This window comes from Talpa europaea (genome assembly GCF_964194135.1).
Source record: "Talpa europaea genome assembly, chromosome: 15".
NCBI lineage: Eukaryota > Metazoa > Chordata > Mammalia > Eulipotyphla > Talpidae > Talpa > Talpa europaea.
The window spans coordinates 41115913-41188001 of NC_140083.1; the positions used below are offsets into that span (position 1 = coordinate 41115913).

The window sequence follows — 72089 nt, forward strand, 5'->3', positions numbered from 1 at the left end:
AGAGTGAAGATTCAAACCCAGATCTTTTCATATTCCCAAAGTCCTTGGTCCTTCTACATCACTCCAGATGATGTCAAAACTTGCTAGTTTAAAACAATAAACATAAGGTAACTATTTGCATTCAGGGCTACTTATCTACATTGCCTTTTATTTGAAACCTATTAAATATATCTATTAGGGGCCTCCCTGGTGGCACAGGGGTTAAAGACAGCGCTATCAAGCTACTGCCAGCCACTGCAGCATGAGTTCTATCCCCAGCCAGCCAGGGAGCTGACCCACATAGTATAGCAGACATCTCCTGTCTCGCCTGCTGCTCCCCTCAGCAGTGTATTTCGGTAAATCTGCCTGTTCTGTTCCCTAATCTCTCTGGTGAATCCTCTACTTCCCCCCACCCCCCACCCCTACCTCTAGCTTATATCCCATTCTTGTATGCATAAATAAAAAGTTTTTTAATAAATAAATAAATCTATTATATTCTAGGCACTAGATATTCTTAAAAGCACCTTAAAATTAACCTGAGTGTCAACATGTGCTGAAAAAATTTGGAAAAGTGAATATGTCAAATTTCCTGCTATACATAATAAACAATTCAAGGTCCTCTGATGACTCCAAAACCTGCAGATATGCTAACTGTTATAAATCTGGCCCAAGAGTATTTATTTTTATTGTCCTTTAGTCTGATTTGAAAACACTAATAATTTTAAATCATCCCCAAAAATTATCTAAATAAGTTAGGACACATTCACAGACCAGCAGCCAATGTAAATAGTCCCACCATATGAACCATACTACACAAAATTAAGCGAGCAAGAGATGTGTTTAAATTGTAGTGCTAGTTGTGCCTATGAAAATATGGAGACAATCTCTTGTTTTTAAGCCATCAGATATGAAAAGCCTGATTCCCTTTCTACATTCATCGGATAGCACAGTATGTGGTTTTCTGATTTCTATAAGTGGGGAAACATAATAGCCATCTCAAAATCCCATGTTAACTAAATGTGATAATACATTTGAAAAGTAACTTAAAGACTGCGATGTGTTGCATGCCTGTTATTACTAGATAGAAGTTCCATGATGGAAATAATTGATTTCGAGAGCTAGGCTTATACTATGCATGAGCAGAAAAGCTGAGTTCCCCCTCATTTAAAAGGAGAAATTCTCAGGACAGGAGATAGGAAGGGAAGCAAAAATTTTCTAGATGAAGGGGTAAAAATAGACAATAACATTTTAAATTTTCCTAAGAATAAGAGTAAGCAAAACTTTGAAGTGACTTTTTTATAGATGGCACTCTCTCTTTGTGGGGGATGGGAGAGATACTCCTGGGTTCACAACTCCACAGTTCAGGGCCACTGAAAGTAGAAAAGAAGAATCTAAGAGGTAAAGTCAAGGAATTTAGACTTTCTGCTATGCTTGGTTGAAATCCAAACCTGAATGTGATTTTAATCTAGTAAATGTCCAGTGAGGAACTTAACTGTGGATAACACGGAAAAGAAAACCTGGATGAGAAAAAAGAGAGGCCAAAACCCACAAACCTTGTATGGCCATTCCTGACATGATTTTGTGTCAATAGACCAGGCTTCAGCTAGGGCCTTATCCAAGCACTCATTCCTTCAATTATTGTTTGCAAACCATTGGAAATAAGTGCATCATCTTAAGTTGTAAGTGTATGTAGAGAAAAGGGGCCAATGCCATTGCAGAAATACGACTTTTGACAAAAAGGACCTCATTTTCTGGTGCCTTTTTGTTTTCAGCTGTATAAGTTTCAGCAGGACTTAACCCTAAATTGTATCTCTTTTTTTTTTTTTTGTATATAGGAACTGGGGTGTAGGCCAGAGGTGTGGGGCGGGGGGCAGAGGTGGGGGGGTGAGAGGATTCACCAGAGACAGAGTGGGGAGCAGACCAGACAGATTGACTGAAATCCACTGCTGAGGGGAGCAGCAGGCGAGACAGGAGAGGTCTGCTGCGCTGTGTGGGTCAGCTCCCTGGCAGGGGATGGAACTCAGGCCATAGAGGTGATAGCCCCCCTGAGTCATCAGGGAGGCCCTCCCTAAATTGGCCCTCCTTACTGAAACCACTGATAGAAAAGTCTTGAACTGGGGCATATCTTCTGAGCAAAGTGATTTTCAAAAACCTGTCTTCAAGATTCTCATGCCCCACATGCAGGTCATATGCTGCCTAGAACCTGGTGGAGGAGGTGGGGAAGCTGAAATCCACCTTGCCTTCCAAGCTCTGCACCCTGGGGTGAGAGTCATGGCAGGAGAGGAGTCTTTCCCAGCAGAGGACCCATGAGTCTGAAGGGCTGCAGAAGCATAAGACCAATTGTCAAAGAAGTGCTGAGAAACCCAGTGTCTTCTATTTGACAGACTCGGTAGTGAAGTGACACCCTGTGTGAGTTAGAGAAAAGCACAGCTTCTCCATTTCCTTCAGAGTAAGCCCTTCACAGTGGTAAGCTCCAAATGTTTGGAGATCTGCACACATACACAGTCCATCTTCTATGGATGGATAAGCCCAAGGGGCCTTACCTCCAACTGGAAACACTATATGCAAGTGGTCACCTAGCAAGACCCTACTCTGAGCTCTGACCAATGGCATTCATACCCCACTACACAATCTTCCCTTTCTTGTTCTCCAACTTTAGCCCCAGTTGGATAGAAGTTTCACAAATGAGGATAAATGCCAAGGATCATTTTTATTTTGCAGAACCTGTTTTGGGTCAGACTTTATCTTGTCTCTATGCTGGTTTGTTGAAACTCCAGGTAAAAATTAAATAACATGACTCAGTCATTGGGCGACTATGAAAAAAATGAGAGATCATCTGCTGATTGTGACAGCAGAGCTCCACCCCCCCACCCCTACTTTCATCCTACCCACCTCTCCCTCTCACCCCCAAGCCCTGCAGTGTTCTGTCTAAAGATTTTGCCCACCAATCAGAGACAGACAATAGAGCCATCCAACTGTATCACTGCAAATGTCCTAACTCCTGACCATCTCCCTTCTTGATCCCTGTAAACTCCCCTGACCCTAACGGCACATGCCTTTGGAATGCCCCTGGGACACGAATAAGAGCATGATTGGGGGGGGGGGAAATGCTCCCTTGACTAATTACAGCCTGATTATTTCTCTCAGGTCAATGCTTTTAACTTTACCTGTGATTATCTTGCTTAAATTGTCATTTAAATTAGCTTCTCTGACATAGCAAATTCCAAATTTGAGATTTTTTTGTTGCTTAAGCTCACACTTCAGAAGTGCTTAATATGTGCCAGGCACAGTTCTAAGCATTTATTCTTTATATGTACAGATTCATTAAATCCTCACTGGTTAATATTCACCTTTTATATTCATAAAAATGAAATCACAGTGCTGGTGAACAGAAGAACCAGGAATCAAGCTAGACAGTCTAGATCCAGAGCCCATGCTTTTATTTAAATTGTCTTGCTGTAGTTGACACCCTAGTTGCAACAAAGCACATAACACAGAATCTGTTTTACAGTATCCCCATCCAGTCATTAATGCCCTCCCTGGGGTAATGTTTAGCAAATAAATGTGATGATCCTAGAAGCCAGGTAAACCTACATTAGGTATGTACATATATACATAAGAAGTGTCCTTTGTATTCAACAGCAAACAATTTCTACAGACAAACCTAAAATATTTTAAGGTAAAATAAAATGCTCACCCTCAGCTCCCCTCCTTTCAAGGCCAAGGGATACTAAAATCCCCCTGCATTAATAATAATCTTACTTGTCAGAAAATGTACTCCACACCTTTTGCTTTCAATGCTTCCTTGTAAATCCAGGTTACAAAGTGTATAAAATGGAGATTTTCAAATCATGTTTAAAAAGACATGGGCGGGTGCCTCCCTGGTGGCGCAAGGGGTTAAGATGCAACCTACGAAGCTTGCCACAGCCACTACAGCATGAGTTCCATCCCCAGCCAGGGAGCTACCCACATGGTGCAGCAGACCTCTCCTGACTCACCCACTGCTCCCCTCAGCAGTGTATTTCAGTCGATCTGCCTGTTCTGTTCCCCACTCTGTCTCTGGTGAATCCTATTACCCCCCCCCAACTCTGGCCTGTACCCCAGTTCTTGTATGTATAAATAAAATAAATCTTTAAAAAAATAAAAAGATATGGGTATGAGGTCATGTTTAACCATGATTTCAGCATCATAAGAAGCTTGGTCAGTCAGAAGAAGGAAACCATCTACTGCTTCCTAGATTTGTGTTCCCTTAACTACTCTAAATGACATTTCCAAGACAAAGGAACGCCATGATCATTAAACCAGTCCTGGCATGAACTTCTTATCAAGTTAAAGATAAATGCATGTGTAAAAATGTAACGGCCATAATGAGCTAACTTGAAGCATACTGCAAATTACAGTTAACATAGAAGCTACTATAAACTAGGAATGACTAGGTAATTATCTCTGGCTTCTCCAAAATTCAAAAGTGGATTTTTGCCTGATGGGTTAAAAACCTAAGTCCTAGGTACTTGCTAAGGGTACATCTGGAATCACTTTATCCTGAACTGTTGTATAATGAGGTGCTAACACAGCCAACTATGGTTCACCCCCCCCCCCCACCGAAATGAGTGTGTGTGTCCTGGACTTAACCCCTTTTCAGTAGCAAGTTCGAATTCCAGAACAGCTTGTCCAAAGATGATGTTGGCAGGAATGTGCTTGTCTTGGAAACCTGTGGACCAAAACATGACCATCCTCAAGAAAAGCCGATCTGCAGATAACAGGGACTGGTCAATCTGTGTTCTCAGATGTCTCAGAACTGCTGCTTCTCATATTTAGACCTTCTTTCCAATATCAAGCCTATATTCCCTCTGGCATGACTCGTGAAGTGAAAGGCAATAAGAGTTTGTAACGAGTCCTAACAAAATATCCATTGAACCATGACATTGTAGGGGAATAGCTTTTGGGGGCAATTTTTCATAATGGCATTTCTGATACTTGAGAATTTACAATAGTTTTTTTTTTAAGATTTATTTTTATTTATTTATGTATACAAGAACTGGGGTGTAGGCCAGATGTGCAGGGGGTGAGAGGATTCACCAGAGACAGAGTGGGGAGCAGAACAGGCAGATCTACTGAAAAACACTGCTGAGGGGAGCAGCGGGTGAGACAGGAATGGTCTGCTGCTCCATGAGGGTGAGCTTCCTGACCGGGGATCAAACTCATGCCTCAATGGCTGGGGATAGCTTGATAGCGCTGAGACTCAAAGCCTCCACCACCAGAGAGGCCCCAATTTACAATAGATCTTCTAGCTGTGAATTCAGAAATTTTCAGGTGGAATCAATTTCTCGAATGGATGAATAATTTGATTTATTAATCCCCATGATTCTCTGATATGGATTGAAAGGGCAGGAAACCCTAGTTCTCAACACTAACCAATCCAGCAGCTCAACCAACAATCAGTGACTTCCCTGCCTGGTCTCAGTTGCTTCTCTCCAGAAAATAAGATGAGCCAGATAAGCTCTAACATCTGTTCCAGTTCAGCATATATCCTAGACAGAGGTTTTAACTGAACACGTGTGTGTGTGTGTGTGTGTGTGTGTGCACACGCATGCAGAGAATGAGGACTGGGGAGGAAAGAGAGGCAGAGGGACAGAATACCCAGAGCTGTGAGGTTTAATGTAGGTGTGAAAATCCAGAGAGATGTTCTATACTATTCAGATATAAATCTCTACTTATGATTATTATCATTTCTTCCTCCAACAGGCCACAGGGAGAGCTCACAAAACCGGTCCTGAGTTCTCACCATTTGTACCTTTCAGTTTGTCATTTTCTTGCCTCTTCTTAACCCGTCACACCAGAAGAGACAGAAGGCAGAAATTTGCAATACTGAAAATGATGTGTTTCTTCTCATTAAATTTTATTTGAGAAATACACCTATTGTCATCTTTAAATGTAATTCTGTTAGCACTTTTTTTTTTTTCGGTGGAACCCTTGCCAGTGGCAGAGGATCGAACTGGCGCTGCAGAGGCTGCGGGCAGCCTCACAACCCAGCACTCAACCGCTGCGCCACCAGGGGATGCCCTCTGTTAGCATTTTTGAGATAGTTATTTTCGCTTTAAAATGTTACTGACAGTAGCCTATTATAGGCTTACTACTTTTTTTCAAAGAATTAAATGTTCTGGGCCTCCCCTGGTGGCGCAGCAGTTGAGCTAAGCTGCCCATAACCTCTGCAGTGCCATTTCGATCCCTGGCCCCGGCGAGGGTCCCACATGGCGCGCAGACCTCTCCTGCTGTGTGCCTGCTGCTCCCCTCAGCAGTGTATTTCGTCGGTCTCCCTGTTCTGCTCCCTGCTCTGGCTCTGGTGGATTCTCTCACCCTCCTGCACTTCTGCTGTACCCAGTGCTTGTATAAATAAATAATGAATCTTAAAAAAAAAAAAAAAGAATTAAATGATCTATTTTTTTTTTCTCACGTAGAGGAACTGAGGTGTAGGCTAGAGGTGCGGGGGTGAGAGGATTCTCCAGAGACAGAGTGGGGAGCAGGACAGGTGGACTGACTGAAATATACTGCTGAGGGGAGCAGTGGGCAAGACAGGAGAGGTCTGCTGCACCATGTGGGTCACCTCACCGTTGGGGGATTGAAATCAGGCCTTGGGGATGATAGGAGTTAAACTTAACCTCTAGGGCACCAAGGAGGTGCTTAAACATTCTGATTCTTAATTTGGTAAATATCAATAGATATAACCTACCTGAGCAAAACTCTCTAAGAGAATTCTAATACCAGAAAGTTTGAGAACTAGTAACATCGCAGTTAAGGTCAACAACTCCAGAGCCAGATTGGCTAAGTTCAAATCCCATTTCCACCACTTGGGAGTTGTATTATCTTGGGAAGAGTTGCTCAAAGTCTTGAAGCCTCAGTTCCTCATCTATCATTGGCAGGGGAGGGTGCTAATAATAACAGTCCTAACCTCATGAGCATTTTCCCTCCCATGCTAGTGTTTGTTCTGTTTGGTTCATTTCATTTGGGCTGGGCTACCCTTTGCTGCCACTATCCTAGGCCAGCAAGAGGCTGAGTGGACTTGCTCTTCTGAGGACTGAGGTGGTAGCTGCCCAGTAACCCCCACCCCCATAACCATGACCATCACTTTTCAGCCCCTGTGCTGTGGCAGCCAGCTGTACTTTGAATTTGTCCTTCACAGAAGCTCCATCAGCAAAAGACGACTGAAAAATCAAAGTAAGCAATGCTAAGTCTTTAAAACACGCCATGTCAGATGAATTAGAACATAAAGAAACTTTAGCCTTAGGAATAATCAATGAAACAGAAGATGGAAGTACAGAGAAAATGCAAGTAGTTACATTCATTCCTTAAAGGAAAAGGTAGCATTTACCCAAGCCCACTGCAGATTTTTAATTATTTTTCTTCCATTGCCTTCAACCTCCTTTTCGATTTCTCTTCCACCTCCCAGAGGACACCCACCTCCCAACCAAGACAAGAATCTTCAAGCCTTTGTTGGCCTTAAATATTCTGATGAATAAATATTTTTAAAAATAATAATAAAAATAAAATTATAAGAAATTTCTAGAAACATATATATATATATATATATATATATTCTGATGAAGCCTACGTACATGTATAGTAACCAATGGCCTCCTGGCTTAGATGGTCTTTAAGTTTATTAACACTGATAATTATAACGCCTTGCACTTATATTCATTTTCTAATCTATAAAGTCCTTTCACATAAATTTTCCTTTAAGTATTGCCACTCTGCATATCATCCCTCTTCTACAATGGTCAGCATTGAAACTAGAGTGCAAAAGAAACTGAAGAATTTTAAGACCGGGAGAGTGGAAGAGGCGGGGCCAAGAGGGGAGAGGTACAGAACCAGATTATTTTTGTCAGGGGTTTACCACTTAAGCAAATCTGCTCCACTGTGGAAATAACCTTGACTATTTCCCCAGGGTTTTTCACAACTCAAGCTATACATTCTCTAAGAAATCCAAGATGTACTTTTACTTATTTTTCCATTTACTAATTTGTTTGTGCAATGGCTTCTTGGCAAAACCGCTCTGAGGAGTTTAAGGAAGGTACACCAGTAAGCTTTATATTTGGGCTGCTTCTGAATCAAGTGGTTGTAAATTGAGAACTGTCTGTATTGTATGTATGATGTCATTAAATATATATTTGTCTATCCAGAACTATCTGGCATTTGTCCTTTACCAACATACTGAGTCCTTCAGTTTATAATCGTGAGCTTAAAATGTACAACGAAATCTAATGAATGACAAACTTGTGCAGTGACTCCATTTGATTATTTTTAAACAGAAAAAAGTTAGGATTCACAGCAGATCATTTAGAGCGAATATTCCTACAAAGAGGAATCCTTTTGAATGGTCAGTTTGACAATGTTTAAATCTGCATTCATTTAAACACAATTAAGAAAATTGTATTCTATATGAAATAAGACATCTAAAATGTAATTGTGATGTTCTTCATAAAAATACTACCATTAAGCAATCTGAAATATATTTTAGTAATGGTGATATATTTAGACTAATGACACTAGGTTCTTTTACTTACTTTTGGTAACTTATCAGCTCTGTCCAAAAGAACTTTCAGCGATAATGAAAATGCCTATATCAGTATTGTCCAATATAATAGCCACTAGTTACATATCATTGTTAAGCTCTTGAAATGTAGCTAAAAGTATTGAGAAACTTAATTTTAAATTTAATTTACTTTAAATTAAATTAATGGCTAGAGGCTTTATATTGGACAGAGGAGTGATAAAGTTTTCTTCAACAATAAAAAAAATCCTAAGACGCTATCATTCTAAATTCCCTAAACTGTGAGGGAGGTCAGGATTAAGGCTGTGGTTATTATACCTCTGACCATTAATTAGGGGATAAAGTTAGCTAATTGGACACATGATTTTTCAGAGGTTGTTTTTGTACTTATTTAATAAATATCAAAAAAATCATAATGTGCAAAATAAGGATGAGGACACTGGGATATACACACACTCAAAATATAATTGTGGTGGTCAACATGGACCAAGACAGGACAGAGGTTATTTATGGATACACTGTCTCATTGATGTTAAATTCCAAATTCAGTGTGTCTTAACAAAGGGAGGCTAACCAGTAAATTCATCCTTTTAACCAGTGTGGCTGAGCTCCAATTTTAGGACAAACAACTGTGCTGACCTCTGGGTCATACTGTTGGGCAGGACAGATGTCCCTCAGGAAACTTCAGAATTCACAGGGAGGCAGGACCAGGTGAAGAGGAGTAAGAATACAGCTTCCTAAGGGCCACGACAGGGGTAGACTGTTCCAGAAAAAAATAGAGGACCAGCACTATCTTCCTATTGAATGTCTCCAATAGTTAGGTTTCTTTAGAAATTTCCTTTTCATTTTGTATTATGTCATGGACCATTTCATGGTGGGTGGTCACATCTTGAGTACACTTCAATCAATGTATATTCATCGAACACCAAGGATTAAGAGCCTTGTCTCATTTTATAGGCTGGCTCACCAAGTGCTAGAAGCAAAAAATATAAGATAAACATTTCTTTTGAGAAAAGTAAGTTCCTAGGACAAACGTTTCATTGAATTTCCATGTAAAAAAAAAAAAAAAAACCAGAATACTGCCTTGGAATGCCTGATTTCTTCATAAGAGTTTCTTTTTTAAATTGTGTGGTTTTTCTATCCAGACTAAATTTAAGCATCTTTCCAGAATAAACTTCAGGACGGTTAATTAAAAAAAAAAAATCCCACCCAATGTAGAGTAAATATTTCAATACAATAATTTTTGTTTATAGGGAATTTCTATAGTATAGTTACCAAAGCAGTCTGGGTGAAAATTCCAGTTCCTCCAAGTTACTTAATTTATCAAGCCTCAATTTCCTTATCTACAAGGTAAGGCGGACAATGGAACAATAGCCCCCCTCGACTGAACAATAGTTCAGCCGATAAGAGAATTACATATTCATGTACTTATAAAAGAACTTTAAAAAGCGCCTACCCCAAGCAGTACGTGAATGTTAACTGTTCTGACTAAGGACAATAGTTAGCAGTGCTAAACCTTTGAGAAAACAATTCACAAAGCTCTGGCAAAGTCAAAATCAGTGTGGAAAATAGAGGACCTGCGCCAGGTTCAGCACTCTCTCCAGTCTGTGCCCCAAGGCAGGAGTGAAAGAAAAAAGGCCCAGAGGGGGCAGCGAAGAAACCCCCGCAGCGCCCACTTCCCAGGAAACGCGGTTGGTGAGCAGGGTCTCCACTTTGTCATTCAGGCGTGCTCGTGGGTTTCCATGCTTTGATGGAAGGACTTGAGGAAAAGGTGACATTACTAGAAAGACGAACCTACAAGGGCACGAGAGCTGAAGCAGGAATGCTTCCCTGAACCGACAGACCTATGGGTGGGGCGTGCGTGTCACGTCTACCCAACACAGCAGCGATTTCCAAAAGGGGGTGCAACGATCTGCACCACCCCACGTCCACGCAAGCCCCAGGGATTCCCTCGCGGGTGGCAAGTCCTGTGGGGCTTCCCGGGCGCAGGCGGGCAGGGACGTCCCCTCCCCCGGGCGCACTCCTCAGCCACCGCGCTCCACGTCAGGAGCCACGTCCGCAAGCACCGACCGATGCCAACGGGCGTGATCTTCCCCGACTGCATCTCCCCCGCGGCCCGCGCGCACCCCGCGAGGAGCTCCGGGCCCCGACGCGGCCTCCTCCACGAGCCCCGGGACCGGCCCTGACGCTCAGGCGCTCCAGGTTTTACGCTTCGCCAGCGGGCGGCGGGCGCGCACCCGGGAGCCCCCCAGCTCCTCTCCCGCACCCCGTTTTCTCGCCCTTCTTCCTCCCCAACGGCCCTCCCCCACAGGCCCGCGCGCTCCCGCTTCTCCCCATCGAGGCTGTCCCCTTCCCCCTCCCGCGCCCCCACGCGTCTCCCTCCTCGCCCCTCTCCCCTCCTTTCCCCCTGCGCCTCCCCGCCGGGGGCTCGAGAGGCGGCGCTGGTGAGTCACCGTCACGTGGCCTCGCGCTCTAGGCGGGCGCGCTCCGCAGCCCTGGGCGCCAGTCTTAGTGGAAAATTTCCGGAGCCCGACTGGGGCTGCGCGCCCGAGGCCCCGCCCGCCGCTCCCCGCCCCCCGCCCCCGGGGCACCCACCCCTAGCCAAGTCTTCCCGCCGCCCCCCCCACCCAGGCCCACCCACGCCAAGGCTTCCCGCCCCTCAGGTCTCCATCCCGGAGGGTTCCCGAACCCCGCTGCAGCCGAGGCTTCCTGGCCCCCCAACACTCCCCTCGTCAAGGTTCCTCGGCCCCCACCCCGGAGGCTTCCCGAGCCCCCAACCCCAACCGAGGCTTCCCGCTCCCCCACCCCGCCCCAGGCTTCCAGCTCCCCCAGCTCCCACACCCGAGGCTTCCCACCCCCTTAGTCTCAGCGCCCAGGCCGAAGCTGCCCGCCCCTACAGTCCCTCTCCAGCCGAGCCTCCCTGGCCCCCTCGACCACCCCGCCTAGCCTTCCGGCTGTGCGCCGCCCGCCACTGCGGACGCCCTTCTCCCCCGAGAGCCGCGCCGCCACTTCGGGCCCCTGCAGCCCCCGCCTGGCGCCGCTCGCGCCTCTCGCCCTCCGGCTGGCGGCCCCCACTTCCTTCGCGCCGCTACTGGGAGCGCCGAGCCGCCTTCTGGCCTTGCCCCCCGACCTTGCGAGTAGCGGGCTGGCATCCTGGCCGGCGAGGAACGGCGTCTTGGCGTCTCCGCCTTCGCCTGTGGGGCGCCGCCACCCCTCTTCCCCGCTGCCGCACCCCGTAGGACGTGGGGCCCCCAGCCCTCCCTAGTGGGGTGTCAGACACGCGGGGAAGCCTGTTGGATGAGCTGCTCTCTTCTGCGCACTGCGTCGCTTCTGAACAAAGCCAGGAAACAAGTTCTTTTCCCTATCCCATAACAATCCCCGCTTGGTTTTTCAACCACGAATAAAATTTATTCCTGAGACAGCAACTTTGGGGAGATTTTTGACCTCATTCACTGGGGGTGACAAGTGGCTACACAATGACATTATTTTACTCAAAGGGGATGTGTTCTCTGTGTGGTCAACCCGAGAAAACAAACACTTGACAGTTTCAGCGCCTGGTTGTTTCTGGGGGTGGCATTGAGCTGGGAGGGGGATTGAGAAGCAGCATTAGTGATAGGTGGGCCCAAATTGGGGTACTCAGAGCTGGAGGCAGGTGTCTTCATCCAGACCAGGTGCCAAAGGTTTCAGCCAAATACTGGGAGTTTTACTTGAGTAAAGATTCCAGAACGAACCCAAGCCTGGATATTAAAATGCGTTGCATCTATGAACCAGAATTGCAGGTATGATAATTTAAATAAATCCTTATTTCAGTATCTTAGCCGTGGGCAAAGAAAGATCCGGAAACTGAATGAAGGCCAGGAATTAGGTCTGTTGTGGCCTAAGAGCTATTTGAGTAGGACACACTATTCAGCTTCAGTCATTTCTCTTTGGACAAGGAAACAGACAGATAACAATGAAGAAGCCTGAAAAAGAAAGATATGCTTAAATCAAACTAGTTTGGAAAATTATAAGGTCTGAAAACAAAGACTTTTTTTTCCAAAAGAACGGACTGGTATGCTATTAAATCATACACATCTTTTCTGTACTAGGTATATGCACCTTATTTTCTCGTTTAATTCTAGATCCTTAGTGTCACCTTGTAGCTTTCTGAATAATCTACACTTGTACTTAGACGTCAAATCTGTGATTTTGCTTTCAACCTTCACTTTTCAAGTCACTTATTGCTAATGAACAGGTGTCAGTTTACCCAGTGAGAGAACCAAGATAAATTCATTTTTTCTGACACTGTTTTTATTCACATTCATTAGTATATAAAACCATTCCTAGCAAAATGCACCTGCCCCAAGAGGTCCTCACCTCCTGAGAGACACATCTTGGTATTAACACTTTCTGTGTTGAGTTGAGGATTGCCTTTGTGATTATATACATATAATATGGCCAAAATATAGTGACTTTCAAGGCTACTTTATAAAGATATTATAGCTTGTGCCTTGATATTTCTGAGCACTTGCTCTGGAATAAGCCAGCTACCATATAATAAGGACAGTCAATCAGATTTGTGAAGCAATCTCCTTGCAGAGGGACCAACTGGCCAGCACCAGATTGTCAGTCAGTATGAGAATGAGTGACTGGAAAAATTTGTCCCATGTCCTCGTCAAACTACAGCGCAAAGTGGCCACTTCCTGCAACCTCACAAGAAACTATAAGCAAAAGACACAACTGAACTGTTCTGGGATTTCTGATTCATAGAAACTTTGAGAGTTTCAATCATTAAGTTCTGAAATAGTCTGTTACAAAGCAATTCCTACTTGACAGAGTATGCTGCAAACCCAGTAAGTAACAGAAGCTATAGGATTGCTTTGTGTTTGGAAACTGTCTTACAGAGATAAAAGACACCCTTTTCATTGTTGAAATAAAATCTGCCAAATGACAAGAAGGGGGGAAAAACGAGTAGGGAGAGGACTTTACTGAGGAATCTAGGAGAGATTATTGCTAAGAGAAAACATAGAAGTATTTGGACTAAGGGAAAGCGTGTGGTTTGAACGTAGATGAAGGGAGGAAGAGGAATTTTTCTCTATAATGCTAGTGTCCATGCCTGAATTTTGGATGGCATTGTCTGGAGAAGAATGCCAGGTTGTGTACAGGTTATGATGATTAGGTGAAATGAAGTCATTGGAAAGCAAATCTTTGACTCAATTCTCATACTTGTGGCTCACAGAAGACTGGGCTTGAGAAAAATCTGTCCTTTTTCAGCCACCAAGCCACTGCAACAGATATTTATTCAAAGTTTTTCTTACGTGTTAGTCATTAAGGTATAAAATTAAATATACTAATTCAACTAAAACGTATTGAATTTCATATATATACATATCAGGCACTATTATAGGCACTGAATTTCAAAGATGAACAAAACAAAAGAATTTACAGTGGAGTTAACATTTAAGAAAGAGATTTGGGAAGGAAGATGCAGGAAGAGGGAAGCTCATAAGTAAATAGACATCATTAAGTAATATTTTCATGTCATGAAAAAATTTTGCTGGGAGAGTCAAGGTAAATTTTCATTTAAGGAGATGACATTTTAACTGAGACTTAATGATGAAAAGGCCACCACATAAAGATATAGGCAAGGAAATTCCTAGATGGAAAGAAGAGCAAGTGCAGAGAGCCGGGAAAAGGGATTAACAGAGGTTTTTTTTGGGGGGGAGGGGGAAAGTAAAATGAAAATCAATGTGGTTTGCATGTAGTAAAGAGGGAAAGAGTGATAGGAGATGAGGCTGAGGAAGGAGGCAAGAAAGCAACCAGATAAACCACGATAGGTGAGGAATATGAGTTTTATTCTGATTGCAATTAGGGTAGGGCAACTGGGGGACTTTAAGAAGGTGAAATAATTTATCCCTTTAAAACAAGGGATTTGCTTTATGTCCTGAGAAGATCTTTCTGACTACTCGGTAGAGAATGGACGGTGAGCACCAGGAGTGGCAGCCCCGAGATGAGTTAGGCTATGTTTATGGTTCTTACTGTGGTCTAGGAGAGAGGTGACAGTTGCCTGGATTAGGACTAGTGCCATAAAGATGATGAAGAATTCCAGCAAACTTGCAGCGTTTCTGACCAACAGGCATTTGGTGATACAGCTTCCCACAAACTGGGCAAGGGGTGTGCTCCCTGCATTTGAGCCGAAAGCAGAAATGCAAATATGCAAGCATAGGAACTCAAATGGAAGCCAGTTGAGTTGGCAGATATGCCTCAGGTTGGCCTTAAAAATTTGGCTCAATTGGACATAAAGAAACTTCTGGAGTCCTCTAATGCACCGCTAAGATTGCTCTCCTGACAAGAAGAGCAGATAGGTTTTGTTTGAGAATGTGGAAGAAAGATACGTTTTTTTCAGCCTGGATTATGTGTCAAATGCCAAACCTGCCTTAGGGGAATTCACAGTCTCCCTGGGAAGACACAACTAGAAATAAATGGAATGATTTTAAATACAAGTCAGCACAGGTTTTTGAAAAGTCCTGGGCTGCATGGTTTAGAAAGCAGTACCTGCAAAAAGCAGTACCTTAAGAAGGAGGGATTAAGGGGAAGGAGGCGTTTGGGAGGCTCAGTGACTAAGTCTTGAGTGATGGTGAGGGAAGTTGGGCGCTAAAGCAAGAAAGAGCATTGTTTTAGATGAGACCGATCTGACCAGCAGAAGGGTGGGGAACAGAGCAGTGTAGGCTGGAAAGGGGTTCTCTCTTGTGAATCATAAACACTAGTGGAAGTTGAGGGCACCCGCAGCCTCACGTGCCACGGAAACAGAGTTGTACAAATTTCCTCAGGAAAACATTGAAAGCAAAAACCGTGAGCCCACCCAACCCTTTCCTCTATGCCCTGCCCAAACTCTCTCACGTCCCCAAAAGGAAAAGAGCAGTAGGTCAAACTCATTTGTTTATTCATTCATTCAACAAACATTTTTCACTCCTAAGGGGCCTTTGTTTCCAGCCGTGGACAGTCTCCTGCCCATAGGCCACGCTGGCCAAGGGGCTCTGCCTGCTCGACTGTTGCAACGGGGAAGTGCCTTTGTATAACTGTAAGGAAGAAACGCCAGGCGGGCGGGCGTTTGGGGGCTTGCCAGTTGGGGGTGGAGTGGTGGAATGAGTGAAATGTGTCTGCAGAGAGCAAATTGAGGACTCCGAAGAACAGGGCCCCCTCCCCCCACCGGAGGCCCAATTCGGGGGGGCCCCCTTTCCAAGGGTCTGGCCAGCGTTTCCCCTTGTAGAGTGTTCCCTGTCCTCCAAGAAGGAGATCCCGAATCGGAGCTGCCAAGTATCCTAAGCAGCCTGGTTTGAAGAGTGAAAGCAGGTCTAGGTGGAGAACCCAGGACAAGAACAGACACCCACGGAGATGGGCTACTGCGCCGGCCCAAGTTGGCAAGAAAAAAATCCCACTGTAAATCACACAAAATAATAAGCAGCAAAGCATTGGGTGGGCGGGATATGTCCCCGAAAAGTCTTGGGGGGAAAGCCAAACCCGCGGCTAACTCCGGTACTGAAGGGAATGTGGAGAATGCTCCTTCGGCAGCAGTTGAGGGGCCCCAGTCGGGCCTGAAGTGAATAAGCACCGGGGACCATCGGGGTTCTTTCCAGGCTCATCCCGAGGCTGGAGTGAGTGGGGTCTGGACTTGCCGGAGATGGGGGGCGCCCGCGGACGCAGCAGCCGCGCGCGTGGGGCGGGGCGGGGCGGGGGCGCGGGAGGTGCGGGGGGCGCGGGGGGGCCGGGGGCGCGGGGCGGGGCGCCCCGGGGGGCGGGCCCCAGGTGCTGTTGATACACAAAGAGAAGCCCGGGCCCGGCCCCGCCCCCTGACGCGTCTGAACGCCGCTATAACCCGCGCTGCCGGCGGCCGGGCAGTCGAGCCGCCGCTTCCGGAGCGCCCCGAGTTGTGCGTCCGCGCAGTCCACGCGTTTCCCGCACGCGCCGAGCCCGCCACACGGCGGACGCCGGACGACCGGGGCGGCTACTTGCCATTTCCTTGTGCCCGTTGAAATTATTCTCCCTGCCTGGGTTGGGGCTTTTCTGTTGAGTGGTTTTTTGGTTTTATTTACGGTTTTTGTTGGACCGAGAACAGCGCTCCGCAGGCGCTCGCGTGCGTGCCCGGCTGTCGGGAGCCGAGACCGCTGAGGTAACGCGGGGCGTCCGGGCCGCGGGCGCGGGCCCAGGCGCGGCGGGGGAGGGGCGGCCGCGAGGGGCGGCGGCGGCGGGCGGCCGCGGTGGGGTGGGCGGCCGCGGGCGGCGTGGGCGCCCGGGGCGGGGTCCCCGACGGCGGGACGGCCCAGCCGGGGCCGGCACGGGGGTCGCTGCCTCCCCGGGCGCGGCGCGGGCGGGGGCCTCGTGCCCCGGCGGGCGCGCCGCATTCCCTGCGCGGGGCGGGGGAGGGGAGCGGCTCCGGCCCACGGCTCCACTGCGGCAGGTCTTGTGACTGATTTGCATGAGAAATAAATAAATAAAGTCGGGGGACCTGGCCTTGGGGGGCGGCGGAGGTGCGTTTGGGCGCCTGTTCTAACGGAGGCCGCGTTGGGGAGGACGGGCTGGGCGTTTGACAATCGGCGATCGATGTTGCATCAGTTTCCTTTCCGGGCAGAGGAGGGGCCGCTCGGGCGGGAAGCGCGGGCAGGAGCTGCCGACGGGCGTGCTCGAGGGCTCGGGCCCGCGTGTAAACAAACCCGGCGCCTCCGTGCGCCCGGGGCGGGCGTTTTCTCGCCTCCGGGGAGGACCCGCGCGGCCGTGCGCTCCGTCGCTGCCGCACAGCGGTCTCCTCGGGGCCCGCGCCGGCGAGGCTGCGGCAGGCGGCGCCGCTCCCCGGAGCTCGGCGGCCGGGAGGCGCGCTTCGGGGCTGCCGGGGCGGGGACGAGCCCTGCGTGCCTGGGCATCTTCAGGGAGGCTGGGGGGGCGCCACGGAGCCCCGCCGCCCGCGGGGGACAGAGGGGCGATGCCGGGGCTCCGCGGGCTGGAGGGCGCCGGCGCGGAGCGCGGGGACCATCTTTGTTCTCGGCGGCTCGGCCGTCGGTACTTTTCCGCCCCTCGGCGCGCCCCCGCCCCTCGGCGCCCGCCTGGTACTTTTCCACTCGCTGGGCTGGGGATGAATCAGCCGCCTGGCGGCGTCACGTGACCCGGGGGCGGGCGGCGGGGAGCGCCGCAGTCTTGACGCCGCCTCTACCTTCGCAGGCTGCGCGGGCCGGTGAGCCGCCAAGGACAAAAGGAGCCCAGCGCTGCGGCCGCGCCGCTTGCTCCCGGGCCCAGCATGAAGAAGGCAGAAATGGGAAGGTTCAATATTTCCCCCGACGAGGACAGCAGCAGCTACAGCTCCAACAGCGACTTCAACTACTCCTACCCCACCAAGCAGGCGGCTCTGAAAAGGTGGGAGAAGTTGTGTGCTTTTTGAAAAAGATGCATGCAGCTTGGGAGTGGTCTGTCCAGGGGTCTGCTCCTGCCTTTTTAATCTGCTGTCAACGCTTGCATGAAGCGGGCAATCCCCGAGTTGCGAGGGTACCGGATACCCGGTGGTTGGTTGTATTTATGGCGGTGACTTTGTTTCTGTGCAAGTCCGTGGCGCCTTGCTTTGTACAGGAAGGTGTGCGCGGCCCCGTGCAGGGTGTCTGACCTCACAGCGGTCTGTGGTGTGTTTCAACCGAACTTATCGTTTTTCTTGGCAGCCATTATGCAGACGTAGACCCTGAAAACCAGAACTTTTTACTTGAATCGAACTTGGGGAAGAAGAAGTATGAGACAGACTTTGTAAGTTAACACCGAACATTTGTGTGTCTGGCTTTATGGAGTAAAAGAATAGTTTTGACGTTTAGATTTCAAAGTTGCCCGACGCTGGTTTTTCTCCATTTAATTATTGTTATATGTTTGGTTATCGTTTTCCTCTATGTAGCATCCAGGTACTACTTCCTTTGGAATGTCAGTATTTAATCTGAGCAATGCGATTGTGGGCAGTGGAATCCTTGGGCTTTCTTATGCCATGGCTAATACTGGAATTGCTCTTTTTATGTAAGTATGTGTAAGTAGCGAGTCTGCGGTGCAGGCCAGTGAATGTGATGATATCCGTGTATTTTGGCTCCAGAGACTGAATTTACGTTGAAGTAGTTGGCTTAGGAATCCCTTGCTTGAAATTTAAAATAAGGAGAGATCCAAGAACCTTTAGTGTACTATGTAACTGCATGACATGGAGAGAGCCAATGAGGCAAAAAGAGCACAAAGTTTAAAACTGATAATTAAACCTAAAGTCTGTAAATCGGAGGGAATACTTGAGATACTGGTTCATGGATTAGATAGCAAGGAAGACTTATTGATAAATCCAGTGTCATTAGAAATGCTGTTCTGGCAAATAATGGAAGCACAAAAAATCTGTATTAATCAGTTTGGTAAATTGACCAAATTGGTGTCTCCCCCATGGGTGGTGGCTTTTCATCTGTATAAGGAAGAAAAGTACTACTTAATACATAGTACGTGGTGGTATTTGGCTAATGTGGAGCATGTTTTTTTTTTTTTTAAAAAGTGAGTCATTTTTTGGACACTGAAAGACCAGCAATACATGTTTTTTGTGCTCCCCTTTTTTAAAAAAAATACTTTTTTTTTTAAGATTTATTTACACATAGAAGAATTGGGGTGTAGGCCAGAGGTGAGGGGGTGAGAGGCCAGAGAGAGTGGTGAGCAGAACAGTCAGATCTCCTAAAATACACTGCTTAGGGGAGCAGCAGGGGAGATATGAGAGGTCTGCTGCACCATATGGGTTGCTCCCTGGCTGGCCTTGGATCAAACTCGCAGTGTAGTGGCTGGCTAGTGTAGTGGGCTGGTGATAGCTTGATAGCGCTGTGTCTTTAACCCTTGCACCACCCGGAAGGTGCCCTTTTTTATATACTTATTTCTCATTTTATGGTTGCCACATCAAAACGTGAATATTTTCACTAGTAGTTCACTTTCAGTGGTTCCCTTGGTTGCCTAGTTAAAATTAGATAACTGCTGTGCTTCCCAGCAAAAATGCCTAAAAGAAGATTGTGGAGTTCTGGAAGACTTTGTGGCAGGGCTGTTCAGGATCTCTGACCCTTGCAGAACATTAGAAGAGCCTGGAGCTGATTTCTCGGGGGTGGGGGTGGGGATAGCACCAAACAAATGCATGTAAATTTGAGCATATGTTTTCAGTGATGTTTCTATCATAGCCATTAAATTTAAGTAATTGCTGGCTCTTTGCTCAGGCAGTTTCTGTGGAAGATACTGCATTTTATTATGCAGATGAAGAAACCACATATTCTTTTAGCTTGGTATTGTCCCTTGGTGAGGGACGTATTTTAGTTAGCTTACAGGTGCCTTCAACTGCAGTTATTTTCTCCAGAGTAACAGAGCAAAAAGACCTTTGTAAAGTGCTCTTGTGCAGTGGCACGCTGGAGCTGAGCTGACTTGGAGGCTTGCAGGCTAGGGCTTTGAGGCCTCTTACTGAGGTGAATGATGGGGAGTTGACATAGGTAAGATCCTAGGGCTTCAAAGTTTCTGAACATGGAACTTATCATGAAACCATTTGAAACCCTTTCTAGCTCCTAGTGTAAAAAAAAAAAAAAAAAAAAAAACGGGAGGCCCCTTTTAAATGCCACCGGAGTGCTCATAATGCAGAATTTGCATGAGAAAAACGGACACCTGTTTTACAAATGAACGCAAAATTCTCATGTTACCCTTGTACTTTTGAAATGACACCTTAACAGTTTATGTGGTTGATGATTAACATGTTAATAAATGATTAAAGCATATCTATAGGACTGGAGTGAGCTTTTAATTCATTAGCATCTCACAAGGTATATTGAGAGACATGAAGATACACGGGGCACCAAAGCTCTGTAGCTGACCGTATTAAGTAGACTCAATCTGGAGGTCAAAAAGGACTTCAAAGATTATAAAGCCCATTCATTCTCCTTCCTCATCATTTCAGTGTAAGAGAGTACTGCATGTGTCAGCACACTGAAAATTGTTTTTTATTAAATTGAACACTTTTGTCCAGTTAAGTGACAGCCAGTGCTGTTGGTCCACCTCAGACTAGACCTTGATACTAGAATTGCAGCTTAATGCCACTGCTTATGTTCCTAACAAACATTCGTTTCCTTGCCAGAGCCTAAAGGTCCCCGTGTTCACTTTGCCCACACACAGTGAAAAGAAGTATTTTGTATACAGGGTCATTTCTGAGTTTCCTGATTTTGATTTCTTGTTCCTTTTAACAAGAAATTGTATTTCCTTCACTTGTTTTGGGAGCGGAGGGTGTGTAGCTGGAGGGGAAGAACTGTGCCCAAAAAGAGAATTTAGTGACATTAGGGAACCTTGAGTCCCTCTGTTTTTTATTCTGTTTTTCCCCCTCTCTGTTCCATCCAAGGGAAAGAATGGAGGGGGGAGGAGATAGCCCATACAGAGTGATACCCTGTTTGTTCGGGCACAGCCGTCATTTAACAGGGTGAAAACGGCTTCCTGTTCACACCGGGAGGTGCAGTATAGTTTAACTTCTCTGATTTGGGCCTGATTGTAAACCTTGCAATGCCTACCATTTAAAATGTTAACATTTTCCCCTTTTTTGGTAGTCATTCCCCTCTTTTATAATCAAAGTAGTCTCTATCCTTCCTGAACCAATCTCAGCTGGAGTTCACACCTTGTGGGTTGACCCTATTTCACAGATAAAAGTTAACTAAGTGCAGAAACAAGTGTACAGCTAATTACTGTGGTAGCAAAATACAAGTCTTCTAGCTCCACCACTGGAAATTTAGACACCCCAGTAGCTCCGGGCACCTTCTGATCAGTGGGAAACCCTCTGCTCTAAAAAACTGTTATTACCTAGGTCAGAGAAGATGTTAGCCAGGAGGACAAACTCCAGTTCTTGGGGGGCATTTTAGCTCCAGAAATAGTAGAACAAGTATGTGAATGTTTAAAAACCATAAAGAATTATCTTTAAACATAATCCTGTGCCTTTTCCTTCTTTTACCAGAATTCTCTTGACATTTGTGTCAATATTTTCTTTATACTCTGTTCATCTCCTGTTGAAGACTGCTAATGAAGGAGGTATGTTAGCATTTGTATTTCTAAAACAATGAATTTGTCGTGGTCTTTCTCTTACTGAAATTTGCTTTATGTTTGTGTCGCTCAAATTACAGGGTCTTTATTATATGAACAGTTGGGACATAAGGCATTTGGAATGGTTGGAAAGCTTGCTGCCTCTGGATCAATTACAATGCAGAACATTGGAGGTAAGGATTTTGTTAAAGGTGATTTGGGTTGACTTTGCTCTTTGTAGCAGCGTGGTGACACGTTAACTTGGGGTGGCACGTGCCACATTTTGCACTTGTAATGGTATAATTTTGTTTTCCTCCAGCTATGTCAAGCTACCTCTTCATAGTGAAATATGAGTTACCTTTGGTGATCCAGGCATTAATGAACATTGAAGATACAACTGGGTAGGTGCTAAGTAAGGTTACTCATAAGAAACGATTACAGTTCACAGTTCGGAAATGGTTAGATACAGTTTATCAAAGGTTGATACAGGGTGATGATCAATGGATTATTTTTTGTAACTGTTCCTGTTCAGCCTGACCAAGCAGTCTCCCCAAAAGTGATTGGAACTTTTGAGAATGAAAGGTGATAACTCTGGATAACGAGTTTTTAACCTGTGTGTGAAAACAGGTTTTCTGCTAATTACCTTTTCTTTTTATACTCACTAAGAAGTTGGAGCTGAAAGTAACACATCCAAACCCAAGTTGGATTTGAAGTTTTATATTACACTGACAATCACAACCTCCCTGACTTGTAACTTTGAGATTCGTAACTCATGGGAAAACTTTGAGATTCTTTTAAGTCAATGAGAAAATGTGGCCATCTTCTGGAAACTTTATCTTTCTAGCAAAGTGACTGAGTCATCCCAGTTGACAAACAGGTTTTTATCTTAAGCAAGGGGAGGAATAATTTCCTCCCCAATTATTTTAAGATAAGAGGTGTGGTTATCTCTGGGTTTAGACATTTAGAAAGCTTATCTTAAATGTTGGTTTTCCATGGGCTTTTTGCCGAAGTGAGTTGGAAGTAGAATTCACTCAGAATCCAGGCTATAATTTGAAAATAGTGATTTCAAAGAGGGTTGTGTACTACAAAGGTAGAGATATTACATTGTTAGAGCTTTCATACAGGGCATACTATTTTCTCTGAAGTCACAAGGTGTCTTTTGACTGTTTGGAGTCACGGTGGGTCAGGGTGTCTCAACATGCTCTTGACAGCCTGGAACAAGTCCTCGTTGGGGTATTGGGTTTGTTTTTGCTGTTGCCTGTGGATGGTATAGAATTATGAGAAAATTCTATCTGACATGTTTTATAAATACAGTTGCTAACAAATATCTGAAACTGGTTTTAAAGTTTTCTTGTTTCTAGCTTTAAAAATGGCAAGCTAAAGCCAGGAAAAGAGTTGGTGTACAATTTTGCTTAAAAATGCTTAGAGATAAGATTACTGGCTTAACAATTCCACTTTGTTCCCACGTCAGTTTGAAGCCTTTAAGAAGCATTTTATGTTATGAATCAGCTGGCAACCTTCCCAGAGCAAACAGTGGGACAAAAGTTATACTGTTTACAGACCCCATTTCTAACCTGAGTGAATATTCATCTGGTACAGCGAGTTAGAAATGTATTCCCTTTTATAGGTTTCTTGAATAATTGATAATTTTTCCAAGCCTCAGGGGGCGGGGGGATCCTATTTTTTAAAGTATTTCTATAGAAGGAGTCCTGTGGATAAAATGTATGTATGAAGGTAGTGGTTACTGGTTTTGATCTTGTTTTTTTCTTTACTCCAGATTGTGGTATCTTAATGGTGACTATTTGGTTCTGCTGGTGTCCTTGGTGCTCATTCTTCCTTTGTCATTGCTGAGAAATTTAGGTAAGCAAGTGCATGGCTGCTGAGAACTGAAGGGAACCTCTGCCTAGTGAGAGGCGATGAGCATACCATCTTGAGCTCCATCTATTAAAAACTGTTCAGTTATTAGCAAATATTTTAAGTAATTCTACATTCAGTATGTAAGAATGAGAAATGTTTATTTTCTTTTGCATAGAAGAACGGGGGTGTAGGCAGAGGTGTGGGGAGTAAGAGAACTCACCAGAGACAGAGTGGGGCAGAACGGGGGAGCAGCAGTGAGACATGGCACATGCTGTGCCATGTGGATCAGCTCCCTGGTCAGGGATCGAAGTCAGGCCGCAGGGGTGATAGTGCTGAGACTTAATCCCTAGGCAACCAGGGAAGCCCAGAAATAGAAATTTAATGTTGTATCCAACGAAAGTCTCCTAAGGGGGATAATTTTCTGAAGAAAAATAGCTGTCCTGAACCTGTTGCATTAAACAAATAACTGATTTTTCCCCTCTTACAGGCTATTTGGGCTATACCAGCGGCCTTTCCTTACTGTGTATGATGTTCTTTCTGATTGTGGTATGTACTTTTCAAGTTAAAGAAATTATTTGTAAACCCTGTTGTGCTTTTCATTTTAACAAATGAAAATCTGTTTTCAGGTGATTTGCAAGAAGTTTCAGATTCATTGTCCTATGGAAGTTGTTGCTTCAATATTTAATGAAACGGTGAACAGCACTTTAACACACCCGACAATGCTCGTCCCTGACATGGCACTTAACATGACAGACAGTGATTCCTGCAGACCGCGTTATTTTATTTTCAACTCACAGGTAGCTGAATATAATATTCATTTTTTTAAAAAAATTATTTATTTTTATACAAGAGCTGGGGTACTGGTCAGAGGTGCTAGAGAGTGAGAGGATTCACCAGAAACAGAACAGGGAGCAGAACAGGAGGGCGACAGAAATACACTGCTGAAGGAAGCAGCAGGTACGACAGGAGAGGTCTGTTGCACCATGTGGGATTCTCACCGGCCAGCCAGAATAAAACTCATCCTGCAGAGGCTGCGGACAGCTTCACAGTGCATCGCTCAACCTGCTGCACCACCAGGGAGGCCCTCTTCATATATTTTTTTAAAGATTTATTTATGCATACAAGAACTGGGGTAAAGGCCAGAGGTGTGGGGGGGTGAGAGGATTCACCAGAATCAGAGTGGGGAACAGAACAGGCAGATTGACTGAAATACACTGCTGAGGGGAGCAGCGGGTGAGTCAGGAGAGGTCTGCTGCACCATGTGGGTAGCTCCCTGGCTGGGGATCGAACTTATGCTGCAGTGGCTGCGGATAGCTTCATAGGTTGCATCTTAACCCCTTGTGCCACCAGGGAGGCCCCCAATCTTCATATTTCAAAGGAAGATGTTAGGGAAGAAAAGAGGGAAACGAGCCTTTGGAAATCTCAAAGGGAGGACATGTAATAGCTGCTTACTATTTATTTTTGCGTAGAGAAACTAGGGTGCTGGCCAGAGGTGTGGGGGATGAGAGGGTTCACCAGTGACAGTGGGGAGCAGAACAGGCGGATCTACTGTGCCCTGTGTGGGTCATTTCCCTGGACTGGGGATTGAACTCAGGCCATAGTGGTGATGGTGATAAGACTTAACTCCTAGGCCACCAGGGAGGCCCACCTACTTTATAGAAAACCTGATAGCTCATTATTGGGGACCAAGAAAAAATGCATTGGCTTCTATCTTAAAATAGATTGAGAAAATGAAATAATCATAGCATGTAAATTATTGATCCTTTTAGAAGTTAGGATATTGATCACATTTAATGAACAAATTCAAAGAATGGAAGCAGATGATGCTTGGGTGGAATCTTTTTTGAGTTTTGAGTCTAAGATGAGCTAATATAAAATAAAAGTTGTAGACTGGAAATGTGGGTTTGTTACATCAGGATAATAAGGGAGTTTTTACATTTTTTTGCAGACAGTCTATGCTGTGCCAATTCTCACCTTCTCATTTGTCTGCCATCCTGCCATCCTCCCCATTTATGAGGAGCTGAAAGGGTGAGTCCTTGGCTTGTTTATATAGACTTTGAAATTATTAATGGCTGTTGCGTGGCTGCTGCTCAAATATCTGTGTTTTCCTTTGATTTCATAGTCGCAGCCGTAGAAGAATGATGAATGTGTCCAAGATTTCATTCTTTGCTATGTTTCTCATGTACCTACTGGCTGCCCTCTTTGGCTACCTGACGTTTTATGGTAATTAATGTCTATTTTATTTTAAAATTTCCTTTGTGAAATGAAATTGATACTTCATGTGTGTAGTTCTATCACTTAAAAATTTAGCTTGTTTTGGGTATATTTTATTTGTAATAAGAAATTGACGTTAGAGTTTAGAGTCACGCTTCAAAAATACACCTTTGTTGTTTGATAGCATTTTTGTATGCTCTTGCCTTCAAGTTTGTCTTGCCTCTCTCCTCCAAATTATATAACACATACAAACTGGAAGCCAAACCCTGGGATTTAGCTATTTAGCTCCTGTTGCTTTTAATGGGGGGTCATGTGGCTAAATCTCTACTTGGTATTTAGAGAAATTATCCCTCAGTATTATTTTAATGGCATTACCCCTAATTCCAAATAAATCCTATTAGCATCAGATTTTTAGTGTTTTTGCAAATAGGTAGTAACTTTGGTACCTATTTTGCTGTAAAATGGCTTCTGCTACATAATCTCCAGAGAAGATAGCACATCTGAAGTTGGTTTGGTTTTTTCTGTCTTAACAGAACACGTTGAGTCAGAACTACTTCACACGTATTCCACTGTCCTGGGGACTGATGTTCTCCTCCTCATCGTCCGTTTGGCCGTGTTAGTGGCCGTGACCCTGACGGTACCAGTAGTTATTTTCCCGGTACGTTGTCCCCTGCTCTGCTCTGGGTAGGGATGGGTTGTAAGAGATTTTCATTTTCTGAAGAAGGGAAGCTCTCCCAGAGCCACACCAAGTGGGTGGTGGTTTTATAAGGGCTTTTCCAAAACGCATAGTAGATATTTTTACACTCCCCCCCCCCCATAATTGAAGCTACTAGGATGATTTTAAGGGTTCAGATGTGTAGAAGATGGGTGGACACAAGTTTAGTATTTAACTAGCTGCTTGTTGGTTTTGTTTCACTTGGAAGATTTTTTTTTTTCCATTTATTTATGCATATAAGAACTGGGGTGTAGGCCAGAGGTCTAGGGCGTGAAAGGACTCACCAGAGACAGTGGGAAGCAGAACAGGTGGGTCCACTGTTGAGGGGAGCAGCAGGTGAGACAGGAGAGGTCTGCTACACCATGTGGATCAGCTCCTTGGCTGGGGATGGAACTCAGGCCCTAGCGGTGACATTGCTGATACTTAACCCCTAGGCCACAAGGTAGGCCCACTTGTTTAAGTTAAAGAACAGCTAAAGCAGAATTTTAATGGGATATTTTTGCAGATCCGGAGCTCCATCACTCACCTGTTCTGCGCAGCAAAGGATTTCAGTTGGTTGCGTCACAGCTCCATCACAGTGTCTATCTTGGTGTTTACCAATTTGCTCGTCATCTTTGTCCCAACTATTCGAGATATCTTTGGCTTCATTGGTAAGTTTTTAGAAATGATCAAAGTTGATTCAAACAACAGGGATTTTTAAGTTCTGAAAAACGAAATGGCAAGTGGTTCGTTGAATTCTCAGGAAGTGGTAATTGTTTTCTTACAGGTGCTTCTGCAGCTGCTATGTTGATTTTCATTCTTCCCTCTGCCTTCTATATCAAGCTAGTGAAGAAAGAGCCAATGAAATCTGTACAAAAGATAGGGGTGAGTGAGAGATCATGACTACAGTGACAGTAATAACAAGACCAAATAGTCCTCCGCTGACTTTTAATTTTTTTTTTTTTAAAGATTTATTGTTTATTTATGCAAGCACTGGGTACAGTCAGAAGCGCAGGAGGGTGAGAGAATTCACCAGAGCCAGAGCGGGGAGCAGAGCAGGCAGAAGGACCGAAGCACACTGCTGAGGGGAGCAGCAGGCGGCAGGAGAGGTCTGCGCGCCATGCGGGACCCTCCTCCGGTGGCCGGGGAGCAGCCGGGGATCGAACCAGCGCTGCAGAGGCCGTGGGCAGCTTCGCAACCCAGCGCTGAACCGCTGCGCCACCGGGGAGGCCCCGACTTTTAATTTTAATATCAGCTGCCATTGGTTCTAGTTTCACTCAGTGTCCAGTGAATACTCTCACTGATGGAAGAATGGGCAGGGGAGGGAAAAGATAGTTTGCCATCTAATAAATGCTTCAGTCAGTTGCAGTTTAGTGATAGGACTAGGGATAAGCTATGCGAAGTATAAATTTTGTTTAATCCCCAGTATCTGTTGAACTGGATGGGCACTTTCCATGGGCAGCAAGTACATAAAAGAGAAAAAGGTGGGGTGTGTAGTGGAACCAGACTAACCATCTTCAAAGCAAAGCTCTGGGAAAGGTGTTACGTACTTTATTTAAAGTGCAGTAACTGACCCGAGGATGTACAAACTAACCATAAAGGATCCCGGTGGGGATATGTAAGGAAAAGACTGCTCTTCAGTTCTTCTTCTACACTACCACTCTAATCTGATTAAAGAACTAGAATTGTTTCTAAACCCAACTTTGATCTCGGGTTTGAATTTTTTTTTTTTTTAAATGACTTCAGTTTCAGCCTTAAAAAAGACCAAAAAAAACACTACACCCCATCTAGTTCTAGATGAAGTCGTGTATTCACCAGAGAAGTTCATTGAAACAAAGAAATGAACAAATGTGAAATTTTGGAAGGTTCCAAAGAAAGTTATCCCCAGATACAGTAATAGACTCTAATTGCTCACTTAGGAGGAATAGGTTGAGCAAACTGGAGCTCTGGAAAAGGCTGAGATAATCTTAGCAATGAGCCAGTTTTGTTTGTTTTAATTTATTTATGCATATAAGAACTAGGATGCAGGCCAGAGGTGGGGGGTTGCAGGGGACGGGATGAGAGGATTCACCAGAGACAGAGTGGGGAGCAGAACAAGTGGATCTACTGAATCCACTGATGAGGGGAGCAGCAGAGAGGCAGGAGAGGTCTGATGCACCATATATATAGTTCAGCTCCCTGGCTGGGGATTGAAGTCAGACCATGGGGATGATAGTGCTGAGACTTACTAGGCCACCAGGGAGGCCCCAGCAATGAGCCCCTTTCTAAGAACAGAGGGGAATGGCGTGTGTGTGTGTGTCCCATATGCAGCTCACTGATGGTTTTCTCTGTGCTCCTTACAGGCCGTGCTCTTCCTGCTGAGTGGGATAGTGGTGATGACCGGGAGCATGGCCTTGATTGTTTTGGATTGGGTCCACAATGCCTCCACAGGTGGCCATTAACTGGCACCCTTGAAACTTCTCCAACAGTCCATTGATGCCAGTGTTGAGTCAGTACTCAACTGTTATGAAATTTCACCTAATGTTTTCAGTTTCACTTCCTTTTGAAGTTCAGATTCCTCGCTGGTTCTTCTGAGTGCAGAATAAGTGAACTTTTTTTGTTTGTTTATTTTAAGAAACTTCTGGATGATAGAAATGGATATTAACAACAAAACCAGGAGCCTCGGGTTAATGGAAGTGACAATTTTATTCCATTCCAGAGAATGGACGAACTCTTATCAAGCCACATGTTTGGCTGTGTCATTGTTTAACTTGGATATTTTATGATTTTACTTGAATGTGCCTAATGGAACCATTCGATGTGAGAAATAATTCTTCTTAATTTACAGCAAAGTATTGAGAAAAACACTATTATTTTTTGTACCAAAAATATTTAAAGACTTCAGAAGCACTATTTTACTTTTAAAAAAATGGCTTTTTTTGAACTTTGTCCAAAAACAGATGTCAAAATAAGTTCCGTCAAAGAAGTTGCATTGGTATTTAAAAACAAGTATTAATATTATGAAATGATTTGCCTTTTTTTTAGGCATAATAAGCCAAATACTTTTTTTACCCAAAATAATTTTTAGAGAAAATGATGTAATGAAAAATTGTACCATGAATAGGTGTGTAGTTTTGTCACTTAAGCATCATTGTTACATAAGAGAATCGATTATTGCTGTACCAAATCAGATGAACATTGTTCGTCACTCTTCTCTGTCCTCATAATTTGGCTCATTTAGACTGAAATATGTACGTGTGGCTTCCATCTATTCAAGTGGAAGGCAAGGCAGAAATTTCTGTGGAAAGTAAAATAATTTTGAGGTACCAAATAGTGCAATTGGGTAACACAGGGTTTATTCAGTTGCATCCCTCCAGAGTTGCATTGGCAGCGCTGGGGTTTTTTGGGCCAGCCCTTTTTTGCTATTGCTTCCAGCGGCGGGAAATGGTCATGTCCAGAGAGTACAACTTCTCAAGATGCCCATGGTCCACTGGAAGCGGGAATTACTTGACAATGCATGGCTTAGTTGTGTTCCTGTTTTGTCTACAGTGGAGGTCTCATCCACAGATTACCCTCATGCTTGGTATCAAGTTCTCTTCATCTAGGCTACTGAGCTCACACAGTAAGCTTTTGGAAAGAAACTCAAGTGCACTGGACCGTCATCTCATTTTGTACAACATTGAATTATTTGTTTACATCCAACAAATTGTCGGTTAGGGAAAACAGTGCAACCTGAGTATTTGTACTTGGCCCGACTGCATGTTCATTCTTCCATTTCAAAACCAGTTAGGAGTGAAACAGTTACATTGCTTTAAGAGCACGTTTATTGTACGTTACAGTGTATGGGGAATATATTATTCAATAACGTGGTACTTTGCTCATCAGGCATAATTTCTAAAACCCAGTATACATAAAATTCCATTAGTGGTTGAGGGAAGCAAATCATGGAATAACCTGGCTCTAACGGTCTAATCTTGAGCTAAACGTTTTTAGTTTTAGGCAAGGGCCAGGAAGGTGGCAGACATGGTTTTGTTACACATTCTTGTATTATATGTGACTGAATTACAGACAAGATAGGTCTGTAACTAAAGACCCTTGTGGAACTGGAAGACGTCCTGTAGAAACCAATGGTCCGTTTTTGTTTGTTTCTACAAGGATCATTGGGGGCCATCTGGAAAGGCAGTGAGAAGATGGATTCTACAGCACTGCTTTCATTTAATTGGGTTTTTGGAACTAACTCCCTTCGAATCCAGAACCTCACCTCTAGTTCAGAACAAGAATGGGCACTTCTGCTTGAGTTCCTGGACAGAACTACTTTTCTAAAGTCAGACACCCAGGGATATAAGAAAACAGTTCTCTACCGTTTACATCCATCCTTTGGGAGAAAATAATGTGGCAACCAGGAAAGAGTGGAGAAAGAATACAGGAAATTGACAGTGGGGAGGAATTCCCAGTCCTCTGACTGTTCTAGGATTAAAATCAGCTGCCTAGGGTGTAAATTCCATTGCATGTTATCTTGACACTAGCGTCTGCCTTGAGGTTCTTAAAACAGTGAATTCCCATTAATGAGCAGTCTTCAGTATTAAAACCACTGTCTTGTCAGCCCTCTGCATCACTGTCTTACTTGGATGTTTCAGTTTAACTGTAATGTTATTTATAGAACAGCATTAATCCATTAAAGCTAACCTATTTTTCAATATTTATGATAATCTATGTACATACATTGTCTGTCCATATGTATTTGTATATAGCTTGTATATAATGTCAGGTTTGGGACTTGGGTCAAGTGTATATATTCCTGTAAGTTTCTTAACTGCATTTTGATGAATTCCTATTATGTATCTATAAGAAGTGCCCCAAAAGCTAACTGTACAGACATTTCAATACAAACAAGTTGAAAAATGATGTAAACACTAACAATTGAAAATACTGTTTAAATTGTATTTGCAATAAACAGGTTGGTTGTACATCACCTTTTTGTTTTCCTCCACGAAAACCTGGTGCAAGTTCAGATCTCTTACTTAAATTTTAAATAAGGTCTAAATTTTCAAAATGCAGTAATTCTCAAAATGTGATCTAGTGTAATGGAATCGAATGTGATACCTAGTGTGATGAAAGACCTTTGAGAACTTGGGTGTGTTAACATTTTGTACATAGTGTAAATATCCCCACTGTACTGGAGGCTAACAATTCTGTATGACTTGTTGGCAGAGAGTGCTACACCGTTTCAATGAAACTATGTTTGTTTTAACTAAACAAATAAATACATGCTTAATCCTGAGTAGCAGTGTTTTCTTGGAGGTAATGGGATAAATAGTGCTTAAAATAGTGTTATGTCACCTAGCACTTAGTAGGTATCCATAAATGTTCGTGATTATAATGGAGAAGAGTCAGGAGAAAATAGGCTGTTACTAAAGGTGAGTTTACAAAGAGAAGGACTGGGAACCAATGCACATACCTTAAGGTGGGTTGACCCAGGTAGGCCAGTGGTGCATTAATCACCTGGTCACTTTATAAATGGAGCTTTTTTGGGGTGAGTGCCTAAGTCGGATTCGACAGGCCTGGTGTACAGATCAAGATCTTTTTCCAAAGTTTTTTTTTTTAAGTTTTTTTTATGCATAAATGTACTGGTGTACAGGCCAGAGAGGTGGGGGACAGTGAGAGGATTCGCCACAGAGTGGGGAACACCGCAGGCAAACTGACTAAAATATGCTGCTGAGGGGAGCAGTGGGCAAGACAGTCCTGCTGTGCCATGTAGGTAGCTCCCTGGCATGCTGAAGATCAGACTCCTGCTGCAGAGGTTGAGGATAGCTTTATAATGCTGTGCTTAATCCCTTGTGCCACCCAGGAGGCCCAGGAAGTTATTCTAATGTACAGTTAAAAGCCATTGAACTATATACCCAGAAAGAATATTCGTTTGGTGAACTAGTCAGGGAAGGGGGAGTAAGACTGGAGGGATGTTGGGCAAATTGATAATTTTTGTGGGTTTACCTTGATGTTAGACGGAGCGTTTCCGTAGTGTAGTGGTTATCAGGTTCGCCTCACACCTTGATGTTAAATGGGAGGAAGATTAGGACTTATAAAATCATGTATCAAAGCTGAAACAAATAGGGAAATAAGACAGCAAGTGTGGAAGTGGTTCCAAAATACCCAGTTAGTAAGGATGGAGAAGTGAGAAGAATTACTTCTGCTCAGATTTGCAACAAATCTGAATTGAAGCTGAACACCTGCCATGCAGCTAACATTACCATGGGACACAAGGCTGTTAGGTGTCAAACTTGAATCCATACCTTTTGAATAAAGCCACTAAAATGATACCAAAATGAACCAGAAATGTCAATGTAGTAATCTGAAATTAATTCTATTTGGTGCTAAACCCACTTAAGGAGATGAAAACAGTTCTTTAGGGAACCAACTGCTCCCAAGAGATTGCCAGTAAGTCTAAAGAATATTCTAGGAATATTTCCAACTAAAGAACAAAAACTGTCTTGACTTGAATATAGTCTTACCTGGAGAGTTGCTTGCTTTCTGCTAACAAAGTAAAAAATTTAAATTAGCTTATGCAAAGACGGTGAAAGGGAAAAAATTGTGAAATGGTAAGAGGGAAAGGCAACTAACTCTACCACGTAAATGATTTTGTGGCACGGAAGTCCTTTCTCAAATCCCGATGTTTGTCCCTAACATTGTGAAAAAGAAATTAACAAGTGTGGCTGTTACTACTTAATGCCTTTAAAGGAACCAGGAGTGACCTTTGATCAGCTCCTGGCAATGTGACTTTGCACATCTTTTATGCTAGTGAGTGACGGGTGATTTTGTTTTGCACACCTGAAGCAATGGAGCCCATTACACCAACCAGCTTCTCAGGTTTGCTTTACACAGACACCAAGAGGAATGATGTGTCCCTGGTTTTATTGTTGGGGTCCTGAGTATTGGTTGCCATGTCTGGTTGCAGAGCGGAATATCTCCATGAAAAGCCCTCCATAAAAGCCTTACACCCTGAGATTCATTTGGGCTCCCCTGGGCAGCGACATTCCAAATGCCCCTGTCGTTCAGGGCTAGAAAAAGAACTCCCCTGTGTGGCCTCAGGCCAGGAAGAGCTTGAAGCAGGCACTGGACCTCTCGGACTGGCTGCTGCGGGTCTTTTCCCTGTTGCTCTGGGTCTGAATCCTCTGCTGTAATAAATATTACTGTTGAGTCTTGGGAATCCTGGTGAATCACCATATAAAACACTCATGGTCTCTTTTTTCCTCAGCAATATCAGTTTTTCTTGGTTCTTCAGGAAGAATCTATTTCTAATGAAAGTTCAAAGAGTTGCTAAAAAAGTTTTACTAAGTATTGTCTGGAGGGTGTATTGTTGGGAGGGTTAGCTAGCAAGGGAGATTTTTTTATTATTGCAGAGAAGAACTGAGGTGTAGGCCAAAGGTTGGGGGATGGTGAGAGGATCCCCCAGAGACAGTAGGAAGCAGAACAGGCGGATCTACTGAAATTCACTGCTGAGGGGAGCAGCGGGTGAGACAGGGGAGGTCTGCTGAGCTATGCGGGTCAGCTCCCTGGCTGGGGATCCAACTCAGGCCTTCACCTTGACAGCATAATAACGTTGAGACTTAACCCCTAAGCCACCAGGGAGACCCAGGATACTTCTTTTTAAGTATGCTGTTCTAGTGAGCAACTGTTTATTTTCTTGAGGGAAAAGCACCCCTTTTGGTGAAATTTTGGAGAATTTTCTTCCAGGCTATCCAATCCACTAGAACCTCATGGAATCATGTTGCAATTCTAGCCCCCCACAAAGGCTGTATTTCTTTTTCATTTCCTTTCATTCTTTTTGTTTTTTTCCCCTTACAGTGACTGTAAGTCTCCAGAGATGTGAATCTCATGGTTCACAACCTTTCTGCTCCAGATAGAAGGATTGTATTTTTAACCTGATTCCTAAATAGAAAGATCCAAAGATGGAAATATGTGGAATATGAAAGTCCCTTCTCAAAATGCATGAAATCCTTATAAATTTGAAAGCATTTTTCTTTCATAAGCTGCTCTGAAAAGAAATGTTTAGTACTGACTGTATTGGAGGCAATGAAGCAAGAACATTCCTTCTTGCTTGTGGGGGAGAGACTAGCAAATTGCATTTTAAACAAAGCACTCTTTCTTCTCTAAAGAAAAAAAAAAAACAAAAGCAAACAATAATGCACTTAAAAGAACTTTGCAGAATTTTACTACAGTATTTACCATAGAAGAGTTAATGATTAACAATGCCTGCAATTGCTTCACACTCCCTCTCGCTGTGCCACACTTTTTATGGAAAGTGCTCATGGTCTGGTGAAAAAAAAGAACATAACCTTGTAGTTGTACAGAGATGTTCAAGTTTCAATTTGCTATTACCAGTTGTGTGAACCCCAGCAAGTTCCTTACCTTGCCCATGCCTCTGTTGGCTCACTTTGTAATAAAATAAACATAACACATCACTTAGTGCTTATGTGCCAAGGACTGATCTGCTCTATATTCCCTTAAAGAAAGCACGTTTTGCCTTTTTTTTTTAATGTAGAAGAACTTGGGGTGTAGGCCACAAATGCAGGGGAGAGAATTCCCCAGAGACAGAATGGGTAGCAGAACAGGCAGATCTACTGAAATTCACTGCTGAGAGGAGCAGCAGGCGAGACAGGAGAGGTCTGCTGCACCGTGTGGGTAGCTCTCTGGCCAGGGATCAACTCATGATAGTTTGGTAGTGTGAGACTTAACCCCTTGTGACACTAGGGAGGCCTCCACTTTTTTCTTTTCTTTTTTTTTTTAAAGATTTATTTATGCATACAAACTTTTTGCTTTTTAATTTACATTTTACTGCAGAAGAAACTGAGGCTTGCATGTTACGCCTGAACCTTAAGAGGTTAAATAACTTGCATGGAAAGTGAACGAGGACCCCAGCCTCAGTCCCAACCCCATGCTAGTAATCAATTTATTTCCTAAGCAGGCAGTTAGAAGTGACTGTCAAAGTTCTAGTTCTTTGATGTTCATAGAGGAAAGTTGGAAAAACTGATGGATGAACAGAAGATGCCCTTATGGGCCAATGGTGATTGTTCCATGAACCAAACTGACCAATCTTGGTATGTCCTTCTGAGTTCCACGAAAGACTGAGTTCTACACACACTAAACTAGACGGAATTGCCAATTTTCCACCCTCTTTTACCTACAAACCTGAAATTTTCATGTGGCTTAGTATGTACTCAATGAACAGTACTTGCTTCTAATTCTCTGCTTGCTGGATGTGATGTGCTACCTACATAATCCAATGGAGCTTTAACCTCATCAGTGGCTCCCAGCCCTGGTGATGGAGACAGGTGCCTTTGAACACAACCCCATCATTTGTCTCTGTGTCCCGAGGGTTCTATCAATGTGACAATTTTTTGCCCAGAATGTTGAATAATCGTTGAATTAGCGATCACTCAAAATCTCAATGATGTTCAATGGGAGAAGAAAAAGATTTCAGGGCCCGGTGGCTGAGGGCTTGAGTCTCAGCTCTGTCACTGCTACAGCTTAAGTTCAATCCCCGGCCAGGTAGCTGACCCACATAGGGTGCAGCAGACCTCTTCTGCCTCGTCCCCAGTTCCCCTCAGCAGGGAATTTCAGTAAATCTGCCTGTTCTGCTCCCTACTCTGTCTCTGGTGAGTCCTCTCAACCCCTGTACCTCTGGCCTGCACCCCAATTCTTCAACACAAAAATAAATTCTAAAAAAATAAAAAGAAAGAAAAAGATTTCATTGGGTGCAGAAAATAACTGTAGGGGACTAGGAAGAGAGGCACAAGTTGGGGACCAAATGGTTCACTCCTTGTCCTGCCTCTTGTAATAAGGAACACGTCTTGCTGCTTTGAGGCTTCCACATCCTGCTTCCACTCAGCCGGCTCCTGGTCTCCATCCTTGACCTCTGTGGCATTCTCTGAAAGCAACCTCTGGAGATTATCAGGCTTGGCTTACAGCCCCATTTCTGGCCTCTGTGCTAGATCCTCTGAGTGACTGGGCCCATCCTGCGTACTTGGGCATGCACACTTCTCAGACAGTTGCAGCCATTGATATTTCTGGAATCTACCCTCAGAATCTACCATTGCCCCGCTCCGGCCATCAGGCTGATTTTTCCACCCAACAGATGTGACCATGTCACATCTCATCTTCAAATCCTGCAGGGTTTCTTAGCCTATCTTCCTCCTCCTCTCTCCCAGCACACACGCTGTCTCTCATCCATATCCCAGTCACAAAGAATTATTCCCAGAACACACCACACTCTCACACCTCCAGCCCTTTCCCTCTGCTTTGTTTGCTGCCTGGAACACTGTTCTCTGCTCTTCTGCGCTGGGTTAAACCCATTTCCTCACTAAGACTCAGATCAGGCACTGTCTCCTCCAGGATGCCCGTGCTCCCTCTGGGCAAGAGTCTGTGTTCTGTGCGATGGGCCTCAGCTTCTACCTGGCCCCCCAGACTCTCAGGTAGAGACCACATGTCCTGGTCCCTCCCGTGGTACTGGTTGGGGTCTGGTGGTGTTTGCTGCCTCATCCCAGCTCCTTTTCAGATCAAGCCCTCAGCTGGGTTTGTTGTTTTTTGGGTTTTTTTTTAAGATTTATTTATTTATGCATGCAAGAACTGGGGTACAGGCCAGAGGTGTAGGGGGTGAGAGGATTCACCAGAGACAGAGTGGGGAACATAACAGGCAGATTGACTGAAATACACTGCTGAGGGGAGCAGCGGGTGAGACAGGAGAGGTCTGCTGCGCCATGTGGGTAGCTTCCTGGCCAGCCAGGCATTTAAATCGTGCTGCAGGGCCTCCCCGGTGGTGCAGCAGTTGAGCACTGGGTTGCGAAGCTGCCTGCAGCCTCTGCAGTGCCAGTTCGATACCTGGCCACCAGGCAAGGGTCCCACATGGAGCACAGACCTCTCCTGCCGCCCGCTGCTCCCCTCAGTAGTGTACTTCGTCAGTCTGCCTGTCCTGCTCTCTGCTCTGGCTCTGGTGAATTCTCTCACCCTCCCGCGCTTCTGACTGTACCCAGTGCTTGTATAAATAAATAAATAAATCTAAAAAAAAAAGAAAAAGAAAAAAGAAAAGAAATCGTGCTGCAGAGGCTGTAGATAGCTTCATAGTGCTGTGCTTAACCTCTTGTGCCACCAGGGAGGCCCAGCTGGATTTTGGCCAAATCCTTAGCAACACCAATAGTTTCCAGAGCATCCCACTTATTACACCCCCAGATAAACATCAACGTGCAAATCTTCCTTTAAGAAACTCACAATGAAGCCAGAGAAAACAGACCAACAGGTAAATTAGAAGCGCTTCATAAAGCAATATGGAGGCTGTGAGAAAAATGATTCCATGTAGCATAGGATTAAAAGCAAGTTTGACTTTCTGGATTTTGGTTTTTTTTTTTTTAAAGATTTATTTATTTATGCATACAAGAACTGGGGTATAAGCCAGAGGTGCAGGGGGTGAGAGGATTCACCAGAGAGAGTGGGAAGCAGAACAGGCAGATCTACTGAAATCCACTGCTGAGGGGAACAGCGAGTGAGAGAGGAGAGGTCTGCTCCACCATGTGGGTCAGTTCCCTGGCCGGGGATCAAACTCAGGTCACGGTGGTGATAGCACTGAGACTCAAGCCCTATGCCACCAGGGAGGACCCACATAATCCTTACTTAACCATCTGTAAGTACACAGTTCAGTGGCATTAAATATATGCACAAGGATCTCCCTGGTGGCACAAGGGTTAGGTCTCAGTGCTATCAAGCTATCGCCAACCACTGTGGCCTGAGTTTGATGCCCAGCCAGGAAGCTGACTCACATGGCACAGCAGATCGCTCCTGTCTCACCTGCTGCTCCCCTCAGCAGTGAATTTTAGTAAATCCACCTATTCTGTTCCTCACTCTGTCTCGGGAATCCTCTCACTCTCCACACCTTTGGCCTACACCCTAGTTCTTATATGCATAAATAAATAAAAATAAATCTTAAAAATAAAGAAGTAAAAAGTAAATACACGCACAGTGTTGTGTAGCCATGGCCATTGTCCACATTTTCATCATCCTCACAAAACCCTGTGTCCATTAACCAACAACAGCCCCCTCCCCTTGGTGCCTGCTGAACTGTTATTCTACTTTCTGCCTCTGTAAATTGACCTAACCTGGACACTTCATGTAACATTGTTCTTCTGCGTCTTGCTTATTCCACCAAGTTCCCAGGCCCACCCACGCTGTAGCATATACCCAAATTTTGCTCTATTACACAAACGTGTAGACCATTCACCTGCTCACACACACTTGGGTCGCTCACACCATTTGGCCATTGTGAATAATGCCGTGATGGGATCTCCCCAGTGGCGCAGTGGGTTGAGAGCAGCGCTATGAAGCTGTCTACAGTCTCTGTAGCGTGGGTTCGATTCCCGGCCAGCCAGGGAGATACCCACATGGCACAGCTGACCTCTCCTCTCTCGCACACTGCTCCCCTCAGCAGTGTCTTCGGTCTGTTCTGTTCTGCTCCCCGCTCTGTCTCTGGTGAATTCTTTCACCTTCCTGCATCTCTGGCCTGTACCCCAGTTCTTGTATAAATAAAAATAAATCTTTAAAAAAATAATGCTGTGATGAACATGGATGAGCAAATACACTTGAAGTCTTGCTTCAATTCTACCAGATTCAGCCCTCAGTGCGATAATCACGGGTTGTGTGGTAATTCTATATTTGACTATTTGAGAAATTGCCAACCTATTTCCACAGCAGTTGCAGCATTTTCACGCCCCTCAAGTAAAGCACGAGGGCTCCGCTGACTGCATGTCCTCACCAAACCTTGTTGTTTTTCATTTATTTTATGATAGTTATCCTAGGAGGTGTGATTTAAAATGAGAACTGGCTGTAGCTTCCTACGCGGTCAGCATAATTCTTACAGAAGCTGAGAGGCTTCTTTGGACATGAAATCTGTCTCTGCAGACAGAGGCTGGGAAACAGGAAGGAGAGGATACAATTAAGGGAAAACCAAAAAAGGGGGAAATTGGAAAATGAAGTGTTGAGAGTAGATGAAGCAGGAGAGGTCCAGCCTCATGGCAGAGGCTAAGGATCACCCAGAGGCAGCTGGAGGACTCTTCTGAAGAGAAGAGCCAAGGGACTTTTCAGAAGAGCAAAGTGGCAATTTTTTTTAAGGTTTATTTATTTATGCATACAAGAACTGGGGTACAGGCCAGAGGTGTGGGGGGTGAGAGGATTCACCAGAGACAGAGCAGGGAACAGAACAGGCAGATCAACTGAAATACACTGCTGAGGGGAGCAGCAGGCGAGTCAGGAGAGGTCTGCTGCACCATGTGGGTTGCTCCCTGGCTGGCTGGGGAGCGAACTCATGCTGCAGAGGCTGTGGACAGCTTCATAGTGCCGTGCTTAACCCATTGAGTCACCAGGGAGGCCCCCTAAAGTGGCAATTTTTTTAAAGATTTATTTATTTATTTATACAAGAACCGGGGTACAGTCAAAAGCGCGGGAGGGTAAAAGAATTCACCAGAACTAGAGCGGGGAACAGAACAGGCAGACTGACCAAATACACTGCTGAGGGGAGCAGCGGGAGTGGCAGGAGAGGTCTGCGAGCCATGTGGGACCCTCGTCAGCAGCCAGGGATCCAACCGGCGCTGCAGAGGCTGCAGGCAGCTTCGCAACCCAGCACTCAACTGCTGCGCCACCAGGAAGACCCTAAAGTGGCCATTTTTAAAGCAATTTTGTAAGTTGTATTTTATTGAAAAAATTATGTAATCCCATGATATAAATCCAAAGCCCATCTTTCACTAGTAACCCCCCAGTCCTCTGTTTCCCTCTCCTCAGGCATCTACCATGAGTGATTTCTCTGGTGTTCCTTCAGACATCCTCAGCTTGATGGCTAGTTTCATGCTATTGTTTCCCTCAAGACTCTGGAATGATATGCTGCCTTAGCTGTCCCATGCTGGCAATACCTGGTGAAGATGAAGAAAAGGCCCGAGTTACATTTTTGATATAGAGCTGAGAGATAAACCAGGTAGGAGAAAATGTCAGCAGGCAGACGGAGGAGCACCCCAGGAGCAACCCTCTGAAGGGGTTCTGTCACTTGCCACATCAAGAAAAATATACTCGAGTGCATAAGACCTTCACTGGGAAACAACTTTAATATAATTAGTGTGCAATGGAGAAAGAGAAAGAAAATAGTTAAAATAGTGTCCAAATGAAGCGACTGAAGTCACCCACCCCCTCGTGGGTAAATGTCCAGCCAAACAGGGTTGGCCCAAAGCAGGGCCACTGAGGCCCAAGAGCCTGCCACAGTCTAAGGAACCTACTGGTGGATACTCAGGAAAGGGGCAGAAGGGGCCAGAGAAGTCTAGGACAGAAGGAGCAAAATCCAAGTCAAGATGAAGGCTGCCACTGTCAGCCTCCCCACAGGTCTCTCACCCATGTCTGTTTCAAGTGTCTCCTTCCGTGTCCCCCAAGTCCCTGGTACGACTCCCAGGCCGAGAAGCAAGTACAGCTTCTTCACATGTCTCTGCTCCACGTGCTCCTCCGGATCTTCTCGTAGCCTTCCTCTAGTCTTCTGCTCTCCTCAGCTCTCCCCTCCCTTGGGTGGGGCAGGGGACCTAGAACCTCCCCTTTCTATGGCGATCACACTGTTACAAAGAGTGAAGTTGAGAATTCAGGAGAAACAGAAAAATAAAAGCAAGACAAAATGGGCCGGGGCGGGGGGGATAAGCACGTGGAAATATGTAGAAATGGCAGAAATGGTTCTCTAGGGAGAACCTAGAAGCCTGGGAAATTTGGAAAAGTTCATTTAACCAATATTTGTTTCCAACAGACCTTCGCATGATTTGTCAGGATTAAATAAGATACTGCGTATAAAGCATTTAGCTTAGCACTCAAATATGGAAGGCCTTCACTAGGCTGTAGTTGTTATTATTCGTTGATTACTTTTTTTTGGTGTATAAGAACTGGGGTGTAGGCCAGGGGTACTGGGGGTGAGAGGATTCCCCAGAGACAGAGTGGGGAGCAGAACAGGTAGATTTACTGAAATCCACTGCTGAGAGGAGCAGCGGGTGAGACAGGAGAGGTCTGCTGCACTATGTGGGTCAGCTCCCTGGCCTGCGATCTAACTCAGGCCGCATGGTGACAGTGCAGAGACTCAACTCCTAGGCCACCAGAGAGGCCCCTGATTACTTACTGTTTGCCAGAAGCTGGTTATACAAAAAGACAGTGCCCTCAAGGAACTCTCACTCTGGGGAGGATAACAGAAAAGTGGCCCATCAGTTACCACACAGGGTGATGGAAGCAGCAGGGAGGGGCTCTAGAAACTTTGAAACTTTCTCACCAAAGCTTCTGAGGAAGTTTCCACAGAGGTGTGTCAGCTGGTAATCTGATATGTCATATAGCTACTTCCCAGAACAATCCAAAACTCAATTTTGTGAATGCTTTTATGACTGGATTCCAAAGTGCAAAATCCTGACAACTGGGCCTCCCTGGTGGCGCAGCGGTTGAGTGCTGGGTTGCGAAGCTGCCCACAGCTTCTGCAGCGCCGGCTGGATCCCCGGCTGCTCCCCAGCCACCGGAGGAGGGTGCCACATGGGGCGCAGACCTCTCCTGCTGCCCGCTGCTCCCCTCAGCAGTGTACTTTGGCCTTTCTGCCTGCTCTGCTCCCCGCTCTGACTCTGGTGAATTCTCTCACCCTCCCACGCTTCTGACTGTACCCAGTGCTTGTATAAATAAATAAATAAATAAATAAATCTTTAAAAAAAAAAAAAATCCTGACAACTAAGAAAACACATCTGTCTGAAGTACTTGGAAAATTATCTAAAGGGTTTTTATAGGACACTGAGAAACATGGATTCAAATTTAGAAAGATCTCTGTGTCACCCATGTGATATACTGTATAAACATTTATTGGATGAAAGGTAAATTTCCAGAATTAAATGATAAATAATTAAATCAATATTTAGTTCCTCTCTCCACTTTCAAGCAATCATAGTATTACAAATGAATTATTTTATTTAATTTTTCTTTTTTTTAAATTTTATATATGTTTTACATCATTCTTCCTTTTTGTACAATGTTTGCTTTCTCCTCTCAGGTGTAGCCCCCATATAATTCCCACCACCAGTTCACCCATGCACTATCGACATAGTCCCTTGTGTTCTTCCCTCCCCTGTTTTGTTCCTCTACAGAGTGTCTCTGATTTATAGCTGCCTCTTAATTTTGTTTTTTATTATAATTATTTTTTTCCTGATCCCTTATTTGGCTCCCTGACATTCCTCCTTAAATGAAAGCATCTGATATTTTTCTTTTTCTTTCTCACTTATTTCACTGAGCATCATCCTTTCCAGCTCCATCCATGTTGCTAGGAACGGCATGAGTTTGTCTTTTTGATTGCTGAGTAATATTTCATTGTGTGTATGTATGTGTGTGTGTGTGTGTGCGCACTTACACACATCACATCTTCTTGTTCCAGTCATCTATTTTTGGCATTTGGGTTGTTTCCATATCTTACCTGTTGTAAATTATGTTGCAAGAACATAGGGGTGCAGGTGTCCTTTTGAATTAATGTTTTTGTGTCCTTTGGGTAGATTCCTAGGGGTGAAACTGCTGGGTCATATAGTTTGAGGAACCTCCACACAGCTTTCTGTGGTGGTTGGACTAGATTGCAGTCCCACCAGCAGTAGCATTACAGATGAATTCTATAAGCTTCAAAAATAATGGAAAAAGAAGGTTCTGGACTACCCAGTGTCCTGGCAGAACAATGAACAAATTTTTTTTTTAAAGATTTATTTATTTATATATACAAGAACAGGTCAGAAGCACGTATATATTTATTTGTCAGAAGCACGTATATATTTATTTATATATACAAGTACAGGTCAGAAGCACGGGAGGGTGAGAGAATTCACCAGAGCCAGAGCGGGGAGCAGAACAGGCAGACGGACTGAAAACACTAATGAGGGGAGCAGCGGAAGAGGCAGGAGAGGTCTGCTGTGCCATGTGGGGTTCTCCCTGGCAGGCGGGGAATCGAACTGGCGCTGCAGAGGCTGCGGACAGCTTCACAGCATGGCGCTCAACCACTGCACCACTGGGGAGGCCCGAACAAATATTTAATTGTGAATGAGGGTCTTTTATTATATCAATGTGCTTCTCTGGGTCAGCCTAGAAGAGACAAATGTGATGTTGGTGGTATGAAACAAAAGACCCTTTCCTGGAAATGTCTTTTAAATTTTTTTAAAATTTATTTAGTGGAAGAATTGGGGTGCAGGCCACAGGAACTGTGGGTGAGCGGATTCTCCAGAGTGGGGCACAGAAAAGGCAGATTGACTGATATACTCTGCTGAGGGGAGCAGTGGGCGAGGCAGGAAAGGTCTGCTGCACTATGTGGGTAGCTCCCTCTCTGGGGTTCAAACTCATGCTGCAGTGGCTGCGGATAGCTTCATAGGTTGTGTCTTAACCCCTTGCGCCACCAGGGAGGCCCTGGTTTATTGTTTTAATTATATAGTTTTTCTGTGAAATTTTTTAGGGTTCTCTTTATATATCATATCATCTGCATATAACAATAATTTCACTTCTTCTTTCCCTATTTGGATTCCTTTTATGTCTTTCTCTTGCCTAATTGCCCTCCCTAGAACATCCAGTACTGTATTGAAAAGCGGTGGTGTAAATGGACATCCTTGTCTTGCTCCAATTTCTCACCATTAAAAGTGATGTTAGTTGTGGATTTGCCATAAATGGCTTTTATTATGTTAAAATATGTCCCTTTTAGCCTGAGTTTTTTGAAAGTCTTCATCATAAATGGATGTTGGACTATGATCATATGGTTTCTCTTCTTTTTGTTGATGTGGTGAATTAAGTTAATTGATTTTCGAATGTTCAATTATCCTTGTGCCTGTGGAATAAATCCCACTTGGTTGTGATGTATAATCTTTTTGATGCATTGTTGGGTTCAGTTTGCTACGATTTTGTTGAGGATTTTTGCATCTGTGTTCATTAGGGAGATTGGTCTGCAGTTTTCTTTTTTTGCGTTGTTTTGTTTGGTTTTGGAATTAGTGTAATGTTGGCTTCATAAAACATATTTGGTAGTTCTCTTTTTTCTCAGTTTTTTGAAAGAGTTTTTGGGGATTAGTTCATTTTTGAGCATTTGGTAGAACTTGTTTCTGAAACCATCTGGTCTTGGGCTTTTGTTTTTTGGGAGGGTTTTGATTACTGTTTCAATTTTACTGCTTGTAATTTGTTTGTTTAATTTTTCTATTTCTTCTTTGTCCAGCTTTGGGTGATTGTTTAATTCTAAGAATGTGTCCATCTCATCTATATTGTTGAACTTCTTTGCATATCAATGTTCATAGTAATCTCTAATTATCCTCTGGATTTCTACTGTGTCTGTTGTAATTTCTCCTCTTTCATTTATAATCCTACTTATTTGGGTTTTCCACTTTTTTCTCTTTGTGAGCCTTGTTAGGGGCTTGTCTATTTTATTTATTTTTTCAAAGAACCAGCTTTTTTGTTTCATTGATCTTTTGGATTGTCTTTTTTATTTCTCATTAATTTATTTCTGCTTTAATTTTTATTATTTCCTCCCTTCTATTGGCTTTTGGATTTGTCTCTTTTTTTTTTTTTGTCATTATTTCTCTAGTTACTCAAATGGGAAATTAGGTTGTTTCTTTGGGTAATTTCTTGCTTTTTGATATGGGCTTGTATTGCTGTGTCATTTTGTCTCAAGATCTTTTTTTAATTTCTTCTTTGATTTTCTCATTAACCCAGTGATCTCTCAGTAACACGTTGTTAAGTCTCCATCTAATAGGGGAGCTGCCTGTTTTCTTAATGTAGTTGATTTCTAGTTTGATGTCTTTATGTGCTGATAAGATACTTGGGATGATTTCAATTTTCATGTATTTGTTGATGTTTGTCTTACAGCCTAGTATGTGGATGATCCTAGAGAATGATTCACTAACATTTGAGAAAAATATGTATTCAGATATTTGGGAATGCAGTGTCCTGTAGATGTTTGTTAGGTCCATGTGGACTAGATCTTCATTTAGGTCTATTGTGTCCTTGTTTAATTTCTTTCTTGTTGATCTCTCCCTTAGTGAGAGTGGGCTGTTGAAGTCTCCTACCAAATGTGTATTTTCTCCATTGTCTGTTTTCAGAGTTGATAGAAATTGTCTAATGCATTTTGGAGCTCCCTGATTTGGTGCGTCTATATATTGATGAATGTCATGTCTTTCTGGTGCACTGTCCTTTTGATCATAATATAGTGTCCTTCGATGTCTCGTCACCTTTTTTAGTTTGAGGTCTGTTTTATCTGCTGTAAGTATAGCTGCCCCTGCCTTCTCTGGGGGGGATATTTGCTTGTAGAATTGTTTTCCATCCCTTTACTTTCAATCTATGCTTAACTTTAGAGCTTAAGCATGCTTCCTGGAGGCAGCAGAAGGTTGGATTCTGTTTGTTGTTGTTGTTTTGTTTTGTTTTTTTTTTTTTTAAATGCAGCCTGCTACTCTGTGTCTTTTTATTGGTGAGTTTAGTCCATTAACATTTAAGGTGATTATTGATACAAGGAAGTCTGTTGTTGCCATTTGTTTATAATTTTGTGGTCTATTCATTACCTTGTTCAGATCTTCCTGTTCATTCCTCTTTTGGTTTAGATTTTAAGGGTTCTTGTAATATTTCTTGGAGTGGGGGTTTAGTAGTAGCAAATTTCTGAAGATTTTGTTTCTCTGAGAAGTTCCTTACTTTTCCCTTATAAAGGAAGGAGAGCTTTGCAGGATAAAGTATTCTTGACTGGCATTTTTTATCTGGGAGTTTGAATATGTTGCTCCATTCTATTCTTGCCCAGAGTATTCTCTGGTTAAGGAGACTCTTCAGAGAAGTCAGATGTCAGCCTGATTTGTTTTCCTTTATATGTTATCTGTTTCTTTCCCCTCATCCATTTTGTTATTATTATTTTTTTTTTGTCTTGGGGTCTTGGAAGCTTTGCTATTATGTGTCTTGCTGTAGTTTTCCTTTCATTGTGGAACTTTGGTGTTCTTCTAGCTTCCTGTGTGTCTATTTTCATTTCTTTCTTCAAGTTTGGGAAGTTCTCTTCAATTATTTCCTTGAATAAATCTCAGTTTCCTCATCTCTCTCTTCTCCTTCTGGGATTCCTCCTTCAGAGGTTCAACTCTCAAAAATTTAGTAATATCCCTTCTGATTCCAATCAATCTAATATGCTAATAGCCATATTCACAATTCTTTTCTAAGCATACTTTTTCAAATTTAAATTTATTTTTGTTGACGTATAAGTAACATGCTATATAATCCATTTAAAATGTATAAATCATAGTTTTTAGTCTAAGCAAAGAGTTGTACAACTACCACCACTAATTGCAGTACATTTTCATCATCTCCAAAAGAAACCCCATACCAATCACTCCCTATTCCCCACCCCATGTTCTCCCACCCCACCCAACTCTACCCTCAGCAACAAGCAAATAAAAAAATGTAATTTCAGTCCTATAGACCTGATCATTCCAGACATTCCATATAAATTAAATCATATGATTATGTCCTTTGTGACCATCTTTTTTCACTTAGCATGTTTTCAAGTTTCATTCATATTGAAGCTCATGTCTGTACTTGATTTCTTTTTATTGATGGATAGCATTCCACAGTAAGGCTGTGGGAATACATTTATTTATTCATCAAATGATAGACATTTGTCTTGTTTTCACATTTTGGCTATTATGAATGATGCTGCTAAAAATGAGTACATGTTTCTCAATGGGCATATCATTCATTTCACTTCTCTTTACGCATACTTCTTGAATTTTCTGCATTTTTTTCTTTACTGTTTTTCTCCGTCTCTCTCTCTCTCTCTCTCTCTCTCTCTCTCTCTCTCTCATCTCGACGGCTGCTACTTTGAGTCACACCTTCAATACATTTATGCTAAGCTATTTGTGCAGTTGAAAAGATAAAACTTATGCCATCTTCACCCATGCAAACATCTTGATGGGGTGCCCAGTGGGTGTGCCTTGACTTGATCCTTGCTATAAGGATGAGTTTTAATTAGCCACTGTGCTAGTGCATTTCTGATGGCTGTGTTTTACTCTTTGGGGGCTCTGAATGACCCATAGGATTCCCAAATTTATGAACACCCTTTCCTGCTTGCAAACTGGCCAACTCTTTCCTGAGCTTGTCTATTTCTTTTTATACCTTGCCAAACATAGTAATCAGCAACAAACACATGCTAGTAACTTTCTATTTTCAAATTTCTTCCCCTGAAGTTCAAATTTTTAGAAACTTGACATGCCTTTCAAACTACCTCAGATGACAATTTGACCAAATGCTTTGCCACTGCAGAATATAGAACTAATCCTTTTCTCCTCTACTAACAGTTTTCAGCCACCTGCTACCAGTTCCTAAGCCAGTACCTCATTTTATGGAAGTTTAATTAAAACAGAAATCTCTATGACACCTAAGATAGGCTAATAAAAAAAACAAACAAACAAACCCAAAACCTTAGAATCTCAACAGCTTACTCTTACAAAACTTTATGTCTTGCTTATGGTACTTGTCCAATGTGGCTCATCAAGATAATGAGAAAATAAAAATAGCTTGAGTTGTAAAAATCTGCCCTGCCATTTATCAGATTGGAATAAAGGACACAGATAAAGCCAGCTGCAAAGTTTGCAGGAAACAGTATTTTCCCCAAGGGGACACTGCAGCTGTGAAGTCTCATAACAAGGCCCATCTCTAAGAGACTACAGCTTCTTACTCACTCAGAAATTATATTCTCTAAAATCAGAGACTATCAGAAATTTAAATAACTGGATTTAAATTGTTTGAAATTATGTCAGTAAGAAGGAAATAGCCCACTGCTAACTGGGGTTGGGGTGGGGATGGAGTGGAGGTGGGGGTGGTGCCTAAGTCACTTTAACACAGATAAGTCATCTCATTCCAGGTGCAAAGCTGAACATTCTACAACATTCTACATCTATTTTAACTTTTTTTACCCCCAAGGAAACAATGCTTTGCAGCTTGGATGTGATGTTGACCTCTTTACCATGGAAGAGTCTATCAAAAATCACTGGTTTCTTTATTTGTTTACTAATTTTTTAAAAGATTTTTAAATTTTTATTTGTTTATACATACAAAAACTGGAGTGTAGGTCAGAGGTGTGTGTAGGGGGGGTATGTATGAGAGAATTCAGCAGAAATAGAGTGGGGAGCAGAAAAGGCAGATCTACTGAAATCCACTGCTGAGGGGAGCAGCAGGCGAGACAGGAGAGGTCTTCTGTGCCCTGTGTGGGTCAGCTCCCTGGCTGGGGATCAAACTCAGGCTGTAGTGGCTGACAATAGCTTGATAGCGCTGAGACTTTAACCCCTGCGCCACCAGCACTGTTTTCTTTAAACCTCACCTACCATCTATCCTTCCCCAGAATGCTGAATACTGTCCTTCCTTTTCCCTTTGGTGAGATGCCCCAGTTTCTCTAGTACATGATCTTCCCCATAGCAAGAGTCAATATATCTGCTTAACAAAGTGTTGTTGTTGTTCACAACCCCCCCCCCACCCCGCCGCCCCGTGATCTTGGGCTATTTGAGCTAAGACTGGGCATTCTAGACATTACAAACTTCAGAGATTGGAAGATGTATTTTGTATGATGAAATAATTCTAGGTTCTTGTCAGGCCCTGCCTTGAACCTAAACTATTTTAGCTGTCTCATGACTGCTTTTTTCCCAGAAGAAAATGAAGCTTGCTGGCCTATATAACAAGTTCGCACTCATCAATGGTGAAGGGTTAGAAATAATATAGCTGAAGCCCCAAATGCTTCAGGGCAGCTTCAGATACCAACCGTCTTCTAGTTTTCCATGTGTGCACAAACAGGCAGCCCATAGAATCCCTTCCCATCTCTGTCCCTCCAAGAAGCAAATGTTCTAAGTAGAGGAAGATGATAGGTAGCTGCCATCTCACAATAATATTTAAAGAATAAAATAGAAGGAAAGGAATTGTATACACAATCATTTTCCTACTCCTCACCATCAATGTGATTATGCCTAGAAAATAGGGAAAGTGATCAGGAATGGATATTGGGAGTTGTACCAAGAAGCTTTGGAGTTAGGGAACAAGGGAAAAACACAGAGAAGTCATTGTCCCAACAAGGAGCAGCTGTGTCCAGGATTCAAGGAACTAACAAGAAAAGATGATGCATCTGGGATAAGTAATAGCAGGAAGTTATTATCACCACTTGGTGTGAAAATGCAATGGCAAGGAAATGGAGAGTTTATTGAAAACTGGAGACATGGAATAGAGGATGCCTGACAGGAGCTGGCTGCAGAAGGGAATTTGTCCTCAAAGACTTAACTGCCTCTTCCTGATATTTAATATTTGGTTTTGGGAGAAATTCTCTCTTTTACTATTTAAACTTTCTGTGTCTAGCGAGGTCCATTTGTGAGCTGAATTGATTAATTCACTGAGTCTCTGGACCAAATCAGGAGGTGGAGTCGGGCATCTGTCCTGCACATCCTGTGGGAGTTAAATTTCTGGAATTTTCTAACACAGTTAAGACATTACCCAGATCACACAGAGTACCTCTCAGAGCAACCCTTCCCAGTCCCACATGCCAGTCAATAGAGGTTTTGCTCTAGCTTAGCAAAAATACGCTGATATCTAAGTATGGTCCACATCGAAAAACTGGCAACAACAAATGCTGGTGAGAATGAGGAGATAAAAGAACCCTCTTACACTGCTGGTGGGAATGCAAACTGGTCCAGCCGCTATGGAAAGCTGTGGAGGTTCCACTAAACACTAAAAAATGGAGCTACCATATGACCCAGTGATTCCACTTCTAGGAATCTACACAGAGGTCACAAAACATTAATTTGAAGAGAAACCTGCACTCACTCCTATGTTTATTGCAGCACTATTTACAACAGCCAAGATATGGAAACAATCTAAATGCCCTAAAATAGATGAATGGATCAAAATAGGTAAATATACCTATTTATGCAATGGAATATTACTCAGCGATCAAAAAAGATAAACTCATGCCATTAGCAGCAGCATGGGTGCTGCTGGAAGGGATGAGGCTGGCCAAAATTAGTCAGAAGGAAAAGGATAAATACCAGATGGTCTTTCTCGTATGTGGAATAAACTAAATGAAAGGTCAAGAAAAAGTTAAAACTACCAAGCTGACCATAGATCTGAGGCATCCAGCAAAGGAGAGGGTGGGGGTGCAAAACAGGGGAGGGATGAACACAAGAGACTATGGTGATGGTTCATGTGTGACAAGGTGGTGGGAGAACTATGGGGACTACAATTATGTAAGCAAAAATTTTAATAAAAAAATACTCTTTTTAAAAAAGATTATTTTATGCATACAAGAGCTGGGGTACAGGCCAGAGGTGTAGGGGGCTGGTGAGAGGATTCACCAGGGACAGACTGGGGATCAGAACAGTCAGATTGACTGAAATATACTGCTGAGGGGAGCAGCGGGCCAAGTCAGGAGAAGTCTGCCGTGCCATGTGTGTCACCTCCCTGGCAGGGGATGGAACTCATGCTGCAGTGGCTGCGGGTAGCTTCATAGTGCTGCATTTTAACCCCTTGTGCCACCAGGGAGGACCCCCAAAAAATGCCCTTGACATCACTAACTTCTTACCAAATTAGTGAGTGCACAGACACACACACACACACACTCATATACACACACAAATTCACATTAATATTTATTCCTGGCAACATACAAACTATTGCTTTCAAAAATTGGTAATGGCATTATAAATTGGAACATGTTTGCCGCCAGCATAGCAAAATGTAATGAGTACCATAAATCCATTCACTGACACAGTCATTCCATTACAGTATATGTAGCCTCTAGAGATAATCTATATGTGGGTAAGTAGTGGCCTGCATTATTTATAATGTTAAAAATTTCTAAGAAAATTAATGGTCAGCAATAAAGATATTATAGTACATTCACCAGATGGAATCCTGTACTGATATTAAAACAATTAGTATAAAGTCTATGTAGCAACATATGTATGATATAATCGCTACCATTTACTGAATACTTACTAAGTCCCAGGCCACCTATTGCTGACACTGTGGTTACTGCATTTCTGTCTTGCAATAATTTTGTGAAGTATCAACACGTATTATCTTTTTTTTTAAGATTTATTTTATTTACTTATACATACAAAGAACTGGGATGAAAGGATTCACCAGCGGCAGAGGCAGAGCAGAACAGGCGGATCCACCGAAATCCACTGTTGAGGGGAGCAGCAGGCCAGACAAGAGAAGACTGCTGTGCCATGCGGGCCAGCTACCTGATGGTGGATTGAAGTCATGCTGCACTGGGTGGTGATAACTTGATAGCTCTGAGACTAACTCCTGTGCCACCAGGAAGACCCCATGTATTATCTTTTTTTTTAAAGATTTATTTATTTATGCATACAAGAACTGGGGTGTAAGCCAGAGGTGCAGGGGGTTGAGAAGATTCACCAGAAAGAGTGGGGAGAAGAGCAGGCAGATCTATTGCTGAGGGGAGCAGCGGGTGAGGCAGGAGAGGTCTGCTGCACCATGTGGGTCTCTCCCTGGCCGGGCAGGGATCAAACTCATGCTGCAGTGGCTGGTGATATTAAAGTTTCCCCCCACCCCATCCCTTTTGGCCTCTTCCAGTGATCTCTCCAGACTGACTTCTCTTTCCCACATGATAGAAAGGGATGCTAAAGAAGTTCCTTAAACTTATTTAAGTTTAAAAAATTAAAATAAAAAAAATTTTAATTAAAAAAATAAACAAAAGGTGTCCCTGGCTGAACCTAGAGTGTAGGTTAACCATTACCATAAATATTCTCCTATTTCATATGGTATTCCACAGAAAAGAAAAAGGAAATCAGGTGGCAAAATTATTGCATCTACTACAATTTAAACTTCAAAGAGGTTGCCTCTAGAAAAAACCTTGGAAGAGAATACACAGAATTGATGACAATTGTAGTGAAATTTTATGGGGAATTTTATGGGGCTCTTTTCTAAATTTTCTGCAATATAGTCTAATTATTCTGTTTTTTTTTTTTAAGATTTATTTATGCATATAAGCACTGGGGTACAGGCCAGAGGTGGAGGGGGGCGGCGGGAGGATTTACCAGAGACAGAGTAGGGAGCAGAACAGGCAGATCAACTGATACACACTGCCGAGGGGAGCAGTGGGCGAGACCGGAGAGGTCTGCTGCACCATGTGGGAAGCTCACTGATGGGGGATGGAACTCATGCTGCACTGGCTGGTGATAGCGTCTTAGTGCTGCAACTTAACCCCTTACATCACCAGGGAGGCCCTAGTTTAATTATTCTTGTAAGCATAAATACCTTAAAGCCCCCCTCCCACCATGGAAATAATTAGATTCTTAAATGATGAGTCATTCTTTTCTTTTCTAAAGCATCATAAATGGTCACTCTAATGTTTTCAGAATTTTGAATATGCTAAGCATCAAAGAAGTATTGTTTACTCGCTTATGAAAGTAACAGCAATTAAGCTTTAAATTTTTAGATCTTTTTATTTATTTATTTTATTTAAATATTTTATTTTATATAATTCTTACATCTTTTTTCATCTCTGCACAATGTATGCATTTTCATTTTTGTTATATTCCCCATACAATTGCACCTCCCCCCTTATTTTGACTCTAGTCCTTCCTTTTCCCACCCTTCCCTCTCTCCACCCCCCTGCAGTGTGTCTCTGGTTTATAGTTGCTTGTTGATTTTGATTTTTACTTTGTATTGGTTAGTCTTTTTCCTGGTCTCTTATTTAGGTTTTCTAAATTCCTGCTATGAGTGAGACCATCCGGTATTTTTCTTTTTCTTTCTAACTTATTTCGCTGAGCATGATCCCTTCTAGCTCCATCCATGTTGCTGCAAACTGCATGTGTTTATCTTTTTTGAATGCTGAGTAATATTCCATGGTGTATAGGTACCACATCTTCTTGATCCAGTCATCTATTTTTGGGCATTTGGGTTGTTTCCAAAGCTCAGCTATTGTAAACAGTGCTGCTATAAACACAGGGGTGCAGGTGCCCTTTGGAATTACTGTTTCTGTGTCATTTGGGTAAATACCTAGGAGTGGAATTGCTGGATCATATGGAAGCTCTATGTTTAGTAGGTCAAGAAATCTCCACACAGCTCTCCATAGTGGTTGGACCAGTTTGCACTCCCACCAGCAGTGCAGGAGAGTTCCTTTTTCCCAACAACCTCGCCAACATTTTTTGTTGCTATAAACTTTTAGATCTTAAGGAGAAAAATAATAGTAATCTCACACAAACTCATCCATGTAGCACTTGGTGGATTTCATTTTGTTGTACACTGGCTCACTTGATCTTTCTGACACCGGAAAATGTAGAAATTCAACTTTTTGAAAGTTGTTCAGAAAGCCTGCTCCTTGGCCTCTGGGTGGAATCAAGCCCCCCAGTCTCACTGGCCAGTCTACTGCCCAGGAAAGGAATGGAGGGGCACCTGATGCCCACACCAGCCAGCCCTTCTGTGCACAGCTGGGAGCACAGCTGCAGACTGCAGCTGGCTGCTTGTGCCCCTGGAGTAATCCCCACTGAACACTGCTGGAGAGGAAGGCTCTTAAAGCTCTTCCTTCCCGCCACCCCCTCATTCTGTTCCCCTGGGCTGAGTTTCCCACTTAATAGGAAGAGCAATTCTACTTAGTGTTGCTCAACAATTAGAAGCGCTTGAAAGATCAAGCGCTTCTCTCCTTCATGTGCTTCAGATCCCTAACATTCCAGTGGCCTGGCAGCTGCAGATATCTTGGGGACCAGTTCTGCCCCTACCAGCCAAGAAATTCAGTGGAAACTGCAGCCCCTTTCAGACTTGAAACACAGAAAAAGGGAAGGATCCAAATGTCCCTTTTCTTTTCAAAAAGTATGAGATCTTGGGCCTTCCAGGTGGCCTAGGGGTTATGTCTCAGGCTGTTATCTGTGTGGCCTGAGTTCAATCCCCAGCAAGGGAGATGACCCACAAGGCACAGCAGACCTCTCCTGTCTTGCCCGCTGCTCCCTTCAGCAGTGTGTTTCAGTCAGTCCTCCTGTTATGCTCCCCACTCTGTCTGGTGAATTCTTACCCCCATACCTCTGGCTTACACTCCAGTTCTTCTACTCAAAAAAAAAAAAAAAAAAAGTATGAGATTCTTATGATTATAAAATTAACATATACAAAAAAAGAATAAATAAAATAAAATCACAGTAAGTCCTTTCACCCAGAAATAACCACTAACCATATTATATAAATTCTTTTGAAAATAATATCGTATATTATTACATACAAGAATAATATTGTATATTTTTAAAACATATTAAATGAAATACACTTTAATTTTACAGTTTGAGGACCACCTAATATACCATTTAGTTTCCTACCTTCTTTGCAGTTCACATGATTTGCATCTTCCCATTTTATTAACTCTGCAGCAAGAAAATGCTTTTACTACATGACACATAAAATCATAACTTTAGCAACCATCCTCTCTAGTTTGGTTGTAATATTAGCACCATCTGACTCCTCTTCCTGTATTCCTGAGCTCTGCTGAATCCTCATGGGCATTTAACACGCTCTAGCTTCAGCGAGAATTAAACACAGGAAGAGAATAAGCAGCCATCTGTGCAGGAAGGTAAAACCGGTGTAAATTAAATGGGGTGTGAAAAAAGCCACTTATACTCTTTAAATACACGCTACTTAAGAGAAGCCTCACCTATGTACAAAGCTAATCACTGCACACACAAGTTCCTGGCTAATCACCAGCTCTGAGTATTTATTCTCCAAAATGCAAAACTACCCTATTTTATAAAAACAATTTTTAGACTTCCAAAATGATCCAAGAGATTTTGATCAAAGCTTGAACATTTCATGAACGGGAAGCCAGAAGCAAGCCTCCATCTCTAGCTTCAGTGCCACTTCCCTTCCCTCTCTGCTCACCAGCTCAGAGCTATTTTGGACTTTGGAGATTCATCTGGGGCTATATGCTCACACACTGCCGTCTCTTCCTCACTGACAGGTTTTCGATTCTCCCCCAACCCCTTTTTTCTATTTTTCTTATCACACCTCTCCTGGGACACATAGTGGAACGCCTGCTAGTAGAGAGTGCTGGATTTTTTAAAAATTAATTAATTTTTCTTACATTATTGTTCATTTTTGGACAATGTTTTTTCCCCTCAGTGCAGTCCCCATAATTCTCCCACAACCACAGCACACATGATCTATTACCACAGTCCCATGTGCTCTCCCCTCCCCTGTTCTGATGCCAATCTCTTCCCTTCCCCTCCTGGATGACTCAGATCTACAGTCAGCTTGCAAGTTTTCTCTTTTTTTCTTGACCTTTTGTATGGTTTCTCTATATCCCACCTATATGTGAGACTATCCAATATTTTTTTTTTCCTTCTGACTTATTTCACTGAGCCTTGTCCCTTCCGGCTCCATCCATGTTGCTGCAAATGGCACAGTGAATGCACCTTTAAAACAGATCAAGGTGTGCAATCATGGATAAAATGATTGGTCTATGTTAGCGGAGTTTTGGGACAAAACATCATGATTTTAAGATTTTTCCAGCCATTGGCAAAGACTGGGATGCCTTTCCACAGCCCTGCTCAGAATTCAGCCACATGGCAAACTCCATCTCTGCAGCACTAGGTTGACCTGAGATTTTGCATTTCTAACAAGCTCCCAGATGATGGCAGCACTGCTGGTTCCTGTCAGAAAGGGCTGAGTAGATATCCTCAAGCAAGACGCTGAGAATTATTTTTTGATCGCTGAGTAGTACTCCATTGTGTATATAGACCACATCTTCACGATCCAGTCATTTGTTTGGGGGCATTTAGGTTGTTTGCATAGCTTAGCTATTGCAGATAGTACTGCGATGAAAATAGGAGGGCAGATTGAGCATGCTGGATTTGAAGTCATTCTGTGCATTTGAATTCTGTCTGTTCACTTATGCAAATCACTTATCCTCTCTGTCCCCCAATTTTCAATATGACAAACAGGGGTGATAGTACCTACCTCCTAGGACTGTCTTTCAGAATAAGTTCTTTATCTTCCCTAGAATAACACCCAGCACATACAGTGAGCGCTCTATCGCTACTTCTGTTGTTATCACTACTGGAAAACTTTTGAGATTTTTTTCTTTCACACTCTCCCTTCTACCCGGAGAATAATCATAGCTATGTTTCTGTTAGTTTCCTATGCATCCATCATGGTCTAAGTTCTTTACATCGTTTGTTTTTATTTCTTCCAACAATCTGCCCTCTAGAATTTATCCTCCACTATACAGATAGGAAAACTGAGGCTTGGAAAATTTCCCAACTATCCTTGACAACTGCCTTAACAAATAGCAACCTCCTTTGCATTCACATTATGTTTTGGCTCCGATCCGCACAGGAGAGGCTGCTAGCTGCACCGACAGCTCTCTGATCTCTTCAGCTCTCTGATCATGGATGTCAGCTTAGTGTCTGCTAATTCATTCTCATGAAGCCCAATAAAGTCATTGCAAATTTCTCCCCTACTTTCTCAGCTGCAGGCCTGGGCTTGGATTCTGCTTATGTGTCTTGCTTTTCTCACCATTTAATCACCATTTTAATTACAAGACAAAAATTAAAATTTCCATCTTCTCCTAGAAGTGCTCTATTTCTATCTTTCTTGGAATGTATCACCTACATTTTTAATGCCCCTGAATTTAAGCACAGTGCATGCACCTTTAAACAAGATCAAAGTGTGCGATCATGGATAAAGTGATTGTTCTATGTTAGCAGAGTTTTGGGACAAAACATCATGATTTTAAGATTTTTCCAGCCACGGGCAAAGACTGGGATGCCTTTCCACAGTCCTGCTCAGAATTCAACCACAATGTAAACTCCATCTCTGCAGCACTAGGTTGAGCCTGAGATTTTGCATTTCTAACAAGCTCCCAGATGATGGCAGTACTGCTGGTTCCTGTCAGAAAGGGCTGAGTAGATATCCTCAAGCAAGATGCTGAGAATTATTTGCAGACTAAGAGAAAAAAATATTAACTAATATAATGTAGGAAACCAAAAATAATCCACAGAAAATAATGTTTCTCAAGTAGCAGAAAGACCCAAAATTGTGAGGGATTTCAGCTATAAATTTAACAGGATACGAGCCTCCTGGTGGCACAGGGGTTAAGTTTCAGCACTATGAAGCTATCACCAGGCACTGTGGTGAGAGTGGGACCTGTCCCACGTGACACAACAGACCTGTCCTATCTTGCCCACTGTTCCCCTCAGCGGTGGAATTGAGTAGATCTGCCTTTTCTGCTCCCACTCTGTCTCTGGGGAATCCCCTCACCTCCTGGCACCTCATACCTCTGGCCTACACCCCGGTTCTTGTATGCATAATATAATAAAATAAATCTTTTTTTAAAAATAAAAAACCAATTTGACTAGATGCCTTATTCCTTTTTTTTTTTTTTTAATGATTTATTTATTTATTTATACAAGCACTGAGTACAGTCAGAAGGGCGGGAGGGTGAGAGAATTCACCAGAGCCAGAGTGGGGAACAGAACAGGCAAACTGACGAAATACACTGCTGAGGGGAGCAGCGGGCAGCAGGAGAGGTCTGCACGCCATGTGGGATCCTCGCCGGAGGCTGGGGATCGAATCAGCTCTGCATAGGCTGCGGGCAGCTTCGCAACCCAGCACTCAACCGCTGTGCCACCCAGGAGGCCCGCCTTATTCCTTTTTTATAGTAGTATTAGACCCTAACTCTGCACTCCCCTCCACCATGCAAAATGTCCTACCTGTTACTTCTCCTAATTCTGATTGCTCCGACATTCTATGTCCTCTGGCACTTTAGAATAATGAGAGATCTTTAGAGGTTAGTGCCTTTACAGGGACCTGGCAAAGTATTTAGGAATTTGTACTGGATTAAAGGGAGAGGAAGAAGTGATGGGGGTCAGAATTAGAGAATTTGGAAGAGCAACCTAGGAGTCCAGAGAAGCATCGTCTCCAAACGAAATCTGGGACACATGTTCTGAAATAACAATAGGCAAAATGAACACAGAACATATATTTACTTTTTTTTTTAAAGATTTACTTATTTATGCACACAAGAAGTGGGGTGCATGCCAGAGGTGTGGGGGGTGAGAGATTCCAGATACAGAGTGGGGAGCAGAACAGGCAGATTGACTGAAATCCACTGCTGAGGGGAGCAGCAGGAAGACAGGACAGGTCTGCTGTGCCATATGGGTCAGTTCCCTGGCCGGGGATTGCTGCAATAAATATTTGTAAATGTAGAAGTGGCTGCGGATTGCTGCAGTGGCTGCGGATTGCTTCATAGTGCTGAGATTTAACCCCTTGAGCCACCAGGGAGGCCCCTATATTTACTTTTTTAAAAAATGATTATTTATTTATGCATACAAGAGCTGGGGTACAGGCCAGAGGTGCTGGGGGTAAGAGGATTCACAAGAGACAGAGTGGGGAACAGAACAGGCAGAGTGACCAAAGTACACTACTGAGGGGAGCAGCGGGCAAGTCAGGAGAGGTCTGCTGCGCCATTTAGGTTGCTCCCCGGCGGGCCGGGGATCGAACTCGTGCTGCAGAGGCTGCAGACAGCTTCATAGGTTGCATCTTAACCCTTTGCGCCACCAGGGGGGGCCTTACATTTACATTTTTAAAGTGCAGGACAGGCCCTCCCTGGTGGCCTAGGGCTTCAATCTCAGTGTTACCACCACTAAGGCCTAAGTTCTATCCGCTCCCCTTAGCAGTGGCTTTCAGTAGATCTGCCTGCTCCTGGCTTCTTTTGCTATTGCTGCTTCACTAAACAAGGCAATGTGAAATAAAGGGAATGACATTCAAATTATTTCATTCTAGTTTTTCATACCCAAGAGTCAGACAAGTTAGAACAACGAGAACCCTAGAACCATTTTATATTTTTCATGTGATGTACTGGGCCATGTGCATTTAAAACATCATTTACCTTAAGTATTTTCTACATTTACAAATATTTATTGTGTATGTGTCTGGAAACTACAAAGACTACTTTAAGTCTATACCACAGAGAACACTGCCCATGTGCCCCTCAGAGACCACTGTTGGCAGAAGCCCTCACCGGGGCCTCCCTGGTGGCGGAGGGGTTAAAGACAGTGCTATCAAGCTATGGCCAGCCACTGCAGCATGAGTTTGATTCCCAGCTGGCCAGGAAGCAACCCATATGGCACAGCAGACCTCTCCTGCCTCGCCCACTGCTCCCCTCAGCAGTATGTTTCAGGAGATCTGCCTGTTCTGCCCCCACTCTCTCTGGTGAATCCTCTCACCCCCTGCACCTCTGGCTTGTACCCCAGTTCTTGTACGCATAAATAAATAAATCTTAAAAAAAAAAAAAAGAAGCCCTCACTTGTGCACACTCAGCTGAACTATTTCAGCTAAGGAAAGCTGCTTCAGCCAAGGGCAACACTCCTCCCCAAGGGAGCCTGCACCCCTCAACTGGTCAATAGGATAGGTAGAGTCTGAGTCCTTACCCCAACTCAGGACAACTCTGAAGCATTATCACAGCCTTGGGGCTCCCTGAGAGAGCAGCTGAAGCATTGCTGGCCCTGGGTTAGGACCCAACTTCCCTCTTTCCCCTGATCTCACTTTCTTTCCTCAAATGTGGATCCTAGAATTACTCCCTTCTTTTATTTTATTATCATTATTATCATTATCATTATTATTTTGCATAGAAGAACTGGGGTGCAGGCCAGAGGTGGGGGGAGTGAGAGGATTCCCCAGAGACAGAGTAGGGAGCAGAACAGGCAGATTGACTGAAATCCACTACTGAGGGGAGCAGTGGGCAAGACAGGAGACGTCTACTGCATCCTATGTGGGTGACCTCCCTGGCCCAGCATGGAACTCAGGCCATAGCCGTGATAGTGTTGAGACTTAACCCCTAGGTCTCCAGGGAGGCCCCTTCTTTTAGTTTATTAACTTTCTGCTCATGAATCTCAGTCTCAGATTCTATTTTCCAGGGCACACAAACTGATAGATACCTAATTGGTTGAATTTCAAACACTTTGGAAAAGTTAGACCATGGTTCTCTTTTATGCCATATAGGAAATAGAAGGTGTGTCTTCTATTTCTAGCAATAGAATAAAAATATCAACAAATATATTCAGAGTGATTAAAACTAAAGCATATAAGGAATTCTTACTTATGTTTTCCTAGTTTAGAAATGCGATTTACTTAAAGACTGTCTTAGCTGTGAATAGTTAGCATGATTCATTTTTTAAAATAATATATCATATACACTTACTTTTATAAGTTAGTTTAGTAAATTATGTACAGTATAATGCTCAATGTATTCATATCTTCACTTATCTAATATCAAAAAGTTTATACTTTATTATGGAAATAAGATCTATACATATATTGTGAAGGAATTTCTTAGATTTTTATTGTAACTTTTTTGTGTTATAAAGGTTTTATGTGCGTGTTTAAATTGAGTTATAGGCATAATAAAAGTCCAATTCTAGTGGCTTTATTCTGTTGGCTTAGTAATGACCCTAAAATTCATCTGAAATAATAAGCAGATAAGAATGGCTAAGAAAAATATGAGAAGGATTGTTGATATTAAAACATACAACAAACCCCAGTTCCTTCTTATCCTTACCGGCACCATTACCCTGGCCCTTTGAAAAGATGCAATATCACTGGACCATGAAATAATATATACCTTAAGTGCTGTGCAAAAATACCTAGGTTAGTCTCAGCTACTTGTACGAGAGGTATACAGTCCATTTATCAAGATAAGACAACTCTCTATTACAATCCATAAAAATGGACAATAAAGAACATACCACAAATGCTGAGGCAAACAAACCCCCAAATAAGTCTCAGTCCTGCAGAAATGCAGACTATGCTTGATGAGGTTTTAAGGTAATAGTAACAACCAAGCTTGTTGAATTAAGCAAAAGCAATAGATGATCAAGAACAGGAACATAATAAAGAGTGAGAAAATATGATAATGTTACAACTAGAATGAATGAGTCTAAAAGTACTACAGGTCTCCCTGATGGCCAAGTGGTTAAGTCTCACCACTATGAAGCTATCAGCAGCGAGTGTGGCACGAGTTTGATCCCCGGCCACGGAGCTAACCCACATGGCACAGCAGACCTCTCCTGTCTCACGCGCTGCTCCCCTCAGCAGTGGATTTCAGTCTATCTGCCTGTTCTGCTCCCTACTCTGTCTCTGGTGAATCCTTTCACCCCCCCTGCACCTCTGGCCTGCACTCCAGTTCTTATATGCATAAATAAATAAGTCTTTTAACAAGAATAAAAATACTACAACTGAATGAAAAAATAAATAGAATGCCCTAACAGCAGACAAGCACAAATAATAGAGAGAACTAGTGAGCTTCAAAGCACAATGGTTGAGAACACACAAATTGCACAGCAAAGAGAAGAAAGAACTTAAAAAAAGAAAATATTATAAGAGATACTGGGATAACATAAAGAGAAATAATATCCAAACCATGGGACTCCCTGAAGGAGAAGAGAAAGAGAAAGGCATTTATGAGAAATAAATTTGCAGATCTAGGAAAAACTCAACATTTCACTGAAACAAAAAATTTAACCTTCTGAATATAAGAAAACAAAAGGCAAACCAAAAGTTGGAAAAATGCAGTTAGATCCTTTATAAAGAGCGTACACCGGGCCTCCCCGGTGGTGCAGCAGTTGAGCGCTGGGTTGCGAAGCTGCCCACGGCCTCTCCAGCACCGGTAGGGCCACCGGAGGAGGGTCCCACAAGGTGCGCAGACCTCTCCTGCGGCCCGCTGCTCCCCTCAGCAGTGTGCTTCGGTCCTTCTGCCTGCTCTGCTCCCCGCTCTGGCTCTGGTGAATTCTCTCACCCTCCCGTGCTTCTGACTGTACCCAGTGCTTGTATAAACAAACAAACAAACAAATAAATAAATAAAAATAAATCTTTAAAAAAAAAAGAGATACACCAATGGATTAAAAATCACTAAAATATTAGAAGTCAGTAAAGTACATGATATATAATTTAAAGAAGAAATAAAAGGTCTAAATAGGTACACTTTAAAAAAAATCAATAAAATCAGTCATAAATGCAAATTTTACTCAGAAACTCTTTTTCACTAACTAAATTAAGAAAAATGCCAAAATTATAATACTCATGAATGTTGAAAATGCAACACCTCAGTATTTTTGCATACTCTTAATATTTTGTAACGCATACTTTCTTCTAAATAGTGATTCTAGGGCCTCCTCGGTGGCGCAGCGGTTGAGCGCTGGGCTGCGAAGCTGCCCGCAGACTCTGCAGCGCCAGTTCGATCCCCGGCCGCGTGAGGGTCCCACACGGCGCACAGACCACTCCTGCCGTGCCCGCTGCTCCCCTCAGCAGTGCCCTCCGTCTGTCTGCCAGCTCTGCTCCCCGCTCTGACTCTGGTGAATTCTCTCACCCTCCCGCGCTTCTGACTGTACCCAATGCTTACATAAATGAATGAAGGAATGAATGAATGAATGAATAAATAAATAAATAAATAAAAAGTGATTCTAAATTTGTATCAAGTATTCTAAAACATTGCTGCATTTAACCCTGTAATCCCACTCCTAGAAATGTATTTGTGGAAATAATTAGATGAGAAACAGTATTAAACACATTATATAATAGTGTAAAATAAGATGAATGAAAATGATTGAAAACCAGATAATGGAGTATTTTGCATTAAACACTGTTTTTAAGATAGTTTTAATGATTTAGTAAAATGATCATAATTTAATGTCACATAAAAATATGAAACTGGATAGGATTCTGAATATAAAGTAGGAATGCACATATATAGAATGAATTAAATGTTCTACAAGTATTGTACATAGTCTATAAGATATGGATATTTATATCTTTTTGCTTTTCCTAACTTCGCTACATGAGGATAAGTTGTTTGTGTGTGTTTATTTTTTTAATTTATTTTTTAAAACATATTTTTTACATCACTGTTCATTTTTAAACGTTTGCTCCCCCCTCTCAAGTGTAGTCCCAATAGAGTTTCCTTCCCCAAGGCACCCGTGCACCATCACCTCAATCCCCTGTGCTCCTCCCTCCCTCCCTTTGATCCCTCTCCCTCCTCCTCCCCTGCAGGATGTCTCTGGTTTATAATTGTCCATTTTTGCTTTGTTGTGTTTTGTACTGTTATTATTTTTTTACACTGATGTCTTATTTGGTTCCCCTTATATTCCTGTTACAAGTGAAACCATCTGATATTTTTCCTTTTCCTTCTGGCTTATTTCACTGAGCATAATTCCTTCTAGCTCCATCCACGTTGAGCGAATGGCATGAGTTTATCTTTTTTGATTGCTGAGTAGTACTCCATTGTCTATATATGAATGAATATATAGAGTGTTTAAAGAGTGAATGGGAGGTAAAGAATTAGAAGTTGATAATGTTACCTGGGAATGCCTTGCTCTTCAATGGAAGAAAGATGAGAAGCAGAACTAGAGAAATGTAAAAGCAAAGGAAATTTTCTTATTATTCCAGCTCCCTTGCCCCGTCTCCCCTTCTCTTCTTTCCACATTCAGTGGAGAAGAGGTTAAAAACACAAAGTAAAACAAGAAATGCAGAAGCAAGTTTTCAGAAATGAAAGAAGTGGAGATAGAACGCTGTACAAGGAATTAAGTTAGAACACATTCATTGAACAAATGAATTAATGCCAAACATTAAGACAGTTTTCTTCCAAACTGAAAATTCAGGGCATTATTTTTTATGATAAAAGTAACAATATTGAATATAGAGGAAGAACTTTTGAATTTAGTATTAAATTGCTATTGCCAAGTGTCCGCATCTTAACTACAGGATTATACGATAATACTCATTGTTAAAGAAGGCACAACAGAACAAATTAACTTGTAATGGTTTTTTTAAAAACAAAATTTAATTAGATTTCCGTTACAATGGTTCATTTCATACAGAGAACGTGGCAGAGAGAAAGCTGGCAATTTTCCAGATTATTCTGAAGTAAAAATCATACTTATTATTAAGAAAGGATAATGTTTAGGTGGTTAGGGCTCTGAATTTTCCAAATAATTTGCATAAACTAAAATATTGTTAGACTAAATCTATTACTTTTAAACACAGCCTGTGTTTCCTGGTGGTGCAAGGGGTTAAGCACTGCAATCCACAGCACGAGTTCAACAGACCTCTTCCGTCTCGCCCACTGTTCCCCTCAGCAGTGTATTTCAGTCAATCTGCCTGCTCTGCTCCCAACTCTGTCTCTGGTGAATCCTCTTAATCCCCACCCCCGCATTTCTGGCCTGTACCCCAGCTTTTGTATGCATAAATAGATAAATCTTAAAAAAAAGTTATGCTAATTTGATAAGCACTTTTCCTTGATGTTTTAAAATGACAACTTATTCATTCATATTCCAGAAATGGCTAGTCATTTGATTTCTGTATAGAGGCTCTTAAACTTTATAAACTTAACTAAAAGAAAATTTGATAAATATTTTCTATTTTTGTTATGTTCTTTGTCATTTTAAAGACCTAAAGTTTATTTATTTTTTAAAGATTTACTTATTTGTGCATAAAGAATGGTGTACTGGTCAAAGTTGTGGGGGGTGAGAGGATTCACCAGAGACATAATGAGGAACAGAACAGGCAGATGGACTGAAATCCAGTGCTGAGGAGAGCAGTGGGCGAGTCAGGAGAGGACTGCTGCTCCATGTGGGTAGCTCCCTGGCGGGAGATCAAACTCATGCTGCAGTGGCTGCAGTGAGCCTCATAGGTTGCGTTTTAACCCCTTGCGCCACCAGGGAGGCCCAAGACCTAAAATCTGAATTACATATAAAAGAAATAGACCTACTTACAGATATTTTATTTACTGTACAGATATTTTATTTACTCATATATACATACATTTATTCATTCAACATTTACTGAGCGGCTATTGTGTGATAGCTAGTAGAAACAACTAAAATCATGCCACTTCCCTCCTGATGCTTCCAGACTATTGGGAAGGACAGTCTCTGAATAAATAAATAAATACAATGTAGGGCAGAATACAAACTAGTTTGGGTTTTAGAAACACCACCCCAAGCAAGGGACCTCTGAACCGCAGGGGAGAGCGATTAGGCTGCCAAGAGCCGGGAGAGGGAGTTAAAGTGTCTTGGAGTGTCAGGTGGGGAACAAAGTCACCTGCAAGAGAAAATATTGGATTTTCTGCTTGGATTAATAAATTGACAGTGGTCCTGTCAGTCCACACATTAGATGCCCACATTCCTGGCAATACCCTAGGTTATTTGAGGCTGGAGGACAAGGGATGATGCTAGTACCCGTTTTGTGATACTGTGATATTGCTAAGTGTCCATATCTTAACTACAGGATCATGTGATAATACTCATTGCTAAAGAAGGCACTGCAGAACAAATTAACTTGTAATGGTTTTCTTTTTTAAGGATTTATTGTATTTATTTATGCATACAAAAGCTGGTGTGTAGGCCAGAGGTGAAGGGGGTGAGAGGATTCACCAAAGACAAAGAGGGGAGCAGAACAGGTAGATCAACTGAAATCTGCTGCTGAAGGGAGTAGCGGGTGAGACAGGAGAGGTCTGCTGCACCATGTGTGTCAGCTCCCTGACTGGGGATTGAACTCAGACCTCTGTGACTGGAGATAGCTTGATAGTGCTGAGACTTTAACCCCTGTGCCACCAGGGAGATTCCTTGTAGTGTTTTTTTAAACCCAACATTTAATTAATTGTAATATCCTGCATTTCTGTGTGCTTTATGAATTATAAATTATATTGTCTGATAAAGTTTAACGTGTCCTCCCAAAATGAACAAGTAGATTTAAAATATTCCTCTATAGAAACTTCAGATGAGAAGGAATAATAAGACAAGCATAAGGAAACGAGACAAAGTAGAGGAAAAGTAGAGATATGCCCAGTAAAAGCTCCTTGGCCAGCACCCTGCAGAGTAAAGCAATAACCACCCAAACAAAGGTGATAAGAAGTCTGACCAAACAAATTCAGAATTCTCCAGAAGGATTTGTGGGCTCACTTGCATGGTCATTAAAAATGACTTTAATCCAAGTGTACACTTGTAGACTAACAATGAAAAATTAACCTTTGTAAATTAGTGGTGAGATAAAGAAATAAATGATTTGATTTGGCAGGTGTGGTCCCCAGGGCTGGTATCCACTAGAACCACATATCTCAGTGAGGTCTCTTCTCAGCTATCACAAGCATTAAATCAAAATTATAATCAGGGTGCAAGGGGTTAAGTCTAAGCACTCTGAAGCTATTGGTAGCCACTGCAGCACGAGTTCGATCCCCAGCCGGGGAGATGACTCACATGGCACAGCAGACCTCTCTTGTCTCACTGCTGCTCCCCTCAGTAGTGGATTTCAGCAGATCTGCCTGTTCTGTTCCCCATTATGTCTCTGGTGAATCCTCTTATACCCCCTGCATGTCTGGCCTGCACCTCAGCTCCTGTATGCATAAATGAATAAATCTTTTTTTTAAAATTTAAAAAAAATTGCAATCAGACTGGTGAGTTACTGCAGAGCGTTAAGCTCAAATTATTATTTTTTTGACTGTAGAAGAACTAGTGTGCAGGTCAGAGATACAGGAGGTGAGAGGATTCCCCAGAGACAGAGTGGGGAGCAGAATAGGCAGATCTACTGAAATCTACAGTCGAGCGGAGAAGCTGGTGAGACAGGAGAGGTCTACTGTGCCTTGTGGGTCAGCTCCCTGGCCAGGGATCGAACTCTGGCCATAGCAGTGATGGTACTGAAACCAGGTGATGGCACTGAAACTAGGCCACCAGGGAGGCCCCCAAAGCTAAGGCTTGAAGAAAAGGTCTAATGAGTCAATTTAATCTCACGAAAATCTTGATATTTTAATAATACTTAGAAATATATTTTAGTCATGTTAACAAATGTAAAATCTTGCTGTATAATTTTTAAATTTTTAAAAAAGATTTATTTATTTATATAAGAACTGGGGTACAGGCCAGAGGCACAGGAGGGTGAGAGAATTCACCAGAGACAGAGTGGGGAGCAGAACAGGCAGACTGACTGAAAATACTGCTGAAGGGAGCAGATGGGAGCAGAACAGGCAGACTGACTGAAAATACTGCTGAAGGGAGCAGATGGTGAGACAGGAGAGGTCTGCCACACCATGTGGGTATCTTCCTGGCTGGCGAGGAATCGAACCTGCATTGCAGAGGCTGCAGACAGCTTCACAGCACTGTGCTCAACCCGCTGTGCCACTGAAGTGGCCCCATAATTTTTAAATTTTTTGTGACTGTTTCTTAACTGAGGCATACAGGTCTCTCACGCTAACTCCAAGTTCCATGAATGAGTAACAGAATGTCTGGCACTTAGTAAATGTAAGCTGATTCAAAAAATGAATGAATTTGAAGCATGAAGGAGCTGAGCTGACATAGTCCCTGTAGGCAGTTGTGCCTCTGTCAGAGCTGTTTCCCATGATGGGGTCCATGGGAAAAGAGGGTCTCGGTTGGGAGGAATGATTAGGAATTTAATTCTGGGCATGTTCCATTGGAATCAAAACTTTGTGCATCTTCACTGCAGAAGCAGGTAGACCTATGTGTGTATAAATAACTCTAAGTGCCTATCAATAGACACTATCAGTTTCAAATATCTGGCAAAACGACCTTTACTGTGATGATGCAGTAGCATTGTAGGCTTACAATAAAACCAAATGAAAAATTCGGGCCTCCCTGGTGGCACAAGGGGTTAACACGCAACCTATGAAGCTATCTGCAGCCACTGCAGCATGAGTTCGATCCCTGGCCAGGGAGCTACCCACATGGTGCAGCAGACCTCTCCTGCCTCGCCTGCTGCTCCCCTTAGCAGTGTATTTCAGTCAGTCTGCCCATTCTGTTCCCTACTCTGTTTCTGGTGAATCCTCTCACCCCCACAGCTCTGGCCTGTACCCCAGTTCTTGTATGCATAAATTAATAAATCTTTAAAAAAAAAAAAGAAAAAGAAAAAGAAAAATTCTTCAAATGCATGGGTGGGAGTTGTGGCCCATAATTGACCAAAGACAGAGATCACAAATGCCAGGGCCATTAACTGAGGATTTGCTATTTAACTCTGATGCTTCCTGGGATACTTTTTTTTTTTAATTATATACACATATATATATTACATCATTCTTCATTTTTATACAAAGTATGTTTTCTCCTCTTAGGTGTAGTCCCCATGAAATTCCCACCACCAAGTCACCCGTGCACCATCACCACAGTCCCTTGTGCTCTTCTTGCACCAACATCTTCACTGTGAAGAATTCAGGGAAAGGAGGTGAGGGAAGCCAGCTGATGCGCACCTGGCTGTGGGAGGAGCCGTGGGGGTCGTTGGAATGCTTCGCGCTGGAGCGGTGGCTGATGAGCCCCTGCGTGGACTGATGTCCGTGCATGGATTTCCCTGACAGATCATTTACTACTTGGTGCAGCTCTTGGGAGCAAGTCTCTCTCAACTCCTTAGAGATCTAAGGAGATTAGCTCACGACGCTCCTCGCAGCACGGGCTTCTGTGCTCAGGTAACTTCCAGGCTGCCAGAAGAGGACGCTGGAATCAGGCAGATGCTGAGCTGCTGTGTTGTCATGTCCTGAAGTGCTGGTGGAAAGAGCCTCACAGCTCATCCACTTTCTGGCTGATGGACCCTCCACAAAGACTCGAAGAGTGAATTCTGTGTGGGTGCCTGGGGTCATGGGTGGTGGCGGTGCCCACGTGGCAATCAAGCACCAAATGCTGAGGACTGCGTGGTCTAAGTGAGCTGTGACGGTCTGCATGCTTCGGCTGTGGGATAGACTTTCCCACTCTGCTCATGATTCCGCGGCTCTTGGATGCAAGGGGCACCGCAGTCCCCTGGGGGGCGCCCACCCACATCGTTTGCCAGGAGCATGGAATGGATCTGTTCTTCCCAAAGCCAGCACAGGCCCCTGAGGAGGGCCTGGAGCGGTGAAGTCGATGGACCTAGAAGCCACTGAATCTGTAAGGAGCTGATTCTCATTCATTTTAGGTAATGTGGGAGGGGACCAGAGGGACTTTGCAGTTGTGACGATTTCCTCCTTGCCAGCCTTTACATGGTCCAGCACGATCATGTGGGTACTTGTTATAAGCTGATATTTCATCTGCATCACAGATGGGTTGAAACTCTGCCAGAATATCTTGATACATTTGAAAATTTATTTCCCTAAACCAAAAGGAACATGTCAGTTCCCTGCTCTGGACTGAAGTCCATAGCACCGCTCACTTAAAAGCTCTGCTTGCTGGCGTTTATGAACTTGCCTATAAAACCAAAGCAAAGAGGTAAGTGGCACAAGCAGGGCAATTTTGAAATTTCAATTATCTGCACATTTCAAATGAAAACAGTATTTGTCCTGAATTATTTTCATGGTATTTTAACTTTTATGTTTTCCTGCCTATAGCGGCATGCTCAAGACAAATGGGAAGGGTAGATTTAAACTGGGAAATGTTTTTCTGACATCAGAAAATGACACTAATCAAGTAAAAAGCTTTATGTTTGCAAACAGATGTTAGGGGAAATCTGAAACCTCCATCTTTAGTTTATTTGCATAATTGGACTGTGATTTGGACTTAGCATCAAGGAGAGGGTGCCTATAGATAAGAGGAGGAAATGAATGACAAGCTTAGAAGGCAGGGACTCCAGGCTCCTATTCCCAACCCTGAGCAGGAGTTAGAGGCTAGTGGGCTTAACCCAATCACCCTAAAGAAGGTGAGTCCAATACAGATTAAATAGCAAGCTTACACTTTAGGTGAGATCTAAAGCCCCTTCATATTGATGGGAAAAGCCGACTCAGCTAGGTTGAGACAACTCACACTTAAATAGATCATGTTTCTTATCCTGATGTGAGCTCATGATATCAGAAAGTCTGTCATTCTACTTTGAAATTCATTGTAGATTTAGACAATAAAGAAGGCAGGTAAAGGTGTGAAAACGGAGAGGTAAAAGGAATATAATTTCTTCATTTAAAATTAATTTGGAGTTAGACTTAATTGAATATCTTATGTGATACATAAAATTTCTTAGGAAATAAATACTACCCCATTGGAACACACTGAAAAGTATGCTATTTCCTATATTAAGAACAATCATTTAGGAGGATGTAGAGAGAAAGGAACTCTCCTGCACTGCTAGTGGGAGTGCAAACTGGTCCAACCACTACGGAAAGCTGTGTGGAGATTCCTCAACCTACTAAAGATAGAGCTTCCATATGATCCAGCAATTCCACTCCTAGGTATTTACCCAAAGGACACAGAAACATCAATTCCAAAGAGCACCTGCACCCCTATGTTTATAGCAGCACAATTTACAATAGCTAAGCTTTGGAAACAACCCAAATGCCCCAAAATAGATGACTGGATCAAGAAGATGTGGCACATATACACAATGGAATATTACTCAGCATTCAAAAAAGATAAACACATGCAATTTGCAGCAACATGGATGGAGCTGGAAGGGATCATGCTCAGAGAAATAAGCCAGAAAGAAAAAGAAAAATACCGGATGGTCTCACTCATAACAGGAATCTAGAAAACCTAAATAAGGGACCAGGAAAAAGAATAACTATAAGAAAGAAAAAAATCAAAATCAACAAACAACTATGAACTAGAGACACATTTGGGGGGGGGCAGGAAAATCAGGGGGCTGCAATTGTATGGGGAATATAAAAATAAAACACACACACACACACAAAAGAAACACCACATTATAAGACTGTAGAAATTTCAGGTGTGCATCATTAAAATTAAATATTTTTGCTTTCACTAAAATTAATTGTAGATTTAAAAAAAAACAAAAACCAATCATTTAGTGGATCTACCATATGACCCAGTAATTCCACTCCTAGGAATCTACCCAAATGACACAAAACATTAATTTTAAAGGAAACCTGCATTCCTCTGTTTATAGAAGCTCTATTTACAATAGCCTAGATATGGAAACAACTTAAGTGCCCCAAGACAGATGACTGAATCAAGAAGATGTGGTCTATATATGCAATGGAATACTACCAGCCATTAAAAAAGATAAACTCATGCCATTTGCAGAAACATGGATGGAGCTGGAAGGGATGATGCTCAGTGAAATAAGCCAGAAGGAAAAAGAAAAATATTGGATGGTTTCACTTATAGGAAGAGTATAGGGAAATCAAACAAAGGGTCAAAAGAAAAATACAAAACTTGCAGGCAACTATGGATTGGAAGCATCCAGCAGGGGAGGAGAGAGAAGGGGGTCAAAACAGGGGAGGGAAGAGCACAAGGGACTATGGTGATGGTTCACCATATGATATGGTGTTGGGAGATTTATGGGGACTACATCTGAGGGAACAAATCAAATATTGTACAAAAATAAGCAACGATGTAAGAAAATATTACTTTAGTAATAAAAAAGATTGAAAGCAAAAAAATAATGATTATCATTTAGAAAGGATACTTATTTTAGTAAAAACATGTTCCTCTACTCAAGTAATGATTAGGTTTCTTTCCCTCAAGAACTTCCAGCAGTAATAAAAACAAGAAAAACTCCTCCTACCCAAAGTAAACTTTTCAGCTGAAAAGACAAAAATGTCACTTCTGCCCAGGGAGATGAGAAGCACAGTTATCCTCAGATGACTAAGCCCTGGTCTTGGCCCCAGGTGGTACATGCTTTTCCCTTGTGATTTGCCCTGCAGTATCCCTGCCTTCTAAGCTTGTCATTCATTTCCTCCTCCTCTTATCTATAGGCATAGAAGAACTGAGATGCAGGCCAGAGGTGCAGGTGGTGAGAGGATTCAACAGA

At 43.0% G+C, this 72089-nt stretch overlaps 1 protein-coding gene across 1 annotated transcript; it reads left to right on the top strand.

Moving 5' to 3' along the window:
* Nucleotides 1-17798: 17798 nt before the first annotated feature.
* Nucleotides 17799-28789, top strand: SLC38A2 (solute carrier family 38 member 2; the record flags this gene model as incomplete). Its single annotated transcript, XM_084256274.1, has 15 exons — nucleotides 17799-17914; nucleotides 18211-18292; nucleotides 18435-18550; nucleotides 21519-21592; nucleotides 21685-21777; nucleotides 21903-21984; nucleotides 23361-23443; nucleotides 23928-23986; nucleotides 24067-24237; nucleotides 25389-25468; nucleotides 25563-25663; nucleotides 26188-26312; nucleotides 26875-27019; nucleotides 27136-27233; nucleotides 28691-28789. 15 exons carry the CDS (start codon nucleotides 17799-17801, stop codon nucleotides 28787-28789), a joined length of 1524 nt encoding a protein of 507 aa, XP_084112400.1.
* Between the last annotated feature and the right edge of the window lie 43300 nt (nucleotides 28790-72089).